Below are 64,721 nucleotides of genomic sequence, written 5' to 3'. Positions count from 1 at the left end.
GGGGGGGGGGGGGGGGGATCAGCTGCTGTCAATGGCTGTGGTCATCAGGACAGGGATGAGGTCCCTGGGGAAGAGGAGCATGGGAGGAGGGTGACACAAACACATGCATGGAATTTTGCTATTCACATGAAAAAAACACCTTGGCCAGGCTGTACATCTGTCCTCCTCCTAAGCTCGCCCAGCTCAGCTCCCACAACGTCACAGGAGTCTGCTTCCTGTGGACATGCCTGACCCATCTCGGCTCCAGCCGCCTCCAGCCACACTGACTGAGTGACTACCGTCTTCTCACAGTTAAAGCACGCTGGACAGTCCCTCCTCTCTGCCTTCCAGTAAGACTCACCTCTGCTGGCTCTGATTTCTGACCATGATTCTCCATCCCCCATGGAAGGCCCAGGCATGCTTGGCATCTTCTTTCCCCTTTTTCTTGCATCCATCCTCACCAACTGTGGTCAGGACGCTGGTTCTTTATCTGCTCCTCTTTTTCCAGTTCCACAGCACCATCTAACCTGCATAACTTTCCCTAAACATCACAGTAGCTGCAGTCAGCACTTGTACTCCAGAGCAGGCTTTGGATCTTGCCTCAATTTTGAATGGTTGACCTTGGATGAGACTAGTTCCTGAATTCCCCTTTACTCAGTTTCCCCATCTGTAAAATGGGCGTACTTATACTTACCTCAAAGGGTTCTTGTGAAGATCAAGCAAGTCGCTACTCCAAAGATGATCGGACATATGGTTAGAACTCAATAAATATCAGCTCTTAGCACCTACTATGTGCAAGCACCTCTATTACGCCAGGGGAGAACCTGAGAACCTGGCCCAGCAGAGACTGTAGAGACCCAAACATAGCAATTTTACTCCTGGATAAATGTCCAGAAAGAATGTTTAATAAGACAAAGCACCAGACACATGCTAGGATGCCCACAATCCCTGTTTGCGGAAGCTCCCACCTGGAGAATCCCCAGATGCCCAGCACTGTAGAATGGCGAATAAAATGCGGTCTATCCACACAATGGTATGCTCTATAATGATGGGAAGAATGGACCACCATTCCTCCTAATGACAAGGATGAAACTCGGCACTAGGATGGTGATGGAGAAGCCACCTAGCACAGACACGGCATGCTGTATCATTTCATCTAAATCAAAAGCAAGTGCAATCTGTGCTCTTGGAAGCCAGGAAGGTGACTGTCTTGGGCAGTGATGCAGGGGTTCAGGGTGATCTGGGAGGCTCAGGAAGTGCAGGACTCTGCTCTGACCAGGTGCTGATGCAGAGGCCGGCTGTTCCTGAAGAAACTGACCCTGTATGATCTGTATTCTTCCCTTAAAGGTGAGATTCTTAGTAGGTTAGCCAGGCTCAGGGGATGGGCTCACACCACAGGGCATTTGAGAACACAAATTTCACTTTATAGGCACACACACACACACATCATCATCATCATCATCATGAAATTGGGCAGGGATAGTAAGGGGGTACAGCTAGGAGAGGGGATCTAATCTGATCAAAATATGTTGTATGAAATTCGCAAAAATTTTTTTTTAAAGCTAAAAAGGCAAGGAGATGGCCCCGCAGGTAAAGGCATTTGCTGCCAAGTCTGATGACCCGAGTTTGATCCTCGGGACCCACATGATGGAAGGAGAGAATGAACTCTTACAAGTTGTCCTCTGACCTCTGGGGGTGCCTGTGCTCCATGGCATGCGGACACCCACAGTACACATAAACAAAAACAAAGTAAAATCTTTTTAAGAAAATTAAGAAGGAAAAGGAAGGGAAAGAGGAAGAAAAGATGGGAAGGAGGAGAGAGAGGGTAAAGAGACAGGGAGAAGAGCGACAGAGAGAGAAGAGAAAGAGCAAACCATCAAGCAGGTCCCTGGTCTAGCCGCCTCTAACTTGCTCCAGCTCTAGCGGTAGCTGTAATTCTGTTCCTCTGGCCTCAGTTTCTCCTCTGTAGAATGGGCATTCCTAGAGGTACCTTACAGTTCATAAGATCATGGACACGGTGTAGCTGGATACAGCAGGCACTCACTAGATGATGGTGTTGTGAGCAGCCTGGCACCAGTGGGGCAGCTCTTTTAGATACCTTCCAGGTGCTGGACCCAGGGCAGGGGTCAGCAAAGCCCAGCTGTACACAGAGAGGGCATGCCCTCCTGGCAGGCTAGGAATCTCTCTGCCCTTCACTAAGGGAACTTCATCTTTACCTCCTCCCTCAGTGTGGAGAAGGATGGAGTGCCCAGTTCCCCAGGGATGGGCTCTGTCCAGGCACTTCAGCCACAGCTGGCAGAGAAGGACTCTGGAGAACACTGGGCCCAGGACACGCAGCTTCCCTGCAGCCCTGATCCAGCACAAGGATGCAAGAACAGGCACTTTCCTTGGGTTTGGACAGCCAAACCAGGTACCTCAGCTGTGAACGCCTCAGAGAGGAAGAAGGGCAGACGATCCGACACCACCGCCTCCTCACACACAGGGCTCCGGCCTTCCATCACTCTCTGACTTACGCAGAATGGCAGAGGCCCAAGTGCCCCTCTCCCGCCCTGCTTGGTGACTCTGGGAAGCCAGCAGCCCTGCAGAATAAGGTTCTTCTCTTCTGCCTGCCAGGCCAGCTTTGGGCTTGGCAAGTCTGCCCCTGCCACCCTGAGGCGCCACTCACTTTCTTGTGCTGGTCTCTGTATGGCCTCTCCACTGGGTACCTATATTAAATTTATTCTTTTTATTATGTTGAGTGAGAAAAATCCATCATTAAAGAGACTGCCTGCCTGGGTTCCAGTTATGCAGAGTTTAAGAACAGGCAAACTCACACCCATGATGATGGAAGTTGGAGCACAGGTCATCTGACCAGGAAAAAAGGACAGCTGGGAAGGCAAGGGGACCTTCCTGAGCTGATGGATTGTTTCATACCTGGATGGAGGTATTGTTCACACAAGGGCATACAGACTCAGCCATGAGTTTATGACCCGGGTGTTTAACTGTGTGTGAATTAGATATACCTCAACAAAGCTTCATAAGAAGAAACCACTGTTTAGAGATTGCTACAACACCATTTACAAAATATTTATCTATTTATTATTTGTGTGTGCACATTTGTGTGTGTAGTTGTAGCTAAAATTCCTTCTGGAAGGTGAAAATGACACCCCCCCACCTTGGTCCCTAGAACAAACTGAGGTTTGATTTCACCAAACTGCAGTCTGGGAAACCACTGAGTTTAGTGGGCTTACTTAAAGAGCAATGAGTGAGGATTTGCTTACAGGAGTGAGGGTGCTCCTCTCCTATGTCCACACTGGAAGGGTTTCCATCCAGGGGTGGATCCTGACATCCCTACAGCCACACAAAATGGCAAGAGACTCTCCTCTCAGCTTCCTCAGTTCATATACCCTTAGCCCCTCTCCCTCATGCAACTAGGACCAGACTGGTTGGTTTGGAGGTGTGGTTGAGTCTCCCTCTTTTCTTGCTGAGAATAACAGTCAACACATTTAGCTGTGATGATCCTAGGCAAGCTGGTGCAACCAAGCTTGGGAAGATGGCATCTGTTCATGGTCTGCCTGGTGGAGGACAGTCCTATGCAACAGGAGGTCAAACGTGGATGCTGTTCCTCGGGAGGTGCCCACTATGTTTTCTGAGGTAGGGTCTCTCACTAGCCTGGAGATTACCAATAGGTTGGGCTGGCTTGCCTTGGAGCCCTAGGGACCCTCCTGTCTGACTCCCCAGTTTTGGTATTTCAAGGGTACACCATCATGACCTGCTTTTTTACATGGGTTCTGGGGATTGATCTCAGGTCCTCACGCTTTTGTGGCACTTTACCAACTGATCTGTCTCCCCGGACCCCATTTTTATTTATTTATTTTTATTTTATATATATGGGTATTTTGCCTGCATGTGTGTAAGTGCACCCATGTTGTGCAATGCCCACAGAGGTCAGAAGAAGGTGTCAGAACCCCTGGAACTGGAGTTCTGGACTGTTGTTAGCCGACATGTGGGTGCTGGGAACTAACCCAGGTCCTCTGTAAGAGCAGCCAGTGCTCTTAACTGCTGAGCCATCTCTCCAGTCCCACCCCCCCCACCTTGTTTTTATTTTTAAACAAACACAAGTAGACCATGGAGGAGAATGTAGATTTCATTTTTAGTTTCTCTTTCAACACTGAAACATAAGACAACAAACAAAATCTCACACTCAGAGTGGCGTGTTAAATCCAGGCTGGTCCAGTCCCCTCCAAAGGGCCCTTCGCCGTCCTTGTGTTTCTCCAGTTGAGGAGCCCTGGCCTGAGTGAGGTGTGGGGCTCTCCGGTCACCAGCACTGGGGACACTTATGAAAGCTGAGTTCTTATGAACACGAGTGAAGTTCAAGGATCTTGCTGGTATTCTTTAGGACAGTGTGATCTCTGACGTTCACACAGAATCCCACCACTGAATTCTCAGACCAGGAAGGCCAGAGCCGCAAGTCCACGCCTAGTCGTAACTCCAGGGACAAATGCACAAAAGTCCACAAAGGGAATCTGGAGTTTCAGACAATCTGCTGCCTGGCACCCGCTGTGCTTACTTGCCCCAACATGGTGGCCAGGCTTGCCCAGCCCCCACTGCAGCTCAACTCTAAAGGGAATGGTGATTCTTCTCCTTCCGAGGACCTTGGAGAGAAAGCTGTCCCGTGTGTATGTTTGATAAAGAACCAGCCAGGAGAACCCAGAATCCTGTGCAGACTCCCAGGCTGAGTTAGAGAAATGGGACTAATCATGTGCTCTGCCTACCTCAGACAGAGCAGGCAACTGGTCAGTAGCCCTGGTGGGTGGACCCAAGCGGGACAGTTGCCTACAGTTAAAGGCTTGGACAAGAGCCACCTGCCATCAGCCCAGGGCATAGGCTCAGAGATGTCGGCTGGGGACACGATGGCAGGTTCCATATCTCCAACCCTAGCTGATTCTAGACGGCTCTGTTCGGTACACTGCGGCCCCTAGCTGCCAGGCAGGGTCTGGGCAGACACAGGCGGTGCTGGGTCTCCAGTTGGCAGAAGCGGTTCTGGTTGGACACCCGGGTGGCCACACCCAGCCCACAGGTGGTTGAGCAGGGGCCCCAGGCTGTACTCCATTCTGGGCAGGGAACATTGGCAGACATGGGAGCAACAGGACCAAAATATTGGCGGCCTGAGGGGTTAGAAAGTGGAAGGTTGAACATCAAAAGGTTGGGGCTCCGCAGCCAAGTGAGCCAACCTGCTGGCCACCATGGGCCATCTTTCTCTTTCCTGTGTCCTCCCACTCCTCCAGTACATGGCATCTTAGAGACATAGCTATATGACTTGGTGCTGTGTCCCTGGTGCTAAAGAGTCTAACCTGTTTGTTTCCTGAACCGATGGCAGGCTTACCAAGGCCTGCTCTCCTCCCAATCTCCTCTCATATTTTAGTGTCCTTCCTCCAAGTCCTGAGAACCAAGGGACACTTGGCAATGTCTGGTGACATTTTTGGTTGTCTGTGTGTGTGTGTGTGTGTGTGTGTATGGGGAGATGCTACTGACATCTAGAAAGGAGAGGCCGGGATGTTACTCCATATCCCACAATGTACCCACAAAGAATTATTCAGCCACAGCCCAAATGTCACTGGTGCAGATGACAACCCTGCTTTGCACACAGAGGTGTCATGTATGCACATGCAGCCATTCTTTGTGTTGGGGGGTGTCGGATCAAGGACCCCTCAAGAATACTAAGATGTGAGGCTGGAGAGATGGCTAGGTGGTTAAGGCCACTGACTGCTCTTGCAGAGGATCCAGGTTCAATTCCTAGTGCCTACATGGCACATGGCAGCTAACAACTGTCCATAACTCCTGTTCCAGGGCTCCTACACCCGATTCTAACCTCCAAGGGCATTGCATGACACAGGTATGCTAACACACATGCACGCAAAATACACTCATACACATAAAAATAATAAATAAGACAAAACAAAACAAAAAAGAATACTGATGTGAGGGTGCTGGGGTCCCTGTATAAAATGGTGAGGTGTTTGCACAAAACACACACACACACACATCTTCCTGGGAACTCAAATGATTACTAATAATAGTCAAAACGACATGAGTGTTAATGAATAGTTTCACAACTATATTTGCTAGGGACTAGTCACAAGATTAAAAAAAAAGTCTACATGTGTTTCGTAAAAATAGACTCAATTTCTTAAAAGATCTATTTTATTTTAAAAACTGTGTGTGTGTGTGTGTGTGTGTGTGTGTGTGTGTGTGTGTGTGTGTGTGTGTGAGTGCAGGTGCCCATGGAGGCCAGAAGAAGGAGTTAAATCCACTGGAACTAGAGTTACAAGCAGTTGTAAACCACCTCATATGGGTGCTGGGAACCAAACTCGGGTCCTCTGCAAGAGCAGCAAGAGCTCTTAACTTCTGAGCCATCTCTCCAGCCCAAGTACAGACACAATTAAAGAATACGTATGATGAACAGCTGGCTGGATCCATGGCTACGGATCCTGCAGATGCAGAGGACCAACTGCAAGTATGTTCACTGCCATGAATATGAACACGTAGTGGAGATTAGGTGGGAGATAGAGATTTTTATCTTGCTTTTTAATATATAAGGTGAGGGCTAGGGGACATGGCTTAGTGGTAGAACATTTGCCTGGCTCTAGGTTCAATCCCCAGGACAAGAAGAAGAAGAGGAAGAAAGAAGAAGAAGAGGAAGATGGAGGGGGAGGAAAGAATACATAAGGTGACCTTGCTTCTCCTATGTACCTAACCTGCTGTGTCATATTCCAGCACAGGGATGCTAGCCATTTACTAAACATAACACTTATGGAACGCTGCATTAGGCACCATTACAACCCATTTATTTGCACTGATAGACTTCATCCTCACCACAATTCTGTGAGTGAGGTGTTCTTATTCATTCTATTTTACAGTTGGAGAAACTAAGGCAGGAAAGTTAAGCAAGTTCCTCAGAGTCACACAGCAGGCACATGGCAGAACTGGGCTTAGAAACACTACAGCATCCCTTAAAGCAGCAGAACAAAATCTCAATGTGGAAAAGTTCGTAGACAGGGGCAGCTTCTTCTCTATCTCTGCACAGACTTAGCCCACGTCCCAGACTCCAGCCACTGTCCTGGCTCAGTTTTTAGTTTTCTTTTATTAAATGCAAACAATGATGCTGGGCGTGGTGGTGCACACCTTTAATCCCAGCACTCTGGAGGCAGAGGCAGGCAGATCTCTGTGAGATCAAGGCCAGCCTGGTCTCCATAGCGAGTCCAGGCCAGATGGGGTTATGGGGAGACCTTGTCTCAAAAAGGTGAAAAAATAATTACAAATAATAATGTATTCATAATATTATGGATTGTTCATATGTATTAAAGTATTCTATATAGTTTATAGGCATAGCTATATCATGTCATATTATCCTATGCTATAGTAAATCTAGTGTATTTATTATTTATGTTATGTTAATTATACCCCTACTGTGAGATATAAGTATTGCAAGAATTCTACTTCTCCTTTCTTCTCCCACCTGAATTTTGTTTTTAGCAATTTGAAGTTATAGCTCTAAGTGGTTGTCTTGTTTTTCATTTTGCAGGAGGCCTGTTGACTCTCCACTCTGCACAGTTCTGTGACCTGTCCCCACTCCCAGCAGCCTTGGGGGTCCTTCCCCTGTGGCAAGGGCTGCTGGGCACTCACCTTGGGCTGAGTAGGGCTGGATCCCCAGCGCCGCTCCCTCGTCACACACCCACTCAGGACAGCACCTGCCGGGCACCTCCACCCTCCTGGGGCGTGGACAGTTCCAGCTGGGCAGCCGCACATCCTCACTGCACAGGGGCAGGCAGGTGAAACCACCGTCCTCACAGCGGCAAAGGACCCTGCAGGTGGGTTGGAAGGTCTCTCCATCCTGGTACCGTCGACCATTCACCTCACAGCTCTGGTCCTCATCCACTGCACAGGGAGGAGACAGTGGACCAGCTCTAGGACTTGGGGTCAAAGCACTGGACAAGCACCTTGTCCCATCCCAACTCTGCCCCCCGACCCTCACCCCTCTGGCCTGCCTTCTCACTGCCCAGGAGGCAGAGAAGCACCCTGGCATGGGTCCTAGCTCTGTGCTTTCTTAGCTATGGATCAAATTATTTCACTTCTTGTCTCAGTCTCCCCCATCTGAAAAATGGGATATATTGGTACTTATTTCACAGGGTACCATAGACTAGATGAAATTATATGTGTAATAAATCTGAAAACAATGGAAGCCTTGGGCTAGGGGTATAGCTCAGTTGATAGAATGCTTGCATAGCATGCAGAAGGCCTTGAGGTCATTCCCAGCATTGCATAAACCCATTGTGATGGCGTGCTTGGTGGCACATGCCTGTAATCCCAGCAATTGGGAGATAGTGGCAGGAAGATCCTAAGTTCAAGGTGATCCTTGACCATGTAGGGAGTTCGAGGCCAGCCTGGGTAGAGATTAGCAATATTTAGTATTTTTAAAAATATTTTATTATTTTTATTTTATGTGTATGAGTGTTATGTCTGCATGTAAGTAAGTGCACTTGTGTAGTGCAATGCCCGTGGAGGACAGAAGAGGTAGTCGGATCCCCTGGAACTGGAGTTACGGACAGTTGTTAGCTGCCATGTGGGTGCTGGGATTCGAACCCAGGTCTTCTGCATGAACAGTCAGTGATCTTAACTGCTGAGCCTTCTCTCCAGCCCCCAATATTTAGTATTTAGTTATTAAGTGCACACTTTGACTGGGGTTTCTTGCAGCAGCCTCACTGTCCTCCTGCTATGTGGAGTCCTGTCAGGACAGCTTGACTTGCTAGCTCTGTGACCTCTATAAGAGACCTAGCCACCAGCAGCCATAACAGCAACTTGTGCCCTTGTTCCTTGCGATAATCTGCAGAGTCCTAGCACAGTACCAGGTACATACAAGGTATCCAGAAAACACAGAGTGACACTCTCAAGATGAGGGCCCTCGTGGCTCTGCCTCCAGGAGGGCTGGAGCCCAGGGTGCTCCTCCTGGCATCCCCTGTGCTGGCTCAGAGGATGGATAGCATGCATAGAACCCCAGGAAATGCCTTTCAAAATGAATGCCTGGCGTGAGGCTTGGCCAAGAAAAGATTCTGATAAAAGAGCTTCACCTCCTTATAACCCCTTGTAATCATGCATACCAGCCACTAGGCTCCCAGAAATGGAAACACGTAAATTGCAATTTTGCCTCAAGGGACTTTGGGTTCAGGGGGAACAGACCTTTATAAAAGTCACTACATTCAAGTTAGAATAAAGAGCCCTGTGCACCGGTGAGCTGGGGAAGGGGGTCTTCCTGGGGACCCAGGTGACAGGTAGGGCTGGGGAAAGAACTCATGGCAAGCAGTTCCTTCCAGGAAGTCCAAACTCACTGAAGCATTCTGGAACCACCCTGTGCCCGAGATCTACCCTAACTGCCACATCCCTGCCTCTCTGAGCCTTGGTGCCTGGCACCTGGAGCCCCTGGGGAGCATGTGAGCCAGCACAGCTGTGGTGACTTGCTTCAAGCCTGGTACATTCATTCAGAGGCTCCATAAACACCTTGGACCCTGCTTATTTCTCCAAGAAGGACAACCCTATCAGTTCCCTGTCCCTGCTGCTTCGGGATCACAGCCCTTGGATCCAAAATGCCTGACCTTCAGGTTTGAACCATGTGGCTGATGGCTCCCTAGAAACCACAAGGGCAGCTGGGCCTTAATCGCCAGCCTGGCCCTGGCCATGCCTGGACCTCTCCTCCCCTCCCCACTTGACTTCTGCTGCCCCAGCTTTGGGCCCCCAGGTCACCAGGATAGCCTGGTAAACACAGGCTTGTGTAGGAAAATCAGCTGGAGGCTGATAATTTTAGCAAGAGTTCCTGGCACCTCACAGGCCATCAGCTGGGAGCTGGCTGGGTTTGGGGGTGGAGGGAGGGGCTGAGCAGTCCGTCCACCAGCAAGATGGCATACATCATCCTGAGAGGCAAGCCACACCCCCACCAGCACCCTTGGGAATTCCCCTACTCAGCCAAAATTCTCCTCTTCTATGCCCTCTCCAGGGTCCCTTCCTCTAGCAACCTCTCCCACATGACACCAGCCTTCCTTTTAGTTCTCTAGCCTTCCCCGGACATGAGCCACAGGCTTGGCATCTGGGGAATCTCTGAGTCCTCCGTCCTTCCCCTCTGGAAGTCATTTGCTAGGGCAAGAATCACAGGGTTATGATTGTTTTTCCCTTCCACCACTTGCAAGCTGTGTGACCTAGGCATGTGACTTAACCTCTCTGAACCCAGTTTCCTTGTCTGTAAATTAGCAATAATATTAGGACGTACCTCAATATTAAGGCTAAAGAGAAATTGGCCTATAAAAGACTTGTTCAAGAAAGAACTCCTGTTACTACCAGCCCCACCTGAACTTCTGATATTACCCACACAATGCTGCAAATACTTGCTGAGCACCTACTGTGGCCTAAGATACAAGGATAAGCAAGCAAACATCCCGTTCCTCTGGAGTGTTCACTCCAGTGGAAATAAACATAGCCAACACGCAGAGGTTGTGTTGGTTGGTGACCAGGACTAGAGAAATAAAAGAGATTAAGGACTTGAGGCATTTTTAATATGGCGATCAGCAAAGGCTTCACTGCAGAAATAGCGTGTGAGCAGGCAGGGGAAGAAGTGAACCTGCCACACAGATATCTGGAGGGAAAGAATGAGAGGAGGGAAATGGCCAGTGCAAAGGCCCTGGGGTTGAGAGCATGACTAGGGCATTCAAGACCAATGTGGCTAGTGTAGAGAACAGGAGGCAAAGGTGGAGGTAATGAGGTCAGAGCAGAAAATGAGCAAGATCCTGTCCCAAGGGCCCCTGTGAGGATTTTGGCTCTACTCTTGAGGATGTGGGAAGTTGTGGGATGCTGAGGCAGATGAGTGGGTATGAGCTGACTTACGTGGTCCTTGTGGACTGTAGTGTTAACAGATAAGAAGGCCAGGGCTGGGCAGCAGACTGGTGCAGGGCTGCTGCAGACCCAGGATGACAGCTCTGCGGGGAGGACAGACTGGGCATGATTGGGTTCTGGGAATGTTGGAGGAATTTATGATGCACATGGTATGTGTAAGTGAGAGTGTTAAGCTGGACTCCGAGGGCCTGGGCCTGAGCAAACACAGAGGTGTCCTCTGCTGACCAGGAAGCTGCAGGTCCATGTGCTGGACTTGCTGGTATGGCCTCTGTGAACTTTGCAAAGTAGGACCTCAGAGCCAAGAAAGCGGCAGGAGCTAGTTGTACCCTGAATACTCTCTGGAGCCCGAGCTGGACTCTGACTCTCCTATGGAGACCACCAATCACAGCCCCAAAACTCAGTTCAAGTCATAAACGTACAGCAGCACCGACCATGAGTTACCCAAGGCTGGAAGCTGCGGGGAGTACTGAGGACTGAGTAAATCCAGAGCCTGCATGTGTTTGAAGTCTGAGTCAAGATGGTATGAGACGAGCCCTTTAGAAAAGTCATTGACAATAACAGCCACTATGTGTGGGTCACAGTCAGGCAGTAGCAGGATGGAGCTGGCTCCCTGAGTTCAAATCCTGACTCAGCCATTGTGAGCTGTGTGACCTTAGGCAAAGTAATTAGCCTCTCTGTGTATAACACAGAAGTCACATTCATACCTGCCTCATGTGGTTGATATTTGTGAAGCCCTCGGTGCCTGATGCCAACTGAAGTTCATGCAGAGAATTCAGTAAATAAACTCCTTTGAGTGCACTGTGCATGCCACAGTGACTCCAAACCCTAGTGCTACTGACCTCAGAATCTCCAGTGTGTTGTTTCTGAGGCTGGAGGCCTTGAACACACTATATGTAGCCAAGGATGATCTTGAACTTCTGATCCTCCGTAGCCCAAGTACTGGGATTACAGGCATGTACCACCCTGCTTGGCTTATGTGTGCTGGGGAATCAAACCCAGGGCTTTGTGCATGATAGACAAGCCCTGTACCCACCAAGCCCAACCCTAGCCCTCAGATCTTTAGACATGTTTTCATTGGCATCGCTGTGAGCTTGTCTAATAAGTACCCTTTCCCCATCTCTGCTTCTCCCAGCAAATAAAGGGTTTACTGTTGGATAAGCTTTGGTTATTTTTGTGGGTTTTTTTCGGGAGGGGGTGGTGCTGTTTTATTGTTGTTGCTGTTTTGTATTTTTGAGACAAGGTCTCACTATGTAGCCCTGGCTGACCTGTAACTAGCTATGTACATCAGGCTGGCCTTGAACTGAAAGAGATCTGCCTCCATCTGCCACCATGCCCAGCAAGCTTTGTTTATTTGTTTGATTTTGGGATTTTGGTCTTTTTGAGACAGGGTCTCCCCACAGCTAGCCTGGAACTCACTATGTAGACCAGGCTGGCCTTGAACTCACAGAGATCTGCCTGCCTCTGCCTGACAAGGCTTTTTCTATTGGTGGGTTCATTATCAATGATTCATGAGTCTCTCTCTCTCTCTCTCTCTCTCTCTCTCTCTCTCTCTCTTTCTCTCTCTCTCTCTCTCTCTCTCTCTCTCTCTCTCTCTCTCATTTTTGTTGAAGTATAAAGCACACTTAGAGGAAAGGGGTGAATTGTAAACACAAATAGACTTCCCAATTCCTCTGAAGTAGTTCTCAACTAGGGGGATGGCTTTGCTCTTTGTCACACTTGTGAGGTCATCGCTAGGGGCTAGCAGCTGCCCTAGCATCTCACAGGCAGAAAAGGATCAGCTACCTGTCCTGCAGAGCCACTCAACAACTGTAGCCCTGGCACACAGTTGCCAAGCCCTGCCCTAAAGTGTCAGAAAACACCAAGGCCTGAGAGAGTGGTGAGGAATGTCCCATGCCCAAAGCCACTGGGGTTCACACTCTGGTCAAAGGCTCCCAGCCTGGGAAGGGACAGAGTGGATTGTTACTTAGATCTGTTGGAAACTGGTTGGGATGTGAGGCATAGAGCATGCCAGCTAATATTTCTAAGTCAGTTTCCCTGTTTGTAGGATTTGTATGACAGAGCTATAAGGGATACTCAGAGTTTAACACCTTTCCTGATATACACCATGCCCTGCACAGGGCCTGCACTCTCCTCAGGGCTGTAAGGGTCCTCAGAGGGTCTGAAGAGTGCTTCTCTCAGGAGTGGGGCTGTTTGCCTTGACTTTGGAAGTCAGTTGTGATTTGGATGGGTAGGAATGGGAAGGACTATTGGGGTGATGAGGCAATCTGAGAAGCAGAGGCCAAGGGGGAAGAAGGGAATGGGCCCAGAAAACCATGGATTATCATTGAGCCGAATAAACAGAGTACTTGAAGTGAGTGTGAGAGGGACATAGATTCCACAGAACACTTTGACTCCAGACCCTATGGCCTTGCCTCCCCACACACCCCTCCACGTGTCCCTCAAACCTGCTTACAGAGGCACACGGCCCCTCGGCCACCAGGACCTGCCCCGGGCTGACAGACCAGGCCCTGGCTGGTGTCACAGACATACAGGTGGTCGCAGGACTCCCCCAGTCGCCGTGCACATACTCGACAGCAGCCACAGCCATCCAGCACCAGGGGCACCCCTCGAGGGCACTGGGGTGGCATCCAGGGACAGGCACAGGGTGTTGGGCACAGCTGCGTACACACCTGAGGAGACAGAGACCTCACTCAGCCATAGCTGTCAAGGAGAGTGGTGAGATGCTCACAGGTGGCCACATCTCTGCCAGGCTGGGCAGTGTGGGACCTTTGCGTGGCTTCAGGGTAGCCCAGACCTGGCCTTGAACCTTGGCCATCCCAGGTACTCATTAAGAGGCAGAATGGCACCGTGGTCATGAGCAAGGACCCCAGATCAGAGTTTCAGTTCTAGCTCTGCCCCTTGCTGAGTGACCTTGGTCAAGTTCCTTGAGCTCTCTGAACCTCATTTGTAAAATGAGGGTAGGAAATGATGCCCTCAAACCCTAAGTGCATGGAGGAGGTGCTCCATGAGGTTAGCCCTTTTGTGTGTGTGCCTCTGTGTATTTATATGTATGTGCAGGTGCACACATGTGTGTACATGCATGTAGAGGGCCAAGATCAATGTCAGGTGGCTGACTCTATCACCCTCCACCTTAGTTTTTTTGGGACAGGGTCTCTCACTGAGCCTGGGGTTCACCGATTGGCTAGGCTGCCTGTCCAGTGAGCTCTGGGCATCCACCTGTCTCTGTGCTTCAGCGTTTAGGGTTGTAGCTGTGTGCCAGTGTGTCTGGCTTTTATGAAGATGTTGGGGATTGAATTCAGATCCTCATGTTTGCACAGCGAGCATTTTACCCACTGAGCCCCCTCAAGTGGTTTTCTCTGGTGGTCATCTTCATCAGTTACAGTAAAGGTGACCCCTGATCCCTAAGAGCTACAGGAGCCGTGAGTAACAGCCAAGGATCAAGACGACCAGCAGGAGGAACAGTTTCCCTGTGTGATTCTTCCCTTCAGGCTGAAGAACTCAATCATTCACGGGTGTTCTTGGCCTTTGAAATAACCCAACATGTTTCCCAGCCCAGAGCGTGCATCAAATTAGCCAGGAAAAAGGAAAATACAGATCCCCCAGCCTCCTCTAGCCTCACCAAACTGGAGGTCACAGAGGCAGGAGCAATAGTCTATGTTTAACAAGCTACCTAGAAGCTTCTAAAGTATAGCTAGGTTCCCATCCCCCTAGCCCAACCCACCCCTCTGTCACCCACAATGCACAGATGAGACACTGGCTCCATCGACGGAAGGTGTTCACCCACAGCCAGAGCTGGGAGCTGTGCCAAGTCTACCTCTCTGATGGGGACTCAGGGCCCCAGAGAGGTAGACTTCTCCTATAACAGGGAAAGCCTAAGCCAGGGGCCCAGTTCCCAGTGGGGGGCCAAGGCTTCACTCCAATGACACAACTTCCCTTCCAACCCAGGAGAGAGAAACACTCAAGCCAACCACCAGAAGCCAAGGGCTCCCCGTGAGGGTGGAGACCAAGGGGGAGATATCATTCACGTACCCCACGACCATCAGTGGAGGATCACTCGCTAGCAGGACTAGAAAACTTTGTCTAGATTTGTGATTTAGGAAGAGGAAACTAAACATTTCCACTCTCCGATGTGACCCAAAGAGGCAATGACCCCTTACCACAGTGCCCATCCTGCCCAACCCCTGGGACTCTCAGTCCTGAAAAACTGCTTTCCAGTGCCTGCAGTTCTCGTTCTGACCAGCAGGGGCCGCCTCACCCTGGCTGACCATAGTGACCAACAACAGAAGACGGTGTAGGCAAGCTTCTAATTAAAGCAGTGTTCTCTGCAGAATTTTGAGTACTAGAGGCTCTTCTGGACCAGCAGCCCAGCAGCCCCTGGAAGCTTGTTACGAACTCATTTCAACTCTCAAAGCCTCCTGTGTAACAATATATTCTAGGGTTAGTCACAGAGTTGACCTGAGAGGGAAAAGGCAGGAATTTCAGCTTCCCCTCCAAAGCACAGGTTCGGCTCCCTTGGCAGACCAGAACTGGCTAAGCAGAAAACAGACCTTCTGCTGAGCCTTGGGGTCCCTCTGTGGGCCTTTGACCCAGTAAGCATGACTATTCTGGCTTCTCCAGGTTTTGACCCCAGGAGAACCCGCTGAGGACACCTGTTACGCTGTGCATGCTGTGGGCAAGCTGTCCTGTCAGCCCTCTGCTGTAAGGTGCGGGCAGCTTGTATGTTTTAAAGACAATGAAACAACACTTGGAAGACTGAGGCAGGAGAATTGCCTGGAGTTCAAAGGTATAGCCTGAGCTACAGAGTGACATCGTGTCTCAAAACAAACCCTCAAACAATGATGGGAGAACAGCTGGCAAGAGATGGGGCAGGACCAGTTCGCAGAAACCTGGAGCCCAAGCTCCTAATTTCTATTGTCTACCCCTTGTCCTCCAAGGGCTCTGTTGCCTGATGAGCTTCTGCCTCAGTTTACCCATTTGCTCAAGGACAATGACAAGTCAGGGAAGTGTTCTCACCTAACCGAGTAAAGATAAGCCCTGTCTGGCCTCCCTCGTCTCCCACACCCTTCCCAGCCACTGTGTTTGCATATCGAAGTTCTCCCATTGCCTTGGTCCTCAGATCTCTGCCATGGCCACGGGAAGCGATGCTGTACTGGCGGCCACCAGCTTCATGATACGGAGGGAGCTCAGCTTCCTCCTCTGACAGCTGTGTAGAGTCCTCGGAGTGATAACCAGTTATGAGTGTGGCCACTGCCAGCTCCTGGTCAACAGGTCTTCAGTGTGTCCTGCTCCTGTCCCTGTCGCTGTCCCAATTCAGAGCCAGTGGCCCACAGCCTGCTTAGAAGACTTGGAATTTTCTCCCCCAAGATGGGCACAGTTTCACAAGCTCTGGGTGACTAAGTCCCTGGGTTTCTATGGAGGATGCTAATTGACTTCCCGGGACTGGGGAGGAATGGTCCCTATGGGTATCACTCCACTGATGAGTCTAGAGCAGCCCTACCTAGGCCTCTAAGAAGCCTGGTCCCTTCCTCCTCCCAGGATCCCAGGGCCCCGACTCATACTACCTAAGCCACCCACCCCAGCATCTTGTTCTGCCCAGCCCCTAAGGAAAAGCAGAAAGACAGGGCCTAGCTGGTCCCCAGCCTTCCCAGCCAGACCTCTTGGACCTGGGGAGGTTTGTAGTACACTCTGTTGGCTCCAGAGCCAATCTCTGTGACTCTGGGAACTCAGCATTTACTGTGAAGCATGGTCCAGGTTGGGAAGAGAAACATAGGTTGGTGTCCCCACCAAGGTCTGCTCTAGGCACCATCACGCCCTCTACTTTTGTTCTATTTCTTTGCTGTGTGGCTTTGGACACGTTGCTTACCCTCTCTGAGTCTCACTTGGCTAAAACTGAGGACAGATCCTTATAAGATTGTTGTGCATGTAAGGCAAGGTGGAATTCCCCACAAACCCTTTGAAAATGTTCCATGTGGCACTGAGGGACAAGGCCATTCAGGCATCACAGAGGTGTCTCCTGTCCTCTCTCACCAGGATCAGAGGGTCACTAGCTGCCTGAGGCCAGCACACAGTGGCCTTGCAGAACATACTTTGCAATCAGTTGGACCCCACTATCCATTCCCATCCTGGATCAGAGTTATGCAAAGCTTATATTTGATCTCCTAGTTTATTTGAGGGAGACCAGCTCCTGCCTGGAGAGGAGCACAGGGCTGACTAATAATCATCAGTGTCTCTTTTGGACACTCGTCTGGAGCCAGGGCCCATGCTATGTATTGCAGAGCAATTCTCAGCAATGAGGCAAAGCTCAGAGTGGGAATGGTACTTGCCTAAGGTCACACAGCAAAACTAGCCAGCTGTCTGGGACCTGAGAGGAAAGCAAGCCTGGGCACAGAAACCAGACTGTGCTCGGTATAGGGTCCTGCCAAGGGTCCTGAACTATGACCATCCATCCATTCCACCACCCAGAAGTCTGCCATCATTTTAAGGCCTGGTTCCTTACCTTTGAGAGAAGACAGAGGAGGGGGATGGCCAGAAGATGGGTCTGTAGGACACCCCTCATGTCACCGTGTCCCCTGCAGAGCCAGCTTCAAACCTGGGAGGCAGAACCTGAGTCTTTATGTTTTAGAGGTTATGAGGTAACTCCAACCCCCCCCCGAGAGAGAGAGAGAGAGAGAGAGAGAGAAAGAAAGAGAGAGAGAGAGAGAGTATATCTCCCACTTTCTTTCCATCCTCATGGTCCCAGTGAGGAGTTACCTGAAGGTGAGACCGTGGAGGCCACCCAGAGGGTGTCTGATGGTGTGTGAAGCTGGAGCCAGTGCCAGTGCCAAGAGCTGGTCACAGGAAGGCAGGCACCTCCCAGTTCCTCCCAGCAAGAAAAGGCTCCTGTCCAAGTCACCGCCACAGCAGCTGCAGTCCTGCTGGGACCCCTGTCCCACACCAGGGGCCTGCGGAGACCAGAAGTATTCAACAAATACCCCTTTGCAGTTCTGACCCACAGCCTCCTGAGCCCTGTGGTCCGAACTCCAGGCAGCCTTGGCCCAGGCTGCGGTTTCTGGCACAGAGACTGGCAGTCACCCAGAGGTGGGTGTGACCTGGAGCAGAGCTCCCCCGGGCGGCCTGTCTGCTCTTGGCAACCACTGCCTCCCTATCCTACCTCCTGGACTCCCAAGGCCTAGAGTGAACAAGCCTGAGCAGACTGGGCCTACTGTGTGCAGGCACTTGCTAGGCTTAATGTGTACAGGCACTTGCTGGGCTCTGCTGATCTGCTTAAGCCAAATTCTCTTTGTTGAATTCCACCAACTCTGCAGGGCTCTGCAGGACTGGAGACACAGCACAGACCGAGGGACCAGATCCCAGGGAATGGAACAGCACTGAGAAAACTGGTAGAACTCTGGGGATACTGAGGCTTCCTTGTTCAGACTAAGAATGGGTACAGCCTTCTGAGGGAGATGTCATTTCTGAAAGGCAAGAAGAAGGGCTTGGAGGATAGAATGTTCCAGACAGAGGGAATAGCATGTTCAAATGACCCGAGGCAGGGCCTAGTGTAGCAACCCTTCTTTGAGAACAGAAGGTGCCTGGTGGGCCTGGGCATTCTGGACAGTGGACAGTATGGGACTATGTGGAAAATGAAACATAGTTCCCACACCAAGACTATGGGGTATTCCCACGGTCTTAGCTATTGAGTGTAGGGGACATCACTAAGGTCTCAGCAATGGATGTTGGGGTTGTAAAGAAATGGGCTTTGGGGGCTAGGGGTGTGGTACAGTTGGTAGAGTGATTCCCTGGCATGCACAAAGCCCTGGATTCTACTCAACCACTGCATAAACCGGGTGTGGTGGTACACACCTGTAATCCTAGCACTTGGGTGATGAAAGCAGGAGGATCAGAAGTTCAAGGCTGTCCTTGGCTACACAGTGAGTCTTAGGTTAGACTCCCTACACAAGATCCTGTCTTAAAATAATCAAATGAAAAGAAACAAACACCAGTTGGGATGCCTGGAGAAGGCTGTGACTCCCATCACCTTCACCGAATGTGGTAGAAGATATCTGTGATCAGAGTCCCAGGAAGCTAGCCTGGGCTACAAAGCAAGACACTGTCTCAAAAGAAAACAAAAAAGTGGGGAACCTGGATGCCACTTCCGCTCACATGGGCTAGGCCTAACACTTCAGGTGTAAGACCTTCCTCTGGAAAGTAGGGCCATGAAACCTGTCTCAGTTAAGGCCAGCACTGGGGCCTATGGGAGGGAGGGTATAATCCTCTTGGGCCACTTGCGGTTTGTAGTTCTCCACCTGAGTTCTTCATGTTTTCCAAGTCTAGGCTATGCCACACTGGGGCATGATGCTGGAGAGATTGGAGGAAGAGCTCACAGTCGTTTCATTAGGTAGTGGGAACAGAAGAACGGGACACAGATCCTTCAGGCAGGTAGGGAGTGAGGAGCAGCCAGGTTTCATAGCTGGCACAGGCAGTGATTTGCAGGACGGTCAAAACTGAGCCACATAAAACCTTTGCTGTTTGATTGCTCTGCAGCGGAGTGGACTTGCCCTACCCTCTCTGGGCCTCAGTTCCCTCCTTTGGAGGCTGAGGTCTGTAGCTAACCTGCATCACGTCCATCCTGTGCATTCTTCCCTCCTTCTAGCACCAGCAAGCCCTGAGTTTAAGATGCTGATGATTCACTCAGCTTGGCAGCCAGGCTGTGCAGCTAGGTTCCAGAGATACAAGCAAAAGCGTCTGGTGCAAATTCTGGGACGATTCCTGCCAGAAATCCTTTTCCCTTCTTGCTTCTCTGGTCAATAATGCAGATGTGACGGTAGAGTTTGGCAGCCATCTTGGACCATGAGGGTACCTTGAAGATGGACCTCATGTGCAGAGGAAGATAAAGGAGAACTAAGGAAGGTGATGGGGGTCAGGTGCAGGAGCCTGTCATCTCAGCACTGCGAGGCTGAGGAAGGAGGAGAGTAAGTTTGGGGTTAGCCTGGGTTACATAGAGAGACCCTGTCTGAAAACAAAAAACCAAAACAAACAAAAAACAAAGACAAAAGGTGGAAGCTGGAGAGATGCCTCAGCAGTTAAAAGACTGACTTTTCTTGCGAGGACCCAGGTTTGACCCACCATGCATATGGTGACTAACAACTGTCTATAACTCCAGTTTCAGGGGATCTGACGCCCTCTTCTGATCTCTGTGGGCATTGCATGACATGGGTGCACTTACATACATGCAGGCAATACACTCATACACATAAAATAAAAATAATAAAATAATTTTTAAAAGACAAGAGAAAGAGGCTGGGGGCTCAGCAGTTACAAGTACTGGACCCAGGTTCAGTTCCCAGCACCCACATGGTGGCTGACAGCCATCAGTACCTCCAGTTCTAGGGGAATCTGATGCCCTCTTTTGGCCTCTATGGGCATTGCATGTGTGAGTGCACTTAGATGCAGGCAAAACACACATATAAAATAAAAATAAATAAATTCACTTTTTTAAAAAGGAGGAGGCTGGATCCTTCGTGACATCTGAAGCTACCAAATGTGTCCTGGGCTCTATTTGTAAATTTAGTTCACAAAATTTGAAGCCTGATAGTACATGCATACATACACTGTTATGTAACTACTGTTTTTGTTTTCGGGTTTGTTTGTTTTTTTTTTTTTTTTTTTGGTCTTTTTGAGACAGGGTCTCCCTGTAGCCTCAGCTGTCCTGGAACTATGTGGACCAGGCTGGCCTCGAAATCACAGAGATCTGCCTGCCTCTGCCTCCCAAGTGCTGAGATTAAAGGCGTGCACCACCATGCCCAGCTCATAAGTACTGTTTTAACCCTTATGTAATACATAGAAATCCTCCTATTTGACCTAACATTGAGTATTCCTGGTTAGTTACTGCTGAAGTAAAAATATCATTGGTTTTTGTTGGTGATTGTGCACCCAGGAACATTGCTGAATTCCCATTAAGTATTCTATTCATTGATTTGGCCAGCTTTTCAAGGTAAATGATCACACCCTCTATAGAAAATGGTGACCTCATCCCTCCCCTTCCACAGTGACATCTCCTTCCTTTGCTGACTTCTGGCTCTCTCACACCAACATCACTGCAGCCATAGTACCTGGTTTTGTCTCTGGCTAACCTTGTAAGACACATACATTTTCCCCACCGTGAATATTTTCTGTAGGTTTTTGGTATGAAAAGTTCCACTAGATTAAAGTGCTTCTCTTCCAGCCAGGCATGGTGGCACGCCCTTTTAATCCCAGCACTTGGGAGGAGAGACCGGAGGATCTTGTGAATTCAAGGCCAGCCTGGTCTGCATAGTGAGTTCCAGGCCAGCTGGGGCTACAAGGAGACCCTGTCTCAAAAAGACCAAAAATAAATAAATTAATCAATTAATTAATCATTTTTAAAAAGTACTTCTCTTCCATGCCTAGTTTGGGAGTGATTTTTCAAAACCACAAAGACATAAGGACCTTGTCAAAGAGCTTTGTCTGCACTGGTCTTCATGAATGCTGATGAGTTTTACCCCTTTGACCTACGGAGGCAGTTACACTGGCAGGTTTTCTGTTGTTGCTACTTTTCTGGGGTGAACTTCCTGGTGGTGAGCTAATATCATTATTTTAATCCTGCTGGATTTAGCCAGCAAGTACTTTAGTTTCTATCTGTGCTCATAATTTTCTTTTATTGTCCTGCCTTATCTGCTTTTTATAATGGAAACAGCACTTATTAAATAGCTCACTTAGCAGCTCCTTCTTCCTCTTCTCCTCTCCCCTATAACTTGTATAAGATCATAATTCTTTTTCTAAAGTACTTTATTCTTTATGTTTTATGTGTATGAGTGTGTTGCCTGAATGAATCTGAATGCACCCATGCCGTGCGATGCTGCCTAAGTCAGAAGAGGGCGTCGGATTCCCCTGGAACTGGAGCTAAGGACGGTTCATAGCCACCATGTGGGTGCTAGGAATCAAACCTGGGTCCTCTGCAAGAGCAGTCAGTGCTCTTAACCACTGAGCCATCTCTTCAGCCCCATAATAATAATAATCAATTCTTTTCTGACATTTGGCATAGCTTTCCCACCAGAGTCAGATGATTTGAGGCTCACCTTGACCCTCTCCAGGTCTGGAAATGTGACTGGCCAACTTAATTCTCTTCTTGTTCTTGGACCAATCCTTTGGCAACCGTATATGTGCCTGTGTGTGTGTATGCGTGGAGGTCAATGTTAAGAGTCCTCCTCCACGGCTGTCCATCAAATTTTTTGAGAAAGGGTTTTTCATGAACTTGGAGCTCACTGATTTGGCTAGACTGGCTTGTCAGTGAGCCCCTGGGATCCTCCTGTCTCTTCTTCCCAGCCTTGGGATTACAGACATGCATTGCCACACTCCGCTTTTTTTACATGGGTCCTGGGAATCCAAATCCAGGTCCTCATACCTGCACAACAAACATTTTACCCACTGAGCCCCCACTCCCAAGTTATCCTTTTGGTATATTGTCATCTTATGCCTTCCTGAGAATTTATTCATTAGCTCAGGTTTGGAGGTATAGGCATACATTGGTTTTAAGTTAGTTTTATTCTATAAGTCCAAATTATTACTCCCTTTTACTTCTGGAGATGGAATCCAGAGACTTCATGTGCCCTGCCCCTGTCCCAGACCTTTCTCTCACTTCTCTGAATTGCACCTGTGATCACTCTGTCCAGGGGCCTGTGTCTCGTTAATTCTGTCTCGGTTTGATGAATTCTTTTGATCCCTGGCTCATTGATTTGTCCCCAGGAACTCTCCTGCTGCACACTGGTGTTCTGTTGTGGCCCTTATGATGCTGACTTACTCTACATCTTCAGCAATGCCATGTGCATCAGCAAAGGGGCCTGAGAGTTCTGGACTCCTGTCCCCAAACAGGAGCCTACATCTTCCTCTGCCATGACAGGAGGGACAACCAGGGGTATTGCCACCTGCTCAGATGACTGCAAATGCCCAGCACCCAGGGTCTCTCCAGGACTTTCCTTCCACTCATTCTGCATGTTGGGCAGGAATTCAGAGGTCTGTCCTGGCACTGAGGTCTCAGGTGCTATGTGACAGGTCCCCAGTGGGCTTGGTCTAAGTTGGCAAGGGAGAGCACATGGGACTGACATGCTCCACAGAGGGGCTGGAATGTAGAGCTTGTAGTACACACACATGACTGTCACTGCCCATGGCTGTATGCCAGTGCGAGCTAGGGGTTTGGAGGGTGAGGTGCTGGCATTGGGATAGTGCCAAGTGTGTAGCTGCTGGGGCCCACAGCAGAACTTTGGAAACTGGCAGCATGCCAAGGAAAAGGCACAGATTCTAGTGCATAGGTGTTGCCTGAATGAATCATTGATCTGGGGAAGCCAGGCTCTGAGGCAGGTTCCCAGCTCTGCTGCTCTGCTCCCTTGGGCCTTGCTCCCTTGGCCTTGCTTGCTCTCCGTTTCCTCATCTATAAAATTAGGCAGAGTAAACTCCTTATTTTCCAGGGCCCTTTGGCTATAGAGGTCTATGTTTTCTACACCTGAAAAATATTTACTTCTGGTTTTCACCCATAGAGGTATGGGGGAAGCCCTCAGGAATGTAGATTCCCACATGTACCCCTGAGTTCAGGATTCCCCACTGGGTTGGGACCAGTTTTGTCAAGACCAGGTCAGGGGGCAGGTACCAGGCTATGTTATTCTTGGCCCACCCGAGAGACCCCTGCTCCAAAAACCTACTTCTCACCTAGGAGCCCCTACAGGTTCCACAGTCTGTCTAAATACCCATTCATCTTTCTGTCAGTCATCTGTCCACCCTTCCATGTGTGTCTGTCCACTCATCCATTTATTTATGACCCACTTATCTATCCTTTTGTCCATTTGTCCACCTATCAACCCATCCATCCAACCATTTGTCCACTCATCCATCCATCAACCCATGCATCTATCCATCATACATGCATTCCAGACTATATAGGCCACACCTTGTGGTAAATGAAAAGGAAAAATGGGTCCCTGTCCATAGTGAGCTTGAGAGCAGAGGAATAGAGTGGGACAGAGGCCAGAAGACATGATTCCAACATAATAAGTGGGAAGTGCTAAGGAGAAAGAGAGGGAGACCTGAGCCAGCCTGGGGGCTGGAGGAGGATAGCCGGGTATGGTGGCGCACGCCTTTAATCCCAGCACTTAGGAAGCAGAGGCAGGTGGATCTCTGTGAGTTCAAGGCCAGCCTGGTCTACATAGTGAGCACCAGGTCAGCTAGAGCTACAGAGAGACCCTGTCTCAAAAAGACCAAAAAAAAAAAAAAAAAAGACTTCCCAGAGGATGTGACACCAAGTTTGGAAGCCAGTTTAGGCCAGTGTAGGTATCATCCAGGTGATTTGAGCAGGAGGCTGTGGGGACCTGGAGGTGGAACACTGAGTCTGGGCAGGGCCATGAAGAATGAGGGGCTCTGCAGGGAGCTTCAGCTGGAAAGCCCAGTGTCAGTTGAGGACCACGTTGGTGACTCAGGGTTGGGAATAGGACCAAGGCCTTGGGCACGATGCAGGGCTGCTTCGAAAAGTAGAGAATCTCTGTTTGGGGCTGGTATCAACAGCCCTACCCCCACCCGACTGACCTTGGGCAACTCTCTGGGTCCCAGCCCCAGTAATGACATCACAGTTTGCCCTTTAGCCTCCTGGGACTTTTCTAGCTCTTGAGTCATAGGTGGTCAGCAAACCAAGGATCATGTGAACATGTGGCTTGGCTTGGAGCTAATTGTTCCCATCCTTGTGTTGGGGGGGGCATTGGTTAGGGGGCCTTGGTTAGGAGCCACCCCCAGTTTCTCTAGTCATGGGATAGCAGATGTGCCAAGAAGGGGCTGAGTCACTGGTCACTGGCCAGTCATCAGCTTGGACCTCAGGGTCTCTGGGTAGGGGGAGGTAAGCCCGGTCCCCTCTGCCCATTTCCAGCACTGCTCTCTGGAAGGTAGGCCCTTCCCTCCAAATACAGCCGCATGCAAAACTCCTACATTTAAAACAGTCTTGAGAAAAATGTCTTGAGATGCAGCAGGGGAGGGCATCCTGAGTAGAACAGACACTAAGGCCCCGTGGAGGAGTCTTTCTCTTTTCTTTGTTTTTGTTTTTTGACGACAGTCTCATGGAGCCCAGGCTGGCCTCAAGCCCATGGGGTAGCTGAAGGTGAAGATGACCTTCAACTTCTGGTCCTCAAGCCTCTGCCTCTCAAGTGTGGAGATTGCAGTCATGAGCCATGGCAACCAATTTGTGTGGTACTGGGAATTGAACCCGGGGCTTCATGTACACTAGACAAGTACTCTACCAACTGAGCTGCATGCCCAGCCTGGTGAAGTCCTTCTAAGTCCACCCTGCTCAGGACAGAAGCTCAGAGACAGAACAGACTGGTTGGAAGTCACACAACCAGTGTTCCCTCATATTGTTCCTGTCCCGACTCTAGGGCTACCCAGTCCTATGCCCAAGACATCCAGGGATGCTAGACTCTTCCCTGTGGGCCCTGAGGACCTGGGGGTGGGGAGACAGCTTCTCCTGGGACAGAAGCAGGCAGCTCAGAGACAAAGTGACAGGTCTCAACTGGTCTTCCACTCCATTCCCTGAGATTGCCTGTGGCCCTGAGGTGCACATTGTAGGGATGATAATCATGGCAAGTACGCCCTGTCCAGGATGCCTTGTGTCAGCACCGACTGACTCTTCCTCTGAGCAGAGGTTAAGGGAAGCTCTGGACCAGAAACCTTTGGTTGGAAGCCCTAGGCTCAGGGCCTGCAGCATGTTCAGGGCTCAGAAGCGCCAGGCCTCAGTCTGCTCATTCCACAGCCAGATTTGGAACATGGATGTGGGACCAGACTGGTGAAAGGCCCCCAAAAGAGCAATGAATGGACCCAAGGGAGCTCAGTCCTCCCCTATGCCCACAGAGACCAAAGAGGCAAATTGGACCCTAGTCAACTGCCATTGGGATTCAGGGGGCAGCTAGCATCCCTCCTTAACACTGAAGCTCCCCAGGCAGAATCCAAGTTATATCCATAACTTCAGCTTCTTCATAATTTCAAGTTTGAATACTCAGCAGATAGCTGATTTCTATACATTTCTACAGCAAAGACTTAGGACACTATGCCATGTGGATGTCTCTGAGCGATCTTAAATAGTAAATCATTTAATTGTGTCATCATCCCTATCAAAGGTACTATTTCCATTGTCCTCATTCCAGAGGTAGGGAAACTGAGGCACCAAAAAGTTACTCACCTCCCAGAGTTAGACAATCATCAAGGGGCACAGTCAGAATCTGAACCCAGGCCCTCTGCCTCTAGAGACCCCTCACTGAGTGCTTCTCCAGAGAGGCTGCAAGTTTCCTAGGGATGTCTAAAAAGGGCCTAGTCCCAGATCAGCCCCTGCAACAGACCTGGCCCAGAGGATTGGTGCACCCCTGCCCCCTCATCTGATCCTTGCTCTCCTAAGTAGATCATGGAGGTAAACAGGGCCCCAGCTGTAGCTTAGATGGCTGCTGCCAAGCTGGCATTTAGAGGAATTGGGGTACCCAGAGGATCCCAGCCCAGCAGCTGGGCGACCTCAGGGCCAGCATTTCTGTAAACACCCCAGTGAGCCAGCCCCACATGGTTGGCCATGGCTGTTGGTCAAGAGAGGCTGAGGTTTGGCTGGCCTTGTGTGGTTTCTTCTAACATGCCACTTCCACCCAGCTGCCTGGCTGGGCTTCCAGTAATGGAGCATTTTCTCTGGGACTGGTGTGGCCGGTGGCATGGAGCCCTGGGGGCTTCCTGTCCACTCCTTTTCTTCCACAGGGCCTTCTTTCCCTCAAGGAGGTTGTGGATGTAGTGCCCAGTATCTTCTCTCAGCTCAGACACACTTTGTACTACCCGAGCTATCCCTGAAGATATAGGTTGAGTTATGTGGCCCCACATATGACCTCTGCAGGCTTCCGTTCCATCACCAGCCTAGGTCTCGGTGTCTGCAGTGGGAAGGATGGGGAGGCAGGTGGAGACAGTTGCATCCATGGGCCTAGAGAGATGGCTCAGTTGGTAAAGTGCTTGCTACCCAAAGCATGAATACTTCAATTTGGATCCTCAGCACTCACATTAAAAGTTGGGTATGGTGGCACATGTCTGGAATCCCAGAACTAGGGAGGCAGAGACAGGAGATGATCCCTGACGCTTGCTAGTCACCCAATCAAGCAGAATCAGTGAGCTCGATTCACTGAGAGACTCTGCCTCAAAAAACAAGGTAGAGGGCCTGGAGAGATGGCTCAGTGGTTCAGTTCCCAGCACCCACATAGTGGCTAACAACCATCTACAACTCCAGTTCCAGGGGATCCAACACCCTCTTCTGGCCTTGGTGGGGTTTGCATGCATGAGTACACTTACAAACGTGTAGGCAAAACACATACACAAAATAAAAATAAACAGATTAATTAAAAAATTCAAAAACCCAAAATAAGGTGGAGAATGACAGAGGTGGATACCTGATGTCAGCCTCCACACACTCCAGCACTCATGTACACACATGTGCACATATACATACAACACATGGAGAAACCACTGTATCCTCAGAAAGCCTTATATGCGAGTCATCCCTGCAGCATCCTGGGAAGACACACATCACTGAAATCCTCCTTTTACTGAAGTAGAAACTGAAATACCAAGAGTGAAATGACTTGCCTCCCAGGGTCACAAAAGTAGGAGCTGGGATATGACCTACATGGTGGGCCCTGAGTGCCTATACTCTCTCCCTCCCTGGGCTAGTTGCATTTTTAAAGAGGGTTGGGGTTGGGGTGTGGTTCACTGGTGCCTGGCATGTGTGTGTACCTGGGTTCCACCCCCAGTGATGACAGGGAAAGATAGCCATCAAGCACCTTCCAGTTCCTGTTTCCTGGTATTTGGACAGGAAGGTGGAGTTGGTTCAGAGGAATAAGTGAGAGTTGGTTCTGTCCTGGCTCTGTGACCTTGACCCAGTCACTTTCACCTCTCAGTTTCCAAGTGGGTTTGTCATGAGAATTAAGGATCTGGGTACAGGGCTTTCAGAAAATGGTGTTCATGATGAGGCAAACCAAGGCTCAAGAGAGGCCAGCCCGCATCCCATGGCTGATAATGACAGAGCCAAGACTGAACTCACGACTCAGGCCAAAGCCTGCCCTTAAAACACTAAGTCACAACTCCAGTCCCAAAATGTGGATATAGTGTCAAATTGCACAACCATCAGGTCTGGGAGTTCTCAGGAGCTCCTAGCCCCAGTCAAAAAGATCCAGAAGAATTCCAGGGTAAGAGGACGTTAAAGATGTTGGAGGGCAGCACTTGTGGAAGGTGTAGGGTTAGGCTAATCCCCTGCTCTCCTCTGGCAAGTACTGGTGTGCAGGGCTGGGCTGTGTTCATGGCAGAAACAACAGGCAGAGGCTGAAGTGTGTCTACAAACAGCTGTGAATGCCAGGAAATGGTTTTTAGACCATCCGTTGGGATGAGAGCCCCTAGAGAGTCCAGAGCGGGGGCTGCATGTGGCAAGAATGAGGGCCACTCAGATGGACTGGATGGAAGGTGATTCAAGGGGAAGACAGGAAGAAACTGTCTCAGCATAACCCCTGCCACTGACCTCTCTTCCTAAATCAAAACTTCCTCACCCTGGGTTCCACGTCATCCAAATCAATGTGTATCAGGTTGGAGTCCGCCAGGGGCCCAAAAGTGAACCTTCTTGCCCACCAGGCCCAGCTTCTGCAATGACTGGATGCCCGCCCTGGGAGGAGGTACAAGAGGTAGCAGAGATTGGGGTTAGGTGTCTATAGGCCCTCAACAGCCATCCTTCAGCCCCAGCCCCCTGGGAAGCAGATGAGTCTGGGTTCAGATCTTGGACCCACCTGTGCTGGGTACCTGAAAGTCTCCTCAACCTGAGTCCTGTGTTCATCACACACAGGCAATGAAGATGGAGAGGGTCATTGTTAGGATTGATCCAGACCACAAACGGGAGCCCTGCAGCAGTCGCCCTGGACTTGTACAGACAGAGCTCTGTGAACAGGAGTCATGGCCATTGTCACTATGGTAGCCTGAAGACAGACACCATCTCTTGTCTAGAAAGAACTTGGAGTAGCTTGCGCAGGCCCAGAGTTGCCCAGACAGTATCTGCCCCCTCTCCTGTCCTCAGGTGCCTGGGACCTGACTTAGCTGAGAAAGAGCAGTCTCCTCGAACAAGCTCCTGCCTGGAGCCACCTATTTGTACCCTGGAGGCCAGGGGCTGGTGGAGGTGAGAGGTGAGTGCTCTGAGCTCCCCCTCCTGGGTTTGGGGTTAAAGCTATTTTCTTTCTACTCTTAACTCCAGCCCTTTCTCACAATGTATCCTCAGATAAGTTACTTAAAAGTTATGTGCCTCAGCTTCCTCATTTATAAAATGTGCATGCCCCTAGTTTAGATTTCACAGGACCATTATAAAGATTCGAAGTGCTCAGCACAGTGCCGAGTACATTGCAAACATTCAGCATCTATTTTGTGTGTGTATGTGTACATGTAGGTGTGTGTATTATTTGTATATGTGTGTATATATGTGCACACATACACATTCACTTGTGTGTGTGCACATGTATGTGGAGGCCAGAAGTCAACCTCGGGTGTTGTTCCTCAGCCACCATCTACTTTGTTTTCTGAAACAGTGTCTCTCACTGGCCTGGAACTGACCATGTAGACGAAGCTAGTTGACTAGCAAGTCCCAGGGATCTGACCGTCTCTGCCTCCCCAGTGCTGAGATTACAAACACTCAACACCACATCTGGCTTTTGGGGGAATCGAACTCAGGTCCTCATGTTTTCACAGCAAGTACTTTACCTACTGAGCTATTTCCCCAGTCCCACTGGCAACTATTAATAGTCACTGTTCGTACAACATCAGAAGATACAGATCTTGGAAGGCAGCAGTAAATGATAGCAATTACACATGCAGGTAACAAAAGAGTGTGATAGCACGGGTGGAGGGGTACTAAAGGAGACCCAAACAGAACTACGGCTGGAAAATGGGCCCGCCTACTGCAGAAAAGCAGCCAATAGGAACTATGGGAATTGGGGCAGGGCTCCAGGACAGAGCAGTTGCCTAGTAGGTGTGATGCCCTGGATTCCATCTCCAACACCACAAAATTTTTAAAGAGTTATTCCAGGTGTCTGGATTGCCTTACCCTGACCCCAGCCCTGCTGCAAAGTCATTTTGATAATCATCTTTTGACGATGTGAAAACAGCAACTTGCCCAGGTTGGTGCCTGTTCACACAGCTTGGGAGGCAGAGACAAGCCCTAGCTCCTTTTACCCTGAGGTGCTGCCTCCCAGCTGAGGACAGATAGTCCCAAACTTTCTCCCTGGTAGCTGGATGGTCATGAGAACGGCCTGGAACCAGAGCCAGGCTCCATTCTCCACAGTAGAGGCTGAAAATGCCTGTCCACATTCCTGGGTGTTAAGTCTGGGGACACAGGCTCCCGCCATCAGCCATCACGTTCCGCAGAAAGAATCTCTATTCATAACAAACCCTAAAGGTCACTTGTCTGGGAAGGAGCATTCTGTCTCCACCCCAGGGCAGGGGAGATGGGAGAAGCCTTTAAAACAGCCTTTAAAACTTAGGTTCCCAGAAGGGGTGACCTGCTCCTGGCCAACACTGAGCCCCCGTCTTCCTCCATGTCTCCACAGTAGCTGGTGCCTAGATGAGATAAGTGGGTCAAAAATGTGCAGGAATAGCCCCCAGAAAGCCACAGGGCACTCATCCTCCATTGCCTCCACCTAGCTGAGTTCCTTCTCTATGCCTCAGTTTCCTCTTATGTGCTACCCATGGCACGTACTGCATAGGATTGCCACAGGGGTTCCTGGGATCTTTCCATCTAATATCTATTTTAAAAAAATTTTTTTTGGTCTTTTTGAGACAGGCTCTCCCTGTAGCCCCAGCTGTCCTGGAACTCACTATATAGACCAGGCTGGTCTTGAACTCACAGAGAACTGCCTGCCTCTGCCTCCTGAGTGCTGGGACTACAGGCGTGCACCACCACACCCGGCCCTAATATCTATTTTTAAAAAATTTTATTAATTATTTTTATTTTATATGTATGAGTGTATTGCCTGCATGTAGGTAAGTGCATCCATGTCGTGCAATGCCTCTGGAGGTCAGAAGAAGCTGTTGGATCACCTGGGACTGGAGTACGGACAGTTGTTAGCTGCCATGTGGGTGCTGGGATTCAAACCTGGGTCTTCTGCAAGAACAACCAATGTACTTAACTGCTGAGCCAGCTCTCCAGCCCCTATGAGGCATTTTTCTTAATTGCTAATTGATGTGGGAGGGCCCAGATCATTGTGGGTGGTGCCATCCTAGGGCAGGTGGTCCTAAGTTATATAAGAAAGCAGGCCAAGCACAGGGCCAGGGGGAACAAGCCAGTAAGCAGCATTCCTCCATGGTATCTGCTTCAGCTTCTGCCTCCAGGTTCCTTCCCTGCTTGAGTTCTGCCCTGGCTTCCCTCAGTGACAGACTGTCACTTGGAAGTCTAAAATGCAATAAGCCATTTCCTCTCCAAGTTGGTTTTGGTCACATGATGTTTATCACAAAACAGGAAACCAAACTAGAATAATGGTCTGTCTCTTAGGTAGGAATTTATTATAACCTAATGTTCATAATGGAGAAACTGAGCAAAGAAGAAATGAATAATGAAAATAAAGTGTGACATACTCTGAAAAACATCATCGGGAAGGCCAAGGGTGTAGACGGCAAAAGATTTACTGGGACACAAAAAGATGAAGAAAAAATTTATTGAAATTTCCTGCAAGAAAGCAGCAGGTGAAAGGGTATCACACTGCGGAGAGAAAGAGTTCTTTTATAGCATTTGAGGGGGAAGTTGTGTGGCCTTATCATTGTAGGACTCCTGGGTAAGCTGATAACTGTGGATCCACAGATATCATTATCTTGCTAAGTAGTAAACTAAAGAATTTGAGTGTTTTTCTTGAAATTCACCATTTGAGTAAGGTGTCCGTGGGTCATTGCAATGAGGCTCCACATGTCTGTGTAAGGCATCATGGATCAGGCTCCAAGGGGTGGTGGCCTCATTGTTAAAGCATGAGAATTTTTATTTTATGTTTGGCTTCTGTCTCTGCGTTCCCCCTTGATCAAAAGATCAAGTGATTGATGAGGGACAGAGATCAACTTTCTTCTAAAGCTGCTTCAGAGCTCAGTAGAGGTGTTGGGGGCCCTCTTAGCACTGCTAATATGTCATAGGATCACAGAACGGTGTGATGCCATTTAGTATTGTTTGCCATTTTGACAACATCTAAAATAACTGAAGAGACAAGCCTTTGGACATGTTTGTGAGAGATTATCTAGATTAGGTTAATTGATGTGGGAAAACCCACCCTAAATGTGGGCAGCACCATCCCATAGGCTGGGACAATGGACTACACTAACACAAGAAAGCTGGCTGAGCATCAGCAGTCCCCCTCTCTGCTTCCCAACTGCAGATGCCATGTGACCAGACATCTCAAGCTCCTGCCATGACTTCCTTACCATGATGGTACCTGCAAACTGTGAAACAAAATAAACCCTCCTTCCCTTAAGTTGCTTTTGTCAGGTATTTTGTCATAGCAGTGAGAACAATAACTAAATCAGGAAATTAGTACCGGGAGTGGGGCCATTGCTGTGATGAACTTGACTGTGTGGTTCATAGGACTTTGGAATTAGTTTGCAGGCAGAATGTGGAACAGTTTAGAACTTAGGACCAGAAAATGTAAATTCATCAGAAATAAGAACCTAAACCAAGAATGCTACTGTGTGGGGTTTCCTGCCCAAAAGGAGCTGCCTAAGGAAGTGCTTCCTCAGGGTCATCACACAGAAGTTGATGCGACTGTGGCTGAAGGGGCCCAGACTCCATGACAAGCTGATAGCAGAATTCAGTAGCATCATTCATATGGTACTGATTTTGCAGTCATAAAAGATGCAGGGTTGACCGGGTCATGAAGTCTTGCTCCATGGTACCAGAGAGCCACTCAAACCAGGGAGGGCTGGAGTCACAGAAAGGAGACCCCAGGAGGTAAACCTAAGTTGCCAGTTCAGGATGTTAGAGATTCCAGAACCATGGATCACAACACACTGACAAAGGCTACAGGCATGAGGTGGAGCTGGCACAAGGGAGAGGCTATGTGTGCTGCAGGGAGTAGGCTGGAGGCCCAGAGCTCTCCAAGCCCTCTAGAAACCAGATTCCATCACAAGCCCCATATGGAGCTGCAGGATTTATATTTTCATTACTGGGTTTTGGTCTTGCTTTGATTCAGTCTTTCCTTGCTATGGCCCTGTTCCTCCCGTTTGGAATGGGAATGCTTACTCTGTGCCACCGCTGGAAGTGTGGGACTTGACTTTTTTATTGTACAGGGACTCTTTAAGAGATTGCCTATCTCAGAAAAGATCCTGAACTTATACTTATGAACTATGTTGGAACAGTTAAAGACTATAGAGAGTTTTGAGGTTGGACTAATTGGATTCTGCTTTATGAGATAGTCATGAGCCCATGAGGTCAAGGGTGGGAGATTCTGCCTTAAATGTGATATGTTTGGATGATATGTTGGGATGGAGCTGTGGTGGTTAATATTGTCAACTTGACAAGATTTAGAATAATTTAAGAGACAAGCCTCCAGGCAGGTCTCTGAGAGATTATCTAGGTTAGGTCAGTTGACATGGGAAGACCCACTGTAAGAAGGTGGCACCATTCAATGGGCTGATGTCCTGGACTGCATGCAAAGGAGAAAGCTATTTGAGCACCTGAACTCACCTCTCTCTGCTTCCTGACTATAGATGCAACGTGATCAGCCACCTCAAGCTCCTGCAACCATGAACGAACTGTACCTTCAAACTGTGAGCCAAAATAACTCTTCCTTTCCTCAGGGTTACTTTTGTCACAGCAACCAGAGAAGTAACTAACACAGACAGTAAGGAATAGAACACTCCAGAAGCATTCTAGAGATGGGGACGGAGTGGCTACTGCAAGAAATCAAAAGCCAGATAGTGGCCCCACTGGGAGATGGCAAGGTCTTCAGTGGTGGGAGCTAGGCATTGATGCCAAAGGCAACGGTTGATATCTCTGACACAATACCATCTGGAGTTTAATGGCCTGTAATCTGGAAGATACCAATCATACCAGAAGTTAAGTAAGCAGGGTCTGAAAACACAAAGCAGAATGAAACACAGCGAGAAAGAAGCCATGGGAGCCAAGGGGGTCCACGCCCTTCTGGAGAGGTTATCTAGCAGTTGTCCCAGTCTGGCTGAATACTGGAACTTGATTAGCCTTGAAGAAGGTGGGGACTGAAAATACAAAGGAGAATATGAAATCCTCCAAGAGGGACAATGGGATCTAACCATGGCCATACCAAATGTCCCAAAAATGATTGGAAAACTTGACAGAGGAGGAACAGAGCAGAAGGCCTAGCACGAAGAAAAGTTCTACCCATTGGGGAAGAGAGCAGAGAGGCATGGGTCTATTGTGTCATCGGGGATAGAGGGTCTGTTTTATTTTTTTCTGGAATCCCCATGAGGAAGAGAGACAAGATAAGGGACAGGCTTAGATATGATCAGCCAGTGTGTACTAATTGCTCCGTGATGTCCTGAGGGATCCTCTGGGGTCTGAGACTCATAGAATGGGTTAAGGGATATATGTTTTGCGGACTGGGGCAATATAGAGGCAGTATAGGTCAAGACTGAGGATGAGTGTAACAGACCCAGCTGTGATGGAGACGTTTCTTTATCAATAATAAAGAAGACATTAAACAGAGAGTTGGGTTTTTATCTGCTCAGAGTCAGACAAATTAGTTTTAACAGAAAAATAGAACATCTTGAAAAGACGTTTATGGCAGTTGAGAAAGAATTTGCCATGTGTAACAAACAGTGAGCATAGTGCTATCAAGGCATCTTCCACTCGGATAATTCCAAAACCAGGAGCTATATACAGTGGGTCCATAGATTAACTTATTTGAAATTAGCCCTTGGTCCCCTTTAAAAGGGCTGAACTTGGTCACCTGAATGACTTCTTCTTTGTAAGTCTTGAGGGGGACCCCCCCCCTCTCCAGGTGACCTAGGTCAGGATGAGAATTTTGACCAAGAGCTAGGAGAATTTTGTTTTCTAATATTACTAATTATTAAGTTGGGTGTGGTGGTACCCACCACTCGGGAAGTAGAGGCAGGTGGATCTCTGTGAGTTCAAGTCCAGCCTGGTCTATATAGGGAGAAATACAGGGCTACATAATTAGATCTTGTTTTTTTTTAATTACTAATTATTTTAGTTGGGTGTTATACTTTCCTGCTGCATGTTTAAGACTGTGTAGGTGGTAAAGAGTTAATCTTTTTCTCATTAACTGTTTAGATCAGTCAAACTCCTCAGGGGTTACTCCTAGAACTTCTGAGGACCTTCTTGGCTCCTGTAATTTTCCTCTATTTGTGTTATCTGCTAGGACAGGGTCAGGGTCTTGATGATCATGTGACTTTAGGGGCATTTTTTTTTCTCTAATGATTCTGTCTTTGCAGGATGTGCACTGGTTAGGTCTTCAAGGTCTCCCTGATCAAGCAGATGACTTATCAGAGTTGCAGGGCCCTTTGAGAGGGATCTCATTGTTCCCTGGCTACTGGCTGACCTTGGAGGGCTAGGGACAAAATATTGGTTGTCTATTTTATCCTCATTGGTTTAAGCCTTCAAGCTGTGGTGATTGAACACCTAGAACAGTTTTACCAATCCTGAAGAGGCAATAACAGATTCTAGTTTTAATTTTTATACAAAAGCTTTGAGAAAACCGTGTTTTTAAGTGATTGATTTTGTTAAGACTTCAGTTTCTGAGCTGGACAGACTTACCAAAACTAAAACTAAAACAAACACAGAAGCATAAAAACGATCTTGATAAAGCATAAAGTCTTTGTTCTTGACTTCAGTTCTTATAAATGTTTCCAAGAACAAACTGATATATCAAGAGAACTTCATTGTTTTTAAACTGAGGACTATATTCTGGTTTTATATCAGGATACTACATTTTGGCCTTAGAAGTTTTAGTAATCTTCTGTCATCATACATACATACTGCCTTCAAGTTTGAGCTCTTACAAACCTGACTTACTCAGACTTTCTGTACTGGGCTTAAACTTTCTGCTTTTATCCTCATTTTTCTTACTCCATTTTGAAATAATCTAGTCATTTTTTCTTATCCAAAAAATATTTCATTTTGTTTTAACACTATTTATAAGAAAAACTTCATAGTTCTATCTTTTTTATAGTATGTGTGTTTTGTTTTATTTTGTTTTTTAACAGAGTCACCTCAAAATTGTTTCCTTATTTTTGACATCTGTAGCCTCAGGAAGTAAGCCTTTTCTGAAGTCCCAGGAGGTAGCCTTGGCTGGCTGTCCAATTGTTTGTCTTTTACTGGTCCCATTTTCCCTCAGAGTAACCACCCTTTCTAACCAGGAGCTACAAGAGAGAGAGCTTGGTTTTTAAGGGTCCCCCTCAACAGTCCTCAGCATAGAGTGAAGGGGAGTCCTGCCTCATTTGGCTTCTCTGGGAACTTGCCCTTGATTAGGTGCAGCAGGACTTAGTCCCACAGTGTCTCTTGATGAATAGAAGTCACGGAAGAGAGACGGTGGCAATCCTCAACCAAGTCCCATCATTGCCTCCAGAGATGCAAAGTGAGGTTACAGAGACAGTGCAAGTTAAACATGACAATGTACCCACTGGCTGTCAGCAGACATTAGACACGGTTATAGGCAGCCATAGGCAAAGGGAAATAGAGAAAAGAGAGTGTCCATGACAGAGACGAATACAAGAGAGGTCCCAAGCAAAGACAGCAGCCAGAAAGAACACATCCCTTGGGCAAGTTGGAGGGAATAAAAGGTGTGAGACTCTGTGGATCCCACTGAGATACAGTCAAACCAAAGGCATCACTAGTGGATGACAAAGCTCCCATTTGTCTAAAAGAGACTTGAACACTCTAAGCTACGACATCCCTCCATCTTGTGAAAGTGAAACCCAGATGCACTCTGGAGCCACTTACACCTTTGGGGCCAGAGTATCCAACTGGTTAGGTTGGCCCAACCTCAAGAGAAGAAAGAAAGCAGAAACAGAAAGCAGCTGCCGATCAGTCAGCAGGGAGACAGGAAGTCTCACCATTCTAGAGAATTGAAATTTCCCACCAACTGTATGTTTCGCGGATCAGCAAATCTTGAAGAAGTGCCAGACATGTCACTGCTAAGACACTGCTCCCTTCTGCTCTGGGGAGTAATGGCTACAAATGCCAGGGAGAAGAGTGAAGAGGGAGAGAAGGGAAATCTCTCACTATTTATAGGTCTGCCCTGCATGAGCTGCCACAGTGTCTGTTGGGGAGAAGGGGTTCCCAGAAAGAAGTCAAGTGGTCCCCTCAGCCCTCACACACTGATCCACAGGGGTCCACAGGAGCTCCCTGGTGTCTACCCTGACAGGGACAACCACCCTTGGGCCATGGTAGGCAGCAGCTACCCAGAGGTCCTCTGCTGTCTCTGAACCACTCATCTAACCACACAAGCACCAGAATAAGAAGTGGCCAAGAGAGGCAAATGGAGATTTTCTGTCTCTATGAGCCACCAACATGCTGTGCAAAATGGCGCAAGGAAGGTGGGTGATGTGAGTGGTAAAAAAATTTACCAGGACACGAAAAGACAAAGAGAGAATTTATTGAAAGACACTGCAGGAGAACAGCAGGCAAGTTCCATCCTGAGACTCCTGTTCAAGCCCATATCTGAGGGTCCAGGTGGATACCTCGATACCTTGTTGAATAGTAAATTTTAGAATGTGAGTTGTTTTCTTGGGACTGGCCATTTGGATAAGGCATGTGGGTCATTAGAAATTAGATCCAGGGGCTGGGGAGATGCAGTAGATCTTCTGCCATGCAAGCATGAGGCCTGAGTTTGATCCCCTGCATCCATGTAAAAAGCTGAGCATGTCAATGTACACCTGTTACCTCAGTGCTGTTGCGGTTTGAATGAGAAATGCCCCCTATGTATTTGAGCTCATGTATTTGAACACTTGGCCTCCAGATGACAGTGTTGTTTGGGGAAAAGTTATGGAACCTTTAGGAGGTGGAGGCTTGCTGGAGGATATATGCCATCTCACTTCCTGTTCTTTCTCTCTACTTCCTGTGTGTGAATAAAATGTGATCAGCCAGCTTCCTATTCTTGCTGCCATGCTTAGCCTTCCCTACCATGAGGACTCTGTCCATCTGGAACTGGAAGCTAAAATAAATATTTTTTTTTTCTTAAGTTGCTTTTGCCATGGTATTTTATCACAGCAGCAAAAAGTAACAGATACGCTGGGAAGGTAGAGACAGGCAGATCCCTGGGGCACACTGGCTGACCAGACAGCCTAGTCAAATCAGCAAGCCCCAGGTCCCAGTGAGACCTGTCAAAAAAAAAACCAAGTCCACATACATGTGCATGGGCATTCACACACATGCATACAGGGACTCATACATGCACACACAATAAAATTTTAAATTATTTTTTTAAAAAGGAAGTTGGGGGGTTGGAGAGATGGCTCAGCGGTTAAGAGCTGGCTGCTCTTGCAGAGGACCCGGGTTCCATCCCCAGCACCCACATGGTGGCTAACAACTATCCTAACTCCAGTTCCAGGGGAATCCAATAGCCTCTTCTGACCTTTGCAGGCATTGCATGACACAGGTACACTTACATACAGGCAAGCAATACACTCATACACATAGAATAAAAATAATAACTAAAATATTTTTTAAAATAAAATAAAATAAAGGAAGTTTGGGGGTGGTTAAAGGCCCCTGCCATCCAGCCTAATAACCTGAGTTTAATCCCTGGAATCCATGTGATGGAAAGAGAACCGACTTTTCAGCTTGTCTTTTGCCCTCATGTAAACACCGTGGCACAAGCCACCATTGCTACACAAAATAAATAAACTGTAATAAATTACAAAGAGATTGGGCTCCCGGTTTTTATGTAAGACATCTTGAGTCAGACTCCAAATGATCATCACATAGTTATCAAAGTGTGGGAATTTTGTTTTCACTTTTGGCCTTCTGTCTCTACATTAAGCACCTGGCCAGGGTCCTCTAAGCACTGGCTGCTGTGCACTCAGATTCTATGACCCTGCCCTCCTGGCCTAAAGCTCCAGAATACTCCTGAAGATAGATTTCTCTCCCTTAGATCATGCACACTGGGGAAAAGTCAGACCTGGCATAGTAGGTCCTGACATCAACTGCCCACTCTGGCCAGCATGTCACCAAGCTGCTCCAATGGGTACAGTTAGTGCCTTGTCTTACCCTGCAGAGAGTGACAGTTCCCAAGAGGCAGTATAACACATGTGGACACAGGTCTAGGCCCCTTGCCCAGGTTCCTGTCCAAGCTCTTGCCTATTCTCACTTTGTGGCCTTAAAAATGTCCTTGAACTAAGGATCCAGGCCTTCTGGATAGGGTACCACTGATTCCCTTCTCACAATGGAGCTGAAACAGGAGCCCACATGTGACAGCTCAGCTCTGTGCCCCGGTTGTGGGAAGGGCTCAGTCACATACCAGTTTTGAGTAGTTTCCATGTTAACTGAGAACTCGGGAAGGATACAGATGACTGTCGGTCAACCAGTCCTTAAACCAGTATCCCTGAGACCATCAAGGGCCCCAATTCTTCCCACTTCAAGCCCCTATTCCAGATTTCATCTCTGATGCCCACCTCCTAGCATCAGGACCATGTGGAAGCAGGGAGGTACAGAAACTTGTCTGAGGATTCCAAACCCAGGCCAGTCTCTCTAGCTATACAACTCTAGGCAGGTACATCACCCTCTCTGAGCCTCCTTAACAGTTACATAAGGCGGTGGGACTGGAGGCTGAATTCCTAAGAACTGGATGCTTCTGACATTCACAGACTCCTTCCTCATAGCAGCGGGGCAGCCCAGGAGAGAGGGTGTGGCTCCCTCAAGGCTCAGGGTCAGGGCCACTGCTCTGTGTGGAATTCGGGTTCTGCTGCCCAGAACAGCCTCTTCTGATGCCTGGAATCCCACCAGGAGTGACTCATGCCTTTTGGGAAGCCACTGCCCTCTCCCCACTGAGCAGTAACAATGCATTCCGTGTGTGGCCTCTCTGCTGAAAGTATTCACAATCCATTCTCTCTGCTGAGAGGGGGGCAGGTAGGTGAGAGACACTGGAATCAGATCAGGAAGTCACCTACTCAAAGTTGCATACCAACCTAGAGGCCAGGACTCCACTGACTTAAAACTGTTTGAAAAGCTACCCCCAATATTTATATACAGATGTTCGCAGCACCACTGTGTACAATCACTAAAACATATAAGCCACCCAAGTACCCAATGACCAATGAATGGATAAGCAAAATGTGGTATGTCCGTGCAATGGAATATTATTCTGTCTTGAAAAATAAGGTTAAAGTTCTGACTCATGCTACCATATAGATAAACCTTGAAGACATTATGCTAAGTGAAATAAACCAGTAACAAAAGACAAAACACTGGATTATTCCAGTTAAATGAGGTATTTAAGGTAATCCAATTCACTAAGGTAGAAAGTGCATCTACCAGGGTCTGGGAGAGGACAGAGTGGGTTGGTATTATTGGATGGGTACAAGGTGTCGGATTTGTAGGAGGAAACAATCCTGTGGATGGATGGATGATAGTGTTCACAGCACATAAGGTGAGTATACTTAACACCACTGAACTGTACATATTGAAAGTGTTAAGATGGGGGCTGGGGTACAGCTCAGGTGGAGAACGTTCCTAGTATGGGTGAGGCTCTGGGTTCAATTCCCAGTACATAGTAAAACTCCAAAGGTTAGGATGGTGAGTATTATGCTATGTGCATTTTCCAAAATTTAAAAGCTTATTGTGTGTTTATGATGTATACATATATGTGCACACATGGGGGTGTGTACACAGGAGCGTGTATGGAGGCCAGAGGTTGGCATCAGGTGTGTTCCTCTATTGCTTTTCACCTTATTCACTTGAGAAAGAGCCTTTCACTGAATCTGGAGCTGTGTTTCAGTTAGATTGGCTGGCCATGGAGCTGACTGTCCCCACTCCCCTAATGCTAGGACTTCAAGTGGGTGCCACCCGACCTGAGGATCTGAACTCACATCCTCATGCTTGTGCAGCAAGTGCTTTACCCACCGAGCCATGTCCCTAGCCCTGATTAAAAACTTAAAGTGATCTTCCTAAGAGGAAGCTGGTGAGTCCTAAAGTTTTAAGGAGCACATACCTTGGGGTTGGGGCAATGGCTTAGTGGGTAAGAGCTCTTGCCATACAAGTGTGAGGGCCTGAGTTCCATCCTCAGAGCCCATGTAAAAGAAACAGAGTGTGATGGTACATGCCTGTAGCCCCAGCACTGGGGGCTGGAGACAGGCAGATCCTGAGGCTTTGATAGCCAGCTGGCCAGGCCACAATGAAGAGTTCCAGGTTAGTGAGAGACCCTGTCTCAAAAAGTAAGATGGAATACATGAAGAAACACACTTATGTCCTGCTCTGGCCCCTGCATGGGTGAGTGCAATGCACCACACAAGAGAGAGAGAGAGAGAGAGAGAGAGAGAGAGGAGAGAGAGAAGAGAGAGAAACATGTACGTTGATTTATCATGATCTGTATCTGCTAGGATAAGCTAGGTCATGCTGCTGTAACAAACAGCTCCCAAATCTGATTTTAATGTTAGACAAGTGTCCCTGCACCATACTGCCCCTCGCATCACCCTGCACCCTTGAAGTCTTCTTCCTTGCCACCCTAAACCTCCCTGGCCTGTCTGCACCTCACACCCAGGATAAACCCACAGAACCTGAAAGCCATCATTTCAGCTAGATTTTTTGCCCAGCAAACACCCAGAATCTGCCTATTAACCAGCAGATTAACCTCTGTGACCCTCAGCAGCTCCCCTGGGAAACAGGCAGAATAGAATGTACCTCTCAGGAGAGAGGTCAAATTCTAGGGGGACCAGTTAGCAGACTGTGCGCCTGTAGCTTGTTTTAAGTTCAGCTCAGTCTCTGGCACCTAAGCAGGAATGGCTGAAGCTTCAACTCCCACCAGCCAGCCTCTTGGCTTGATCAGGCCTGGAAGAAAGGCCTTCCTCCGGCCAGACTTGCGTCAGGGCTGGGGAATGGGTGGGATGTTGTCTCACGCCAGCCTGGAATACTTTATCACCAATAATCTGTTTTCAATCTCTGGGTCATTTTTCCCCTCTTTCAGCTTAACCTTGCCAAGGAACAAACATGAGAGCCAGCATCAGCTCCCACATGGCCAACAAGAGGCCCTGTAGAGCTTCTTCTTTGATTCATGGGTACAGACCTCTGCACTACCATGGGTGCTCCAGCCTCTCCACCTATGCACCAGCTCCTCACCATGCCAGGCTCTGTCCCTTTTGTCTAGTCCATTTAGCCCATAGTGGACCAAGGTTAGGCCTTGGGCCCTCTCCTGATGCAGCCTGTCCTGTCTTCCTTCCTCTGCTAACACAAGACACCAGTCTCACAGGGTAGGGGCCGTGTTTCATGCTTACCATCTCTGGTTATTTATCCACTTTGAGAGCAAGAGCAGTACCACCCACCTCTTTGCAAGATCGGAGACATTCATGAATTAAGAAAGTATTTCCATCACCACCAGACCAATGGGGGAGGTGATTAGATTACCCTCATTTTACAGATGAACTGGAAGCAGTGAGCAGAGGCAGCCCCAGCAATGTAAGAACCTATCTCCCTGGTTTTCCCTCCCTCTGGCTACCCTGTTGTGTACACAGGGACTGTGCTTTCAGGAGAGGAAAGAGCCAAGGGGCAGAGATTGGCAACTATCCCTGAACTTGTTCCTCTTTTCCTAGACACACAGTGACTCTTTACTGCAGCCTGCACCTGTTGCTGGGGATATCAAAGTGGGTCCAATCTCCCCATTGCTGAAGAAATATGACTTTGCTCTAACTCCCCTGTGTTGACCTTGAGACTCTCCTTGGTCAATATAGTATAGTGGAAGTGAGAGAGGCAGAGAGAGAGAGAGAGAGAGAGAGAGAGAGAGAGAGAGAGATTAGAATGTCCAGTCAGGATATTATTGACACCCCTAATTTGAGGTTCTATCCAAGCTGGATACCCCTTCAGCTTTCCCTCTCACTCCAGATAGAGCCTGAGATCCTGGTGGAAGTGTGGAGGAGGAAGAGGAGGGGGGGGAGGAAGGGTCACTATAGGCGCCCCAGTCTGGTTGCCTCCCAGCTCTCTGAAACTAGCACCCATTGAAGGCTGCCAATTGTTGTGGGCCTCACATAGGTGGCCACAATCATAGGCCTTTCTCACTCTTGACCTCTTTTGCTTGGGGTCCCCTGCAACCTCTCCCTCAACCCTTAGGGGTCCACACCCCCATGCCAGCTTTGTGCTGCTGCCTCCTCTTGTCCCTCCAGCAGGCCGAGTGGACAGGGCAGCCCTTGTATGCATATACACCCCATGTCTGATCTCAAAACCCTCCCAAGTCCCCTGCCTGACACCTGGAAGGATAAGAGTGGCTCCCAGTGGGCACGCTCAGTGGGGAGTCTGCACAGGAGGCACAAGTCCTCCTGGCTCCTCTCCCACTGCACCTGATTCTCTGGCCTCTCAGGGTCAGAAGTGAAGAATTGGAGGCAGGCAGCTGACCCTTGTGCCAGTCTCAAGTCCCTGCGATCCGCTCAGAAAGGCCAGCCTTCCAGTTCCCAACTCCCGCTTCACATCTAATGCATCTAAACCGCAAAAACACCCCTGAGTTGTGTCCCCCTTGCAGTTTGTTGTCTTATTACTTTCAAGGTGCTGGGGGTTGGACCTAGAGTGTCCCAAACCAGGCAAGTGCTCTCCCAGGGAGTTATCAACAGCCCAAGCTCCACTTGGCTTTTTTTTTTCTTTTCTAATTTTTATTTTATGTGTATGAGTGTATTCCATGCATGTATGTGAGCGTAGTCGTGTCACACAGTGCTGGAGAGGACAGAAGAGGGTGTTGGATCCCCCTGGAACTAGAGTTATGGACGGTTGTTAGCTGTCATGTGTGTGCTGGGATTTGAACCCAGGTGTTCTGCAAGAATAGCCAGTGCTCTTAACCACTGAGCCATATATCCAGCCTGCTGTACTTGACGTTTCATTGGTCATCATTTCCTGAAAACTTTCTTGCCTTACAGCCAAATCACCTTGCTTGGTTTATTAATGTGCTAAAAGATACCCAGCATAGAGTTCACTTTCTTCACCGTTCACCATTTTTAAGTGTACGGCTGAGTACTGCTAAGAACGTCCCCACTGCGCAGCCATCGCCATCCACTTGTAAGAACCCTTTCATCTCAAAAGAATATAACAAGGCTAGGGGTGTGGCTCAGTGCTTGAATAGTTGCCTAGCATGCACAGGGCACTGCGTTCAATCCCCAGCACGGCAAAAGCAAACAAACCCCACACACATATATACTACAATACTTATATGTACTATATAGAGAGCGATAGATAGATATAGATATAGATATAGATATAGATATATACATGCATTGGATTTTGTATGATAGTACATATTTCACAGTAACAGCACATCTAAATTGAGACCAACCAGAGTTCTAGTGCCGAGGTAGCAGTCCTCTGCAGAGGTGTTCTGTGTGTCTGTTAAATGCATGCATGTTTTAAATTCTGATAGACATGGCCAGATTGCCTTCCATAGGCAATAAAGTAGGTTGCAATCCCACTGACAGTGCCCTTTTCCCTTCCTGCCCCAGGTAGCTCTATTGGTAGCTAAATGGTACCAGCTGGGGCAGAGCGGCGCTAACACAGTTCTCTTACTAGGCGTGGAGAGGCACATCCTTCTGTGCTAAAAGCCATGCCATTCTTTTTCTCTGGACCATGGGCTCGCACGTGAGAGAGTTTGCTCTCACTTCTCTGCACCTCTCCCCCTGTTCCAGGCCCTGGTTTTCTCCTCAGTAGCACCCAGGGGAGGGCACTGCTATGATCTCTGTATGAGGAGGGTTTGTCTGCTGTTGGACAAACCACCGGACCTGATCCTCTTTGACACTCAACTCTTGCCTTAGTGAATGAGGGCTTAAAGCTTCTTATTTCATCAGTATAAATTCAGCTAGCCAGAGTACTGGGCACCAGGGTTTATCTCTGATAGCATTCCACCCCCTGCTGGCCAAGCCTAGTTTTGCCTCCCTGACTGGGACCAGGATGGGAACCAGGGCAGCCAGGGCCCCAAGGACATCCTCTGGAGTCCAGGTTTGGTCCCACTTCTACATCTGCTCTGTGTGACCTTGGGTAAACAGTTTCACCTCTCTGGGCTTGACGGCTTCCTCATCTGTAAACGGGAATAGCCATTCTTCCCACGCACAGGGTTGTGGGAGGAATATTTAGGTGATAGAACCAGAACACGCTTAACAGAAGGTGTGATGGAGAACAAGTGTTAGCCAGAGGGTGTCTGAGATGGGAGGGACCAGGGCTAGCAACCGAGGCCCCTGCAGTGCTGCATTTTGAGGCCTCTCCACTACCCAGCCAGTTTCTAGACTGGAATGGCCTCCTCACTTTCCAGCAAGAGGCCCAGATGTGCCAGAAACCCCGATGCCTGTATGTAACAGCACAAGGCATGACTGGTGTCTGTCTGCACATGCCCTGTTCAAGTCCTAGGGTCTCCTTCCTCCCCCAGCATTCCAGCCATTTTGTACCCTCTTACAGTGTTTTTTAAAACACCGATAAAAATGTATACTATCTATACAAGGCATGTTATCTGTAAAAGATGTGGGAGCATAAAAAAATTTTTTTTTCTTTGTTCAGGGCCCTACTTTAAAGAACTATTCTCCTGGGTCACTCTATTGATAAAATAAAACACTTCCTGTTTTATACTTTGAGGTCTTGTTTTCTAGGCCTATGACAGTATGAACCCAAACAATCCCAGCAGGGGCCTGATCTCCCCGCGCCCCCCCCACACACACACAGCAGGCTAGACATACGACATCCCCTAGATCCTCCATCTTGGGAATCAGTGGACACCTGCTGGGGCCTTCTGTGGGTACATTTTCTCCTCAGTTCTACCGTGGCCTTTGTTGGTGCTGGGTAAGGAGAGTGTCTGCTGTCATCTGACCCCCACCATTGGACCTGGTGCTCTTTGACACTAGAATCTTACCTTAGTGACAATTACATTCAAATCCCTCTTGGGCTCTAAATCCTTCTATGGCTCCCCAAATTCCTACCCTAGCACTCAAGGTGTGAGCTCATGTGAGCTGTCTGTGGAGTGGTACCCCAGAGAGTGTGAGAACCACTCTCTAAAACACTGATGTTGAGATTGAACCGCTATATCCATCTGTTCCTCTATCCATCCTTTATTATCTTTTGAGGTATATATGTGTGTGCATGGAGGGGGGGATGGGTGTAGAAGCCAGAGATTGACATATGGAGTTTTGCTGGATAGCTTTAGTGTCAACTTGACACACCTGGGTTGAGGGAGCCTCAATTAGGGAATTGCCTTCATTGGACCGTCCTCTGGCCATGTCCATGGGGTACCTTCTTGATTGTTGAGTGATGTGGGAGGGCCCAGCCCACTGTGGGTGATGCCACCCCTGGGCAGGTGGGCCTGTGTTGCATAAGAAAGAAGGCTGAGCAGGGGCCAGGGGAGCAAGCCAGTAAACAGCGTTCCTCCATGGCCCGTGCTCCAGCTCCTGCCTCCAGGTTCCTGCCCTGAGTTCCTACACTGGATTCCCTGATGAACTGTGACCCAGGAGATGTAAGATGAAATAAACCCTTTCCTCCCCAAGTTGGTAGTGGTCAGAGTGTTTTGTCACAGCAATGAAGAAACAAACTAGGACAGGAGACTTCCTCTATTACCCTCTAACTTATTTTGAACCCAGAACTTCCCCAGTGAGCCCTGGGATTCCTCCTCCCTCCACGTCCCCCGGCACTGGGATTACAAATACAGGTCATCACATTTGACTTCTTTATTATTATTATTTACTTCGGTTCTGGGGATCAAACTCGGGTTCCCATGCTTGTACACCAAGTACTCTACCAACTGAGCTATCTCTTCAGGCCTTTATTCTTTTAACATGATTTACTAAACATAAAATTTGCTTTTTCATGCATAGCTACCATAGGAAGATATTTATTCTACACACCAGTGCAGGAAGAGACAGTGATCCAAGACAATTGCAAACAAACTGTGTTCATTTTGGAAATTTTATGAGCCACGTGAGCTTGTGGTGGCATTGGTGAGATTCTCCTAAGGTCATGGAAGCAGATGTGTGAGGAGGACTGAGGGCTCAGGAAGCCTCACCAGTTACCTCCATGTCCATCCCCCCATCCCCTCTGCCCCCTGAGGGCCTCTCCTGGCCCAGGAGCCTTCCTTACCTAGGGTCTCTTCCTCAACTGCACAAGGGCTCTGGTTTCCAGCCAGAAGACCTTGGCAGTGGCTTTTGGGGTGGGGGTGAGGAGCTGGGGCTGGGGGTGTGGCTGTCATTTCCCATCCCCAGATTGTTTTTTCTTTTTGGTTGTGAACCTGAGTATTTGACAGCTGAGCCATCTCTCCAGCACCCAGATTATTTCTATAATGTGGTGATAATGCACCAGGGAGTTGGTATATAATGATGAAATTAGATTCAATGTTAAATGCCTGCACGTGAAAATACTAAATGACCATGATTATCATTACAATTATTAGCTGGGAAGGAACTAGAGCTTTGCTCACTTTGCCCACTAGAGGGCCGCAGACATCACTAACCTACCCTAACTCCATGCTCCCTAAAAAGCCTTTGAAGTTGAGGGAGCTTCTTTCCTAGCCTGTGCATTGCACTACACAGGTGTATTTACACCTGTGTGTGTAAGGTCCCCTAGGCCAGTGAAGAGTCAGTGTGTGTCCTGTGTCCCTTGAGTCAGCTGCCAGGAATAAGTAGGTTGCGTTGCCCCCACCCAAGCTCCAGCACCTGGGAAGGGCTGCTGGCTCATCAGGTCCCCAGCTCTGGGGCCCGTCTCTGGCTGCATTCCACTGCCCAGAGTAGTGTTGGCAAAGAGCTGACTTCTGCAGATAGCTCTTCACACTTGTCAGTGCAATCTTAGCAAGTGTCTTGACCTCTCCCACCCTGTTTCCTTTGTTATAAAATGGAAACCTTGTTCTAAAAGAAAGAAGCTACTATGTAAAGAGGACAGAGGGATGGCCATGATTACTTATGTGACTTACCATCCAGTAACCCTGTGATGATGGAATTTGACTTTTCCTGCCAGGCCTAAATGTAATAGATTCACTCATTCAAATATTTTATTGACCCTTTACAATGGGCCAATCCCTGTGTGAACTTGAATCTGGCAAAAAATGAAGCCTGTGGGGTTTTTTAAATTTTTATTTATTTTTAAAATTTTTATTTTATGTATATGAGTGCTTTGCCTGAATGTGTATAAACGCACCCATGTCATGTAATGCCCAAGGGGGCCAGAAGAGGTATCAGATCCCCTGGAACTGGAGTCACAGACAGTTGTTTGCCACCATGTGGGTGCTGGGAACTAAACCCAGGTCCTCTACAAGAGCAGCCAGTGCAGATATGAATCTGACTATGAACATGAGTTTGTGTGCAGCTCTGCCCACACAGCAGTGGGGAAGCAGGAGGGCATCTCCTTACTCAGTGTGTGGGGAGGGAGTTTGAGGAAAGCATGGGGAAGGGACTTCTAGAACCCCATCACTCTCGGTTAGTAGTTTAGTATTTTCTGGTTCTTTTCTAATTTTTCTTTTTTCTTTTTTTTTTTTTTTTTTTCATTAAGGCAGCACATGGTGCAGAGTTTAAAACACACCGGGATGCCTGGGCATGCTGGCACTCACTGGGAGTTCCAGTCCCTTGGGAGGCTGGGGTGGAAGGATCACTAGAGCCCATGGGTTTGAGACCAGCTTGGGCAATTGTATTTGTCACACTTGTGCATTCCTGAAACTGAATGCCTGACAGAGATAACTTAGAAGAGTGTGGTAGTTAATCTTTATTCTGGATTTAGACTCACCCAGGAGATGGTGAGGCACATCTACGGCCATAGGTGTGAGGGCACTTCCAGAGAAGATTAACAGACAGGGCAAGACACACCCTGAATATAGATGGCGCCAGGCCAAAATCTGGGAGCCCAAGTCAGGCAGTCCCCTTTGGCCTGCTACAAAGTGGGCCACCCAACCCTGCCAGTTTCTCGCCTCCAGGATGGACTCAACCCCTCCGAAACCACGAGCTTAAAGAAGTCTTTCCTCCTTTAAGTTGTTTCTGTCTGGTACTTTGTCCACAGCTATGAAAAAAAGTTAAGCAAACAGGAGGAAATGCTTGTTTTACTTATGGTTTCAGAGGGGATGGTCTATGGCTGCTTGGACCCACATAATTGGGTAGAGCATTGTGGTGGCAGGAGGGTGTGGCAGGAGTCTGTGACAAGAAAGAGACTTCACCTCAGGACAGCTGGGAGGCAGGGAGTGAGGAAGGGACCAGGGACCAGGTACAACCTCCAAGGCACATTCCCAGGAACCTACTTCCTTCAATGAGGTCCTACCTCCTAAAGTTTCCAGAGCCTCCCAAAATAACATCACCAGCTGGGGACCAGGAGTTGGACGCACGAGCCTACAGGGGACATATAATGTTCAAATCACAGCAGCAGCACAGCAAGGCCAGCCTCAAAGACCAAACAAAAAATTGGAGATTTTAACATGCTTCTATGGAGGTTTTGTGTGTGTGTGTATGTACCCCTGTGTATGTAAGTCCATATGCATGTGAATGCACAAGTGGCAACCCAACCCAAAGTGAACCTTGATGTCTTTCTTCAGGAGCTCATTCACCTTGAGTGAGAAGCTCTCACTGGGACCTGGGCCTTGCTAAACTGGCTGGCCAGTGAGCCCCAGGGGTCCACCTGTCTTTGCCTCCCCAGGGCTGGGATTACAAGCATCATGGGGCCCTGCTTTTTATGCAAGTGCTGGAAATTAAACTCAGGTCCCCGTACTGGTGCAGTAAACATTTGCTTGACTGGGCCATCTCCCCAGCCTCCTTAATAAGCTTCTTTTGCTACGATTAAATGAATTCTTTCAAGCCTACTTGTTTCCATATCATGGGTATTTTCTGTGTAACCTCTCGGTTTTTATAATTATTAGAGACAATAGAAGAAAACTAGAGCTTTTCAATGCCTCAAAGCAGGTAAACAATTCTGTCATTTATGGAACGGCCACCTTAAGACATGTCATGTAGCTGCAACAGACAACTTTCTTCATATAAGCTTTCTTTCTTTGGGACCAGTTATTATTTCCAAATTTGGAATGGGGTATCCCAAGATACCCTTTGGTCATGAGTGGGATTCCATGGAGGCAAATGGGAGTTGACCATGAAGGAAATGCCAGTCAAAACCACAAGGAGACACCCCTACACACAGTCCAGATGGCTATAGCCAAGAAACAGACAGTAACAAGTGTTGGCGAGGGTGTGGAAAAAGCTGAGCACTTGTGCACTACTGATGGGGATGTAAAAGGGCACAGCTCCTTTGGAAACCATCCTGGCAGTGCCTCAAAGGGTCAAACAGTTTCCTTATGACCCAGAGAGTCCACTGCTGAGCCATGAGAACTGAAAACTGACATCTGAAACAGGAAAGGACCACCATAAGGAGACAAAAGGCAAACTCTAGACCCTTAGCCTTTTACCCATTCAAAGCACTGTGTGTCTTCTTACCATCTCTGAAGCTTTGTCATAAAATAGATGAGGCCACAAGGCTGGAATGTCCACAAACTAGGAGCAGTTTATGACAAGGCAAAGCTAAAACTAGCGGAGTTTAAAATGGCCATACAGGGGCTGGAGAGATGGCTCAGTGGTTAGGAACACTTGCTGTTCTTGCAGAAGACCCGGGTTCGAATCCCAGCACCTACATGGCAGCGAACAACTGTATCTCCAGTTCCAGGGGATCCAATACCTTCTTCTGTCCTCCGAGGGCATTGCATGTCACAGGTGCACTTACATACATGCAGGCAATACACACATAAAATAAAAAAATAAAATAAAATAAAAATAAAATGTCCACACAGACTGGAGAGATGGTTCAACAATTAAAAGCACCAACTGCTCTTGCAGAGGACCTGAATTCAATTCCCAGCACTTACATAGCAGTTAACAACCATCTATAACTCCAGTTCTAAGGGATCCAATGCTCTCTTCTGACCTCTGCAGGCATTGTACCACACAGATGCACTTATATACATGCAGACAATACACTCTGACACATAAAATAAAAATAATAAATAAACCCTTAAAAAATAAAATGGCGCCAGGCATGGTGGCACACGCCTTTAATCCCAGCACTCAGGAGGCAGAGGCAGGCTGATCTCTGTGTGTTCTAGGCCAGCCTGGTCTACATAGTGAGCTCCAGGCTAGCTGGGGCTACAGGGAGACCCTGTCTCAAAAAGACCGATAAATAAGTAAACAAATAAATGAAAATAAAATAAAATGGCTACATAATTACAAACAGAAACAAAGGGACATTGTTACCTAACAAAACCCCAGATAGGTCCTCTGTCTACACATGTCCTTAATTAACTTAAAAGTCAATGATTTTCAAGGTTACACTGCTGAGCAATACCACATTAGTCTCCCACTATCACCACTGTTGATAATACCTCTGACCAGCTGGTTATGACTAGAAATGCCTGGGTCACTTCACAGCTTACACACCTGACTGTGTGGGGTTGATAAGAGTTGCCTTGGTTATTTTGTAAAAGGCTGCTTTTGCTAGCAACATTGACTTTTCCCCTGCACCTACAGATATCTGAGCGGGAGGGACTAGCATGGGACAAAAGGCTTATCATATCTGTCTTTAAATAATATCTGTCCAGTTTGCTTCTTCAACTTTTGAGCCAGAATCTACTCTACTCTATGTATACACATGTTGGTCATTTAAGAAATGTTTTGTCCAAGACTATAAAGGAGCTTGAAGTTGGCCATCCCCCAATAGAGCAGAGACGTGTCTCTTCGACGCCACCCTGGTGCTTTCCATGCAACTCAAACATCGAAGTCCTTCAGCCTTATCACAATGCTGGGACATTTATGGAAGGTGACGATGCCAGAAACTCGGTTGTTCCTGAGTCCAGCTGACTAGCTGCCTGTTAGCAAGGACAAGGTCAAGGTGTTTACACATACAATGAAGAATCTCTTTTTAAAACCATGCCCATGGGCTAGGGAAATGGTTTTGTTGGTAAAAAGGCTTGCAATGCAAACATAAGGACCTGAGTTCGACCCCCAGAATCCAAAGCGAGATGTGGTGGCTTGCACCTATAATCCCAGCGCTGGGGAGGCAGAGGCAGGCGGATCCCTGGGGCTCACTGGCAAGCCAGTCTAGCCGAATTGGCAAACTTCAGGTATCATGAGAGATCCTGTCTCCAAAAATGAGATGAAAAGGTGGACTTAGGAAAACACCTGACATTGACCTCTGCCCTATACACACGTATGCACATCTATACGCAGATGTGTACAAACACATGAACACTTAAGCACACACACAAACACACACAAAAAACGTGAATAATTGCAATTGCCACAGCCAACACTTTCACCTCCAAATAAATCAAGAAAAGCTGCTGTTCCTCTGTGAAGCAAGCAGCCTGGTTGCCTCGCATCAGTGCTGACCCCCCTGTGGCACATGTCAGTCAGCTAGAACTGAGATCCCCCAAAAGGTGGTGTGCCTTTCTGGTGTTGTATGTGGTTGGGTCTCGTTTCTGTTCCATGTTGTAAGATCCCACCATCCAGTATCCAATGTCCATACACTTGTGTTCGTTGAAGTATTATTCATAAGAGCCAAAAAGAAGGAAAGAACCCAAAAGTCTGTCACCTGAGGAAGGGGCACGTTAAATGTGTCCACACAATGGCATGGTATTTGGCAATAAAAGGGATGGAGTAGCAATTCTTGCCACAGTTGGATGGACCTTGAGAAGAGCACGCTAGGTGAAAGAGGTCATCCCCAGAGACCATGCATTGCACGACTGCTCTGATAGGAAATGTCCAGAATGGGAAAATCCATAGACATAGGCAGTGAGTTAGCAGTCACCAGTGCTGCAGGAGGTCTGCTGGGGGCTGGTGGAGGCCTGACGAGGGGGTCCAAGGTTGTCTGGGGCATGACAAAATTCAGTGTACATTGAGCGATAACATTTCAAATGTGTTCATTGTATGGTGTGTGGATTTTATCTCAATAAAATTGTTGTAATCATAAAAGTGTACATGCTCACATGTGTGTGGACATATGTGTACATGCACATGAAGGCCAGAGGTTGCTGTTGAGTGTCTTCTTTGATCCTTCTCTGCTTTATTTATTGAGGCATGGTCTCTTATTGAACCCGGAGCTCACTGATTCTAGCTAGTGGAATCAGCCAGCTTACCCAGGGGATCCCTTGTCTCTGCCTTCCAAATGCTGGGGTTATAGGCAGGCCACTATTCTTTTACAGCAGACACTTTATCCACTGCGACAACTGTGCTGGATAGTGGTAGCTGTCAACTTGACACACCTGAGTAGAGAGAGCCTCAACTGGAGAAGTGCCTCTATTGAACTGGCCTGTGGGCATGTCTGTGGGGCATCTTCTTGATTGTGGAGTGATGTGGGAGGGTCCAGCACATTGTGGGTGGTGCCACCCCCTGGGCAGGTTGTCCTGTATTATATAAGAAAGCAGGTTCAGGGGCCGTAGAGATGGCTCAGCAATTAAGAGCACTGGCTTCTCTTGCAGAGAACCTGGGTTCAATCCTTAGCACCCACATGTTGCTAACAACCATCCATAACTCCAGTTCCAGGGGATCCGACACCCTCTTCTGACCTCCTCAGGCATTGCATGACAGGGGTGCACTTAAACACATATAGGCTCACAAAAATAATAAATCAAAGCTGGGTTTGGTGGCACACGTCTTTAATCCCAGCACTCGGGAGGCAGAGGCAGGCGAATCTCTGTGAGGTCAAGGCCAGCCTGGTCTACATGGTTCCAGGCCAGCTGGGGCTACATGGAGACCCTGTCTCAAAAAGACCAAGTAATAATAATAAATAAAATATTCTTTTAAAAGAGTTGCTGAGAAATTGTTCCATGGTGGCTCAGCTCTTGAGTGGAAGAGCTATGATTTGAACTCGGGTCCACACTCAGTTTGAAGTACTATTGTCATCTCCTGGGAAGGCACCGGAAGCTGGTACACCAAGTCGACTGACAGACAGACATGCAGCAAGAAAAGGGACAGTTTTCTGAGCTGGGACTCCCTCTATCGAGTGTGGGAGGCCAGAGTGCATGGTCAAGACTCTTTATCTCTTGTTCAAGCCTTCTCCCAGCATGTCCCTGTCATGGGCCTCTGAAGGAGAAACCCAGCCATGGGCTGCTCGGAGGCCCCCAGGCTGGGTGCAAACAGAGCCAACTCAGGCCTTCCAAGACAGTGCTCAAGGCTGCCCACCACATAACCCCCAGGACAACCTGCCATTATTGTACAGAAATAATACACACATGCAAAGGTATGTGGACAGAGATATTCGTCACAGGAAACCACTCTCAGGCATGCATGGACAGCAGCTGCCCTCCTCTGTGCTCACAAGTCCCCTTTGGGTCAACCTCCTCCACTGGACACTAGAAAATGAGGATGCAATGTCCTGAGGGTCATTGTCTCCTCTGGGTCTGTTCTTAAGGTGGGTAACTCCTGGTAGCTAAAGAAAAGGAACCTTAGCTGGGCATGGTGGTGCATGCCTTTAATCCCAGCATTCTGGAGGCAGAGGCAGGCAGATCTCTGTGAGTTCGAGGCCAGCTTGGTCTACATAGTGAGTTGCAGCCAGCTGGGGCTACAGGAAGACCCTGTCTCAAAAAGACCAAAAGAAGAGGGACCTTAATAGTTTCAAGAGGGCACACAGGGTTTGGCCTGGGTCACCTGGAGCAGCAACTCAGAGTTCACTTCACATACTGTGAACCCTCTCCTGGCTTGGTAAGAATTCTACTATAGAATGCCTAAGAATAAACACTAGACTTTTATTTTACTGGTTGGTTTATTGTTTGGTTTGAGATGTGGTCTCATGTAGCTCTGGTTGGCCTTGAACTCACTATGTAGCTGGGGATGGCCTTGAATTCCTGATCCTCCTGCCTCTGCCTTCCAAGTGCTGGGATGACAGGAGTGCACCACCATGCTCAGTTTTAAAGTCAGACTCTTATTTATGGTCTACAAGGCCTCATATAATCTTGCTAGTGCCCATACCTCCAGCTGATTTCCTATAATTCTTCCCAGTCCTCTGTTCCAATCACAGAGGCTTTCTAGATGGTTCTCCAACATGGAAAAGAGAAGGCAGATAGACCAACTGGTCCTCTTTCAGGTCTGGCTCTTCCAAAATGATCACCTAATCTCTCTCTCTCTCTCTCTCTCTCCCCCCCCCTCCCCCCCCCCCCCCCTTCCCTGCCCCCCCCCCGCCTCCTTACAGTCCATTGTGAGGGCTCCCTGAAGCCTGGGGTGGGGGTATTTGCTTGATGAACTGTGCAGGGCACAGCAACTGTGAATGCCTGTTATTATAACAGCATTGAGAGCTGGGGACCCAGCTTCCTGATGGGTAGGGAAGATAGGACCGGGTTGGGGGTAAAGATAAAGGCCCCAAGCTGAGTCTGGCTAGATCTGACAGCTCCTGCTCTGAAATCCCTGTTAGGAGGCAAGGCCCAGCCTTTCCCAGGGGCCAGCTGGGACTGGCCAGGGCAGGGCCCCTATGGGTTCAGACTAAGGTGCTTGCTTATCTCACCTCCCCGGCTGAGCCTGGAAGGCCTTGGCCAGGCTACAGGGAGCCCTCAATGGGGCCTCTCACTTTGCAAGGGAAGCCTGCTAAGGCGTTGGCTTGGTCCCCTCCCTGAGAGAAACAGGGATGCTAGAGGCTCCAAATACTTAGAACACTCAGCTGGCCGATGCCCCTCTGCTCTTCAATTCCCCGGTGGCACCCTTGGTGCTTCAGGAAGTGCTTCATGGGTTCAGGTCCATTCACACAACCGCCCATTGTCCAGTCCCAAAGAGATGCTGACACATGCCAGAGAATGGAGGGACCCTGAAGACATCATGCCAGTTAAAACAGGCTACGAAGGACAGACACCAGCAGACCCACTTACACAAGGTGTCTGGAGCAGTTCATAGTGAAGCAGAACTCTGGTTGCCAGGGGCTTGGGGAAGGGAAGCGAGGAGGACCTGCCTCTCAGTGGGTACAGAATTTTAGCGTTCTGGAGAAGGGTTCCATGACAACAAATTGACTCAGCACTGCTGAACAATGGTTAGGACAGCATTTTATGTTATGTGTATTTTACCACAACTCAGTTTAGATGTGTTCAGCTCTAAACCTACTGTGGACTTTCCTCCCCTCCTGCCAGGTCTTGGTTCACATATTTTGAAGTTTTGTTGTTAGACACATGCAGAACTGTATGAGACCTCTTGATGAATGGACCTCCGCTCACGACAAAGATGGCACTATTCACATCCCCACAGCCCACAGATCCCATTCCAATCATGCACTACAATGGCTGAGGACACAGACTCTGAAGTCAGAAGGCCCAAGGATGCCACCTGTGTGCTGTGCAAGCTGAGCAGGTTATTTAATCTCTCTGAAGCTCAGTCTCTTTGTCTATAAGCTGGGCTTCATGATTTTACCCACCTCTAGGATTGCCATAAAGAGGAAGCTCACACAGGGTCTGGGATGGAGCCCAGTGCATGCGAGTTGATGCCCATCTCCTCACTGTCATTAACTCCTCCTTGGTGGAGGAGTGGTGGATACATATTTGAAAACAAATGAAGATTCTGGACTTTGGAAGCCAAGACATCAGAGTAGTCTCTGAAGGATGCTAAGTCATCCTTGATAAGGACAACACACCTAAGCTCTGTGTCTCAGGAGTCTGCAGAGCTACCGTGAGATGGGGAGGAAATCTATGTTGGGGGCCCTATGGATGATCAGGAGCCAAAGATGATCTTTAGACAATTAGCAATCAGCCTGACAGAAGAACTTCCCACAGCCAGGGTTTCAACCCATACGGCACAGGATTGGGGGAAGGGAGTGTCCCTTCCCCAAAGTCTGTAGAGCTGACGCTCAGAGGGAGAGGTTAAAAGAAATAACAGTTGCCTCCTGTTTTAGCCTTGATCTCTCTAGATAAGACCCTTTCCATGTTTGGTAACATAACCATAACAACATTCTAATAATGAAGTATAGTAAACATGTTAAGTTGCATAATAATAATAAAGTTTATATAGGATTAGCTTTGCATTATGTAAATAAAATCTACATCAATAATTTCATTAATATAACGCATCTCTACAATAATTTTATCGCCACATTTTGGTTGTATATTTTAGAATAAGCTCCTATTGGATATCAATTTGTGATGTCATTTTCTATTAAAAAATAAGATAATTTCATCTTTTCATTAGCATAGCTGATCAAGGCTTTTTAGTGTTGACACTCTGGAAAAGTTTCAGCTTCTTCACTCATTCATAGAGGTCTCATAATTTTTTAAAGATTATTATCAAATGTAGAAAATCCAAATTTCTTTCATATAAAAGCTTTAAGACCAGCTGGGCATGGCGTTGTCTCCGTAATGCCAGGTGCTCAAGAAGCTGAAGAAAGAGGGTCATTTGAACCTAGAGGATCAAGACCAACCTTGGCAACGTAGGGAGTCCCTATTTCAAAACCAAAACAAAACAGCGGTTGTCAGACTAGATCTAGTATGCTTAAGGCCCTGGATTCCGTCCCAGAACTGCAGAAACAAAGAGAAAAGCTGTAAGATTTCAAGATGTCACGTTTGGTTAATTTTAAGGATCCTTGGGACGGACACCACCTATTAACCAGTTTGGGTGTCAACATCCTCTTTGTAATGACATACTTTGGCTTTTGTCATTCCTATCTCCTTTGCTAGATCTCCAAAACTGCCCCCGCACCATCACACACAGCCCTCCGAGACACCCAAGAAAAGAAGAAGTATGACAGGGAAGTTGGAGTGGACAGAGATAGCGTTCTCAATCATTTACTGGCAAAATACCTGTTTTTGGCCATTCTACAAAAATGTGTGATTCTGTGCGTGCTGGGCCAGGTCTCTCCCGGGTCTTTGGGAGGTACCTAGCAAGACAGCAGCTCTGAGGCTTAAGGCTAACTTCACAGTAAGTCTGGTAATCCACCCTTGCCTCTCCTCAGAATGAAAGCCCTGCTCTCCCACGCTGCCTGTGAACAGCTGCTCCTCTGGTCCCACTCCCCTCCCAGAAGCCTCAGAGTAGGTCAACTGCCTGTACCTCACCACATGGCACTGGTGGCCCCTGTGTCTTGTTTGCTCTGCTGGGAAGATGACTCGGTTGGTAAAGTGCTTACCACACAAGCAGGAGGACCCGAGTCCCCAGAACTCATGCAAAAATGCCAGCTACCACAGTATACTTTGGAAATCCAGGATCTGGAGAGACTAACCTAATTGTGAGTTTCAGGTCAGGGAGAGACTGTATCTCAAAGGAAGTGGAAAGCATTCCTGAAGATGCCTCCTGAGGCTGGTCTCTGGTCTCCACATGCTTACACACATGCATGCATACACACACGTGAAATAAAAGGTATCGACTAGTAACTAATTCATGATGGATTCAACTGAGAATCCTGAAGTAACTTGTCCAGGTCTCTCAGAAAACAGTTGCTAAAACTAAAAGTTGACCTAGAATGAATGAATGAGTGAATGGAAGAATGAATGAATGAATGAGCCAATGAACTCCATCTTTCCAGACTCAGACAGGGAAATTACATGTCTTAACAGAACTCTTTGAAGCTCTGCCTGTGTACCCGGCCCCATCTGGCACAGCTGGGCAGGGACCCCAGGAGGAGGTTTTCTGAGCCCAGCACAAGTCTCCTTCCCATTCCCCACATCATGAGATATGGAAGGGTGTGGGCCAGTGTGACAACCTTTTTTTTTTTTTTTGACATTGGGGATCAAACCCAGAATTTCAAGCATGCCATGCAAGCATTCTACCACTGAGACACACTCCTAGCCAATGGATTTAAATCTTTTCAAAATATAGTTTCAAACTTAGTATACAAAGTAATGGGTTTCATTATGACATTTTCATATAAAAGTGGATTTGAATCTGACCAGCCATAATCTTTGGGCAAATTGGCTCCACTTCCTCTGAGCCTTGATGTTCTCATCTATAAAATGGGACTGATGAAAAGTACCTTTCTGCACAGGGCAAGACTAGGTGGTGTGAGATCAGAGGATGTGCTCTGGCTCTGGAGACAGATGCGGTATGGAGTTTCATCTTTGGGAAGAAGGGCCCAAAAAGAGCCCTCTCTCCTCTGCACACTGAGCTGTCTCAAGCCTCTACCTTTGCCCCAGTCACTTCAAGACTTCTGATGACACTTCTCTGTGGAGGTCAGTGATGAAGACAGGTGTTCATCATTGTAAAGTAATGCTAGAATGAACCTGTGTTCCTTCCTCCAGAACGGAAGGGGATGGGCCCACATCTGTGAGGGCAACGGTCAGAAAGTAGCTGCCTCTGCACTTGAGTTCTTGATAAGGGCCCACTGGGTGTCTGAAGCACAGTGCCTGGCCCAGGTCCCATTCAGCAATGGTGGTTGAGGTTTGGGTCCCCAACCTCACGGCAGTGACAGCCAGGGAACCAGAAGTGGATGTGCATCTCCTGTGTGACACACTTTCAATTTTTCTGTAAGACAGCCATCACTGTCCCCATTTATCAGGGGTGGAAACTGAGGTTGAGCCTGGATTATCTCCCCTAGGAAAAACCTCTTCTCAGGCAAGGAACCCTCTTTTAAGATTTAACATAGGCAGGGCTGGAGAGATGGCTCAGAGGTTAAGAGCATTGACTGCTCTCGCAGAGGATCCAGGCTCGAATCCCAGCACTCACATGCCAGCTAACAGCCATCTGTAACTCCAGTACCAGAGGATCTGACGCCCTCTTCTGACCTCTGCAGGCATTGCAGAACATGAGTGCACTTACATGCAGGCAATATACTCATACATATAAAATAAAAAATAAAAACTATTTAAAGAAAAAAGATTTAACACAGGCAAATAATTAGAAAATAGGATTCTTTCTCTTTCTTTCTTTCTTTCTTTCTTTCTTTCTTTCTTTCTTTCTTTCTCTCTCTCTCTCTCTCTCTCTCTTTCTTTCTTTCTTTCTTTCTTTCTTTCTTTCTTTCTTTCTTTCTTTCTTTTTCCAGTGTTGGGGACCAAATCCAGGGTCTCACACAAGCCCGGCAGTCACTCTGCCATTGAGATGTAACCCCAGCCCTTACAGTTTAACTTTATTTGCTTATTATTTTCTACTCAGGAGCAAAAATAACTGTGAGCTCTCTAGGAAAAGGCAAGAACTCATCTCCAGTGCTCACGGCCTATGAATTGGCATGGAATAGGAGCTGGATAGATGTTGGTTGAATGACTGACTGTGTGAACACATGAAGCAGTGAAAGCAGTCATCATTCCCATCACTGGCCTGTTGATGTAGAATGACAGCTTATCTGGATAAGGTGAGAACCAGCATCCCAGGGGTCAAAATGTGGTAACCTGGGGACTGGAGAAATGGCTCAGCAGTGAAGAGCACTTACTGCTCTTCCAGAGGACCCAGATTTGGTTCTCAGCACCCACATAGTGGCTAACAACCATCCATAACTACAGTTCCAGGGAATCTGACTCCCTCTTCTGGCCTCCACAGTCATTGCACTCTCTTGGTGCACTTACACACATGAAGGCAAAACACTCATACACATAAAATAAAAATAAATAAATAAAGCCAGGTGTGGTTCACGCCTCCAGCACTCGGGAGGCAGGTGGATCTCTGTGAGTTCAAAGCCAGCCTGGTCTACATAGTGAGTTCCAGGCCAGCTGGGGCTGCAGGAAGACCAAAAATAGGGGCTGGAGAGATGGCTCAGCGGTTAAGAGCACTGACTGCTCTTGCAGAGAACCTGGGTTCGATTCCTGACACCCACATGGCAGGTACAAACTGTCCTTAACTCCAGTTCCAGGGGAATCTGAAACCTCTTCTGACCTCCACGACATTGCACGACACAGGTGTGCTCACATACATGCAGGCAATACACTCATACACATAAAAATAAAAATAATAAAATGATTTTTTAAAAAGACCAAAAATAAATAAATAAATAACTGGAAGCCTGTGATGGAACATGAACAGCCTCCTCCAAAGGCATCCAAGGGGTCTGCTGTATAGATTTTAAAAGAACTAGATGGGGAGGTGGGGTACAATAAGTTGTTGTTAGTGACAAGAAGAATGTGGGGTGTTGGTTGGTCCCTCACATGCCACATTTCAGGTAAGTTACAGTGACAAGCAAGAACAAACATCCTTACAGCATTTCAGCATGTCTATGACAAACTGAGTTGAAGTGGCTAAAGATCCAATTCAGTCAGAGCCTAAGACTTTAGCATCCAGGAGGACAGGAGTGCTGACCCCAGGCCTGCTGAACCTCATAGGAACTTGCAGACTCTTTTCCCTATTTGCAAGGTCACCCTTCCCACTCCCTCCATTTTGTCAGAGACAGGGTCTCATGTAGTCCAGACTGGCTTCAAGCTCACTATATAGCCAAGGATGACATTGAATGTCTGATCTTCCAACCTGTGCCTCCTGAGTGCTAGGGTTTACAGGTGTGCACTACCACATCCTGTTTTCAAAGTGCTGGGGATGGAGCCCAGGGCTTGCTGCATGCTAAGCAAGCACTCTACCAACTGAGCTACATCCCCAGCTCCGTTTCCCTCTTTTGATCACCATCTTTCCATTGAAAGCGTTGATGACTTTGATAACAAAATAGTAGAAACAATCCCTTGTCACGGGGCAGGTTCAGTCCTAGGTGGGTCATGTTCCAAGTGAGGTAAATTCTAGAATCATATCCAATCATGATTTCAGTAGTTGTTCTGCAAAGACAGAGCAGGCAGTCAGACTCAGCAAAGGAACAATTCGAACTCCTACTCTGAACAATTTGTTCCCACTGCTCAACACAAACAAGTAAATATATTTGAGGCTGTCCAGTACAAGGTTGGAAAGGGAGGTGCTGGTATGAGCCAGGACCCCGTACCAGTCAGGTCTAGTGTGAATAAATGTCCCTCCCAACAAACTGAAAGGATAAAGCTAAACAAAGCCTCTGTTCCTGGGACCTGAAATTCCTGTCAGGCTTTATCCCTAGGAATTAGAGTCAATGGACAAAAGTTTGAAGCAAAAGGTCACAGAAATGCATAACCTATTTTTTAAAGTCAGGCCATTCAGCCCCACCTGAATTATTTCTTGTTTTGCCTGATTCTCGCCTAGTCATTTCACAAACCCATCAATGTCTTCATTAGCAATCTGGAAGTCCTCAGTCCATTGGTACAATCCCAACATTATCAGAAACCTGTGTGTAGCACAGCTCTTCTTTCATCCTTTTTCTGAGTCTCCTAGAAGACACAACACTTCAGGATTGATTACAGTAATCTTTTGAAAAGCTTCTGGAGGGCATCAGAATAAAACAATTTAACTGTGGACAAGACTTTAAATAGTTGTGATTAAAGATCTGACAGCAGTTCACAATTCATGGCATGTAACATGTCAGCATTAGAATTAGGATTGATAACATATTAGACAGGAATATTAGATACTTAGGACTCTCATACATTAATGGAACTATAAACTTCATCTGTGAGTTAGTTTCTGGTTTTGCTGGTGGTAAAGGTTAGGGAAAGCTCAGGGACAGCCCGAATGGACATTGCACACTTCCAGGTTCTTGGCCATCTTAGGAAGAATTCAGAGATATTATAAAATAAGGACTTTGAAGAAAGCTTTTTTAAAAAATTTTGTTACATTTGTGTGTGTGTGTGTCTGTGTCTGTGTGTGTGTGCGCGCGTGTGTGTGTGTATACGCATGCATACTTGTATGGAGGTCAGAACACAACTTTTTGGGAATCTATTCTCTCCTTCCATCATATGGATCCCAGGGATCAATCTCATGTCATCAGGCTTGGCAGCAAGTGTCTTTACCCACTGAGCTGTATCATTGACCCATGGGAGGAAGCTTTACCACAGAGTGAAAGCCTACACCCCCTAGGGTGGGCATCTCAAGAGATTCTCGCTCTACAGGCTTTTCTGGTGAGCTTTCTCTCAAAGCTGAGGAATGTAGCATAAGATTATACAAGTTATTTTTGTCTGGGGTCACTTGAAAAGAAATATTTTATTTTTCATTATGTCAGGATGCAGGTGGGAAGGTTAGATGTGATGTCTGCAGTTGTTAGGCCATTTTAGTGGTTATTGAGTCCATGTCTAGGTACTGGCAACCTCTGATCACATCTGGCCACAGGGAAAGGAGGATAGCTGTGACTGTGACCCAACACAAACTCACAAACAAGCTTAAAACATTATAAGATAGTCTGGCGATTTTTTTTTTTTTGTAACTCTATTGTGTGCGTCTTGAGTGTGAACTTTGTGGATTGTTTTGCAACATCAAGGGATAGGATACACCTGTGTATATGGTTTACAGATTATAAGTTCTTGCTTTTTTCTATTCCTTCTTGCCTTTTTTTTTTTTTTTTTTTTGAAGCAGGGTTTCCCCATAGCCCCAGCTGTCCTGGAACTCACTATGTAGACCAGGCTGGCCTTGAACTCACAGAGATCCGTCTGCCTCTGCCTCCCGAGTGCTGGGATTAAAGGCATGCACCACCATGCCCAGCTTTGCTTTTCTTTTTAAAAAAATATTTTATATATTATTTTTAGTTTATGAGCTTATTGCCTGCCTATGTAAGTGCACCCATGTCGTGCAGTGCCTGCCAAGGTCAGAAGAGGGCGTCAGATCCCCTGAAACTGGAGTTATGGGTGGTTGTTAGCCACCATGTGGGTGCTGGAAACTGAACCCAGGTCCTTTGCGAGAGTAGTGAGTGCTCTTAACCACTGAGCCATCTCACCAGCCCTTCCTTCTTGTTTGTCTTAAGGTTTTCTCTTAAGGTCTGTCCCAATTTCGGTCCTCCCTCACAGATTTTCAACCCTTAATTTAAAGGAGTTGCAGAGGGCTGAAAGTCCGTTTTCTGTAACAACTTCTGGCCGGTATTGTACTGTCAGCCCTGCCTATTCCAGAGAATGAAACTCTCTAGAAGCCTGGTCTAGGGGATCCAGGGAGGTTCTTCAAGGGAATATAGTGTTTCTTATAAGGACCATCATGTTGACACATATGGCCTTGACCCTAGAAGACACAAATTTTACAAGAATCTTCTGGACATGCTGGCATGTACTTGTAATCCTAGCACCTGGGAAGGAGAGGCAGGAGGACTATAACAAGTCCAAGGCCAGCCTGGTCCACATAGAGAGTTCAAGGCCAGTCGGGTCTACATAGAGAGATCCTGTCTGAGAAAGAGAGAAACAGAAAGAGAAAGAGGAACAGGAAGAGGGAGACAGAGACAGAAACAGAGAAAGAGAAAGTGAAAGAGAAAGAGAAAAAAGGAGAGGATAGGAAGGTGTTAACAGAGGAAAGGAAAGGGGGAAAGAAAAAAGAAAAAGGGAAATACATGAATGTTAAAAATGTAGGGATCAGGGGCTGGAGAGGTGACTCGTGGAGAAGAGCACTGCTGCTCTTCCAGAGGACCTAGTCCTTCCAGCACCCACGTCAGGTGCCTCACACCTGTCTGCAACTCCAACTCCAGGAGATCCAACACCCTCTTCTAGTCTCCACTGGCACCCACGCACGTGTACACATCTACACATATAAAGACATATAAATAAAAAAAATTTAATGTAAGTGCATGGAGCTGGAGAGATGGCTCAGTGGTTAAAAGCACTGGCTACTCTTCCAGGGGATCTGGGTCCAGTTCTCAGCACCCACATGGTGGCTAACTCTAGTTCCAGGGGATCTGACACCCTATTCTGGCCTCTGCAGGTACGTCATGCATGATGCACTTACATTCAAGCAGACAAAACACTCATACAAATAGA

General features: G+C 47.9%; 1 protein-coding gene across 3 annotated transcripts; it reads right to left on the bottom strand.

Annotated features, from left to right (window-relative positions):
• Nucleotides 1-4,089: 4,089 nt before the first annotated feature.
• Nucleotides 4,090-17,948, bottom strand: Ccn5 (cellular communication network factor 5). 3 transcript variants are annotated; one of them, XM_029554993.1, is made up of 6 exons: nt 17,647-17,948; nt 17,393-17,485; nt 13,341-13,565; nt 8,318-8,402; nt 7,645-7,896; nt 4,090-5,126 (listed from the first exon to the last, which is right to left on the bottom strand). In XM_029554993.1, the coding sequence occupies exons 2-6, from the start codon at nt 17,450-17,452 to the stop codon at nt 4,906-4,908; spliced, it is 843 nt and encodes a 280-aa protein (XP_029410853.1). In that variant the 5' UTR covers nt 17,453-17,485; nt 17,647-17,948; the 3' UTR covers nt 4,090-4,905. The 3 variants fall into 3 exon arrangements, with proteins under 3 accessions (XP_029410853.1, XP_008849241.1, XP_029410854.1); XM_008851019.3 differs by lacking the exon at nt 8,318-8,402 and having other exon boundaries at nt 13,349-13,565; nt 17,647-17,943; XM_029554994.1 differs by lacking the exon at nt 17,647-17,948 and having other exon boundaries at nt 13,349-13,565.
• Nucleotides 17,949-64,721: the final 46,773 nt, after the last annotated feature.

The sequence above is a fragment of the Nannospalax galili genome, unplaced genomic scaffold, assembly GCF_000622305.1.
Source record: "Nannospalax galili isolate Female #2095 unplaced genomic scaffold, S.galili_v1.0 scaffold205, whole genome shotgun sequence".
NCBI classification, from domain to species: Eukaryota; Metazoa; Chordata; class Mammalia; order Rodentia; family Spalacidae; genus Nannospalax; species Nannospalax galili.
The sequence above is the reverse complement of the archived record's forward strand: the minus strand, read 5'-3'. Positions and strand labels throughout refer to the sequence as shown.

Bases quoted from the DNA above. Each gene is read 5' to 3' on its own strand.
- Ccn5 (XM_029554993.1), bottom strand. From the start codon at position 17,452: ATGAGGGGTGTCCTACAGACCCATCTTCTGGCCATCCCCCTCCTCTGT. The intron at 8,403-13,340 runs GTTTGAGGGACA...ATCTCTACCCAG, and splicing joins CCGTGTGCCTCTGTAAGCAG to GCTGGCCTCGAACTCCCTAC. The intron at 5,127-7,644 runs GTGAGTGCCCAG...CTAACCCCTCAG, and splicing joins CCAGCCCTACTCAGCCCAAG to GCCGCCAATATTTTGGTCCT.